Below are 72,089 nucleotides of genomic sequence, written 5' to 3'. Positions count from 1 at the left end.
AAAATTAAATAAACGGGGCTGGAGAGGAGGAAAATAGTATATAATAGAAGTTAGATTGTGTTTTATGGTAAGAAGAAAAAAAGAGTAATCTTTTACTGATGGATCTGATAAGCGAAAACCCTCAACTAAGTTAAGGTGGGCATAAAGTTTACATAAAGAAGTAGAGGAAAGGAGAGGAGGAGGGGCTTTATCTAATAGTGGATTAATGATTTCATTAGCATAAATTCCAGCTCATTAAACAAAGCCACGAAAATTGAGAAGTTCACTGGCTAGATCAGGAAACACGACGAACGGTGAGGAGTATAAGCTGTCGCAGGCGGCTGTGGGTCAGACCCAGCCGGGATGCCTGGAAAGACCGGGAGGCAGACTGTACATTTCCCAGGCTGAGAGGGGGCAACTGCCCTGGTTAGTGTGGAGACCACGAGAGTGGAGCATGGAGGCTCAAACCCATTGGGGCCTGTGGCCACTGCCAGGAGGCGCCCCGAGCCTTACAGAGCCCGGGATGTCTGCACTTCTGCCACACCTGGGAGTGCTGGTGGAGGAGCTTCCAGGGATGCCCGGAGTGCTTCCGGATGCTCATGCGGCACTTCCGCCACACCAGGGGCAGAGGCCGCCTTCCTCCAGTCAAGGAGCCAGAGTCGGGTGCAGGAGGAGGAAGAAGCTCCAGAGAGAGGAAGAAAGGCGGCCCACGGATGTTTAAAGGCCCGTGTAAGGGTGATTGGTGTGGGGCACTGTGAGTGTGCGGGGATTGAACTGTAAATAAACATGTGTTTAATAGAACTGGCGGTGTCTGTCTGATGGTGTTTGGGCTAGCTCTCACAAAGCATATGAGGTTATTATCACCAGTTTAATGTTCCCCATATCAGCTAAGACATAACAGAACCAGCCGACTTCATCATTACCTATTTCGATGATATGGATCTGAAAATCTTCTCTAGAATAAAATGAAAACACTACATTTTTTGGAAGAAGATGATGAAGATGCTACAATACGATAGTGAACAATAGCGGCCAGTAAATGAGATTCCTGAATTAGGACTATATCAATACAATGTCTGTGGAGAATGTCTAGCAATGAGGAGCAGAGTTCATGGCCCTAATGTTCCAAGAAATCATGTTAACCTTCATCTTAATCAAGATAAGTAAAGAATAAAAGAAGAAATACAAGCAGGGAGAGAGAGAAAGAAAGAAGTTGGAATCTTCAAGTTCTGAGTCAAAATTTTCAACTGGAAAGCCCCCACAAGTCAGATTTCCTATTCAGAAACTTTGGCATGGTTGGTGAAGTCTGAGTTTGTCCAACTTCAGATAATGACGTCAATCCAAAATGGCAACATACACTGCAAACTTTAGTGAAGCCATTGTTTTATACTGTTTATTAGTACTTCTGTCTATTTGTGTCTCATTAAATCATTTGTACACATAGAACCATCCAACCTCTATCTTTGGCCATATTGCTACTGTGTTTACATGCACAGAATACCACATAATGCATTTCATAACTGGTAACACGACGAAAAGGAAAAGAAAAGACAACAAAGGTTTTTTATGAAGACATCCATACTGGTTTTATGAATGTTTTACTGGAACACATTCAGCCTAGGTGTGACGTCATTCCCAGTTTTGACATTTCACTTTCAAGGTAAACAGAATGTAGCATTAGTACAAGATTTTCCTGACTCAGGAACCCACCCACAGACATTCCCACAACCCATAATACTCCTCCCCAGACAGCAAATGCTCCATCAACCACCACAGATACTGTGCCAATCATGTAACATTATACATTAAAACAGCAAACAGGGTCCTTTGTTGACCAAAGCCACAGCATGGCACAAAGGAGATGGATGTATAACCACACCTGGCGGTTCAAGGCAATATTCTAAAAATCCAGGAGCTCCAGAACCAGTTTGAAAGTCAATATACCACTTTGAAGACAGTCAATACCCCAATTTGAGCAAATGTGTGTAAATTATTGCCAGAACAAGACAAATAAATTCATTGTAGCTGAATATAATAAACAGAACTCTGAACAGCAGGAAAAATAACATTCCAGCAAATTACAAACAATACATGAATTGCTCATAGGCTCAAAAAAAAGAGGCACTTATCTGCAGTCAGGAACAAATTATTACACTAAAACTTAGCACAAAAAACAGGAGAATAAAGCTTTGATCAAATTTATCTACCGCTGCAAGAGCTCCCACCTCCGCTCTCAAACTGAAATGCAATTTGTTTGTATTTTCCACTGATGTTAATGCTACCAAATGCACAAACACTAAAAATATAAAGTGGATCCTTCACTCCTTCATATTTGCATCAACTGCATAGTACTCTGAGTAATACTATTAAAGAGTAAGCTCAATATTATACAAAAACAAATTACCTTTAAGACACAAATATACCAACACACTTTCAGTTTCCTTCAGTATTTGGTTTTTTGTGATTAAACGTATTTGCTGTGGGGTAAGGTTATAAGATACTGGGACTTCATGGATATTCTGAGAACTCCTGATGGCCTGTGTGAAAGCCCAGTGGTTCACAAACTTAATTTGCCATGCTATCTGGGTACACGTAATCACTGATAGAAATGTAATGTATTGTCCGTGTAAAGCACACCTGACATAATCATTAAGTAGGCAAAGCTCAGTGTGGTAAGTATAGTAAAAATTAATAGCTAGTTAAGATACTTAAGACTAATAGAAAAACTTGCTTTATGTATTTCATATGTTTTATTTTATTTTACGTGTCTTCTTTATACTTTCATCTTCATACTTAATTAGTTAAGTCTAAATAGGAGGAAATTAAACAAACTTGTGTTAGGTTCTTTGAGTTTGACAGGTACTGTAAAGTCCAAAATGGGCTTGAGATTTTCTCAAAGATATATTTATTCCAATAAACTGTGTTGTTTGTTTATAGAGTCAGCATTTATAAGATACATATTAACCAAAGGTGTTAGTTGCTAAAGGCCATGACAAATTGTATAAAAAGGCTTGTCTTCAAATGAGAGACGTACACACATTAACCGTGCAAGTAGGATCTGTGTGTGTGTGACAATAAAGATATCCTTGCTTTGGACAACTAAAAATTAAAAGTGTCTGTGATTTATTTTATTTAGACAAATTCTTACTGAATCCCTGCAGTTGTTGGCATTAGTGGGATTCAAATCCGGTAGACTCAGACCTGGTCCTGGCCTGACTCGGGGAAAGAAAACAGAATACATCAGTGTTTAAAGGTAAGGTGTGGGAAAACCTTTTTTTTTTGTTCAAATTTCCTTCTTCCCCTCTCTGCTGCTAAATGAGAGATTTCCGATGACTGACAGTCCTTGAATTCTGTAGTATAATGTAAAGTAAAAAGGCAGCTGAAGATATTAGTAAAACTAAGCTTGGTAAAAATGGGTAATGAGACTGGATGCTATGCTTTGTAAAAGTTAGTCCAGCGTCGTATATGTTTGGTAAACTATAGTAAAAGTACAAATAAGCAAATGCAAAAATGGAATAAAATCACTGCAAAGGGCCATGAACAAGATACTCATTTGCCAGTGGATGTCAGTTTTAACTGGGATAAATGGTGTTATTTAAAGGAATGTCTTGTCAAAGAAAATAAGGTGATACTGAGACAGAGACTATGGAGTCTGGATTCAGAATATAGGTGTTGGAATAGTGAAATTAATAGACGTCATGACACTTCAATCATGGCAAAACAGAGAAAAAGATAAAAGAACAAGGGGATTTCTATTAATTGTTTGAAATGTCTACTAATGAACTCAAATGGCTATACATGACAATATCTAATAAAGCTATCTAAATAAATTTAAATGGCAAATTTGTTCCATTTCCACCGGATCACGCAGCAGCTGTTTGTGCAGATGCTGTAGAAGCTGACACAGGGGCTGGTACTGCAGTGGCGGTAGATCAAATACAGAAAACTAAAGCAATTCAAAGCAGCACCTTAGGGGACAAAATGAGTAAAGTCACTAAAGGAGCACACACCAAAGGTGTGAATTGTAAAAGGTAATGGAAACTATCAGTATATAGAAAGGCTTTTCAGCAAATGAGAAATGCATACACAAAAACTGTGTAGCTAGGGGCTGTGTGCGTGATAATAACGATATCCTTGCTTTAGATGACTAAAGAATAAGTGTCTGTGTAGTATTTTATTTAGGCACATTCTTACTGAACACCTTCATGCAAACTTTCTTGTAATTATTAACCCATTACTAGGATCAGTATTAAATACTCACTTAGGAGAATGGGAACTGTCTCCAATAGGACACTGGCTGCTAAAGTTCTTTGATGTCAAAGCATTATGGAGAGCTGGGCTAAGCTGGCTGCACTGTGAATTTCCAGGAAGATATTTGACAAAAAGGTCACTAACAAACATATTTGCTGCAAAAATATTTTAGCAAAATTATTTGCTCAACACTAGAGACCGCCCAGCCAAGGTCTCCAGAACTGTAACTTTATCTTATAAAAAAAAACCCTGGACACCCCAAGGGTTTACTTTCTCCTGGAATCCAGTTAAGTTGTCATATCTCAATTACTCTAAAAAATATTAATGTTATTCAAGTTGAAATTTCACCTGTTTTACTGTGTGTTCACTTATGTAAATGATGGGCAGTTTAATTATTTTGTTTTTTTGCATTATAGTTGTAAACTAGTACAAATGTTCTGAGCTTGCAATCCATGAAGAGTGCTGTACAAAAACAAACTGAATTTCAGAAAATTTAATGTCAACTATTTTCTTGACATGATCACAATATAACAATTTCAGTACAGTAGCCTTTATATTTCAACCAAACATTGGGCATTTAAATTAATGCTTTTTCCATTAAATAAAAAGAAAAATTCTAATCTAATACCAGAGATATTAACATATTTTGAAATTAAAATTGAAGTTAAACTTTTAATGTATTATTTTACTTTGCTGATCTTCCCAACATGGCCTTTTTTGCATTCTTTTCAGGTTTAAACAAAATAATGTAGCATTTTGGGGCAAATATTGCAACCAGGAGGCCAAAGCTTGAGGCCAGAATAGCAAACACCTCTACAGCTACTGTGTATTTTCCAGGAGAGCTGATATAAGCAGGTATGAATGTGATCCACACAGCACAGAAGATCAGCATGCTGAATGTAATGAATTTGGCTTCATTAAACGTATCTGGCAAATTTCTGGCCAGGAAAGCTAACAGGAAGCAGAGACAGGCTAAAAACCCAATGTATCCAAGAAGACAAGCAAAACCTACAACTGACCCAACATCACATTCCAATATAATTTTCAAATTTTGATATTTTGTATTTTTGGAAGGGGCTGGTGGCGCTGTAATCAGCCATATTAAGCAAATTAGAGACTGAAACAGTGTGAAAAGTAAGACTGTGCTTCTTTGCTGTGCAACTCCAAACCATTTCATTATGTTATTACCTGGAAGGGTAGCCTTAAATGCCATTATTACTACAATAGTTTTGACCAGAATGCAAGAAATACACAAAACGAAACTGATCCCGAATATTACATGTCTCAGCATGCAGGTTACATCAGTGGGTTTTCCGATGAAACACAATGAACAAAGGAAACACAAGGTTAAAGAGAGTAGCAGAAGAAAACTCAGTTCGGAATTGTTGGCTTTTACAACTGGGGTATTCCGAAAACAGAGGAAAATTGCAAAAACGGCAACTGAAATGGAGGCTCCAAGCAAAGCTGTTGTTGTTAATGTTATTCCCATTGCTTCTTCAAATGACAGAAATTCAGTTTCTCTTGGCACACACTCGTTTCTTCCATAGTTTGACCAGAACTCAGAAGAACATGTAAGGCACTGAACTGAATCTAAAATAAAGGAAATCAACAGTCAATACAATCATTTCATAGATTGATTTGCTACAACCTGATCAGCAGAAAATTACTAACATTTTCTAAACACACAAACAATCTGTTGGGGAAAACTTTCTTTGTGACTTTGTGGTGTGTTTCGAGAGCGCCTTTCCTGTACTTTCTGTATCATTTTATTCTGCCTAAAGGAGAAAGGAAAATGAGAATGACAGGAAGAAAAGACTTGAGAATATTTATATACCTGTATATATTGGGTAAAAAAGTTTGGGTAAGGTCCTTTTCTGTGCTAGCATGACTGTGCCCCCGTGCACAAAGCTAGGTCCATAACGACGTGGAGTAACTGCACAGAGCCCTGACCTCAAGCCTACTGGACACCTTTGGGATGAATCGGAATGCTGATTGTGTGCTTTTGTGTGGTTTTCTCATCCCACATTAGTACTTGGCCTCACAAATGCTCTTTTGTGTAAATGGGCTTAAATTCCCAGAGACACACTACTTGTGGAAATGCTTCCCAGAAGAGTAAAAGAGTATTAGCTACAGAGAACAGTCCAACTCCATGTTAATGCCCATTGTCTTGGAATGGGATGTTCAGGACGCTCATATAAGTTTGATGGTCATATAGTCTATATGAATTAAACTTAATCTGAAATTTGTTTTCTTTAGATTTTAGTGAAGGTGCTTATTTTTCAGGTAAATTGGATGGATCAGTTCTTTATTCTTTTTTGAAATATGTTAATTTGATGCTTACCTACTTGACTGCTGATTTCACCATCTGCACAGGGAAGGCAGTCAAAACAGCAAATTGGTTCTCCTTTACGGGTCGCCTTTCTTGTTCCAGGTGGGCAACTTCTACTGCAGACTGACTCGGGCACCTGAGACACAGTCAAAGTCATGAATAATGAGCAATGGCAGTATGAATGCTCTGTACATGTGCAGAATACTGAAAAACATCACTGACTACAAGGTAAAGGTCCTTAGAAATGATTAGAACTAATTGTACTGCATGCATAAAGTAACTCAGCAAGTAAATTCCAAACCCACATTATTATAATCAACTATCATAGCACAAGCTTTTAAGATTGAGAGTTAAAGAATTTCAATTTTAAAACAAAACACTAAAATTACTCTGAAATAATTCCTGTCCTCAGAAGATGACATATTAGAGAGAAAACATTTATATTTTTGAACGTAATGGTTTGGAGAAGGAGCAGTGGTAGTGCTGCTGCCTTGCAACAAGGAGACTGGTCTTCACATCCCTGCTTATTCTCTCCATCACAGGCACTCCAGTTTCCTTCCACATCCAAAGACATATAGGCTAGACAAATTGGTGATACTAAATTGGTCATGCTATGTACGTATTTGCCCTGTGATTGGCTAGCACCCCATTTGTTCTTGCCTAGTGATAAATGCTTGCTGAGACAGTTTTGAGCTGCCCTGTGACCCTGCTCTGGATAAGCATGTTTGGAAGATGGTTAGGTGGATGAATAGTTTGAAGAAAATTTCACTTTTCCAGTTAGTAATATGAAAGGATTACTTTTGAAATCAATATTAGTATTTATTTCTTACAGTCTGAAGAAAACTGTTGCCTTTACTGGAAGGTTTGTCCTAAAGATTCTCTCTCCCTGTCTCACACACATTCATGCAAATATTGTACATTGTGTACATTGAAGATAATTAGTTCTTAACACTAGAATTACCAAAGCCTACGAGAAAACTTGTAAATCCGGCCCAACTTAAATCCGTTTCGCACCTCTCTGTCAGCATCTTTTGTCCTGTAAATGTGCTGATTAAGACAAGCAGCAAGCAGCCTGCTATTCCATTCCCCCCACCATCGCAGAACGTTCACAAAGTTCTCCCAGCTCATGCCTTGTTTGATTATCTGGGATTGAACTGCTGAAGTTTTAGAGTGGAAATAATAGATCGTTATTTGGAACACATGCATTTCATGTGTGTTCCGTTTCTACAGTAATCAGGGTAAACACATTGTTAAAACAGAAACTTTTTCATATTTTAGTAATAAATGTCACAAAATGTAGGCATAAACTATAGAATGTGTGAAACCTGAAGTCCAAAGATTAAATAAACACTTTCACAAAAGGTTCAAGGATGATACAACTGCTTCCATGTTGTAGCAGTAAGATTTGCCGACTTACATTTTGTAACATTTATTACTAAAATATGAAAAAGTTTACAGATTACTGTAGAAACGGAACACACATGAAATGCATGTGTTCCAAATAACAATCTATTATTTCTACTCAAGCAGTTCACTCCCAGATAATCAAACAAGGCATGAGCTGGGAGAACTTTGTGAACATTCTGCGACAGTGGGGGGATGGAATAGCAGGCTGCTTGCTGCTTGTCTTAATCGGCACATTTACAGGACAAAAGATGCTGCCGGAGAGGTGTGAACGGATTTAAGGTGGGCCAGATTTACGAGTTTTCTCGTAGGCTCTAGTAATTCTAGTGTTAATGACATATATTGACAAAGTATTTTCCACTTAGCATGGAGCACTAGGGGAAAGAAAGGACATAAAAATAAATTTTACTAACCTTTCCATGATTAAAATTCCAAAACATCATATCTTCATTAAGTGCAAGTTCATTCCCTATTGTGGAGGATCCATCAAACACACCAACCACTTTAGTAACAACACTACCATCATCAGCACGCTGCCAGTTCAAAATGTCATACATTGGTAGAACATCTCCATTCTTATCAAATGCCACTCTGTCTCCAGATTTAGTCACAAAGCTGGCCGTCTTCAGGTAGTGCAGAAGCTATCGTAAAATATAGAAGCTTTTGAATATGTCAAATAAAAGAAAATTTTAAATAATGAAATATATTTGAAAAATGTTACTGAAATTCTAATTGTTAGGGTGATTGACAATTCCAGGAGCAGATTATAAAGAAATGGACATACTGCTGTTCACTGAGTATGAAACCAATTATTTTATGGTATACATAACTTATTGTAGAAACACAATAATGGAATAAAATGCTCTAAGGTAAAGGGTAAGAGCTGCTTGTTTTTTCCAAAAAAAGAAAATGCTTTACCTGCCAAGGTTGCAACTTTTTGATGTCTGCACAAGCATTATTTTCAAATGGTCCTTTACCACTTTCACAAAATATTAAATTATGAAGAGCATAGGCTAAGGCATACACTGCTTTGTAGGCATTATATGTTGTTCTTAGTTCTGATACGTCACTGTATGCAGTTTTTGTGTTCAGAATGTCTTCCTTTCCTGTACACAACTTGGCCGATGAATACATGGTATTATTATTTGTAAACGTGCATCCAAACATTGTCTCCCAGAATTGGTTTAAAAGGTTATTATTGCCATCCATACTGGGTTGAATCTGAAGAAGGTGATTCTCAAACCCTGGAATCAGCCCTCTTTTTGCATTGATTCCTATTGTTCCACCAAAAAACATGAAGTTCTCATTTTTGGCAAAACCTGGAAAACCACTTAAAGAATCACTTCCTATCCATTGTTTTCCAGTAATGTTTTGGGAAACAATTTCATTTAAGAACAGAGTTGCTTCTGATTTTAGCATAAACAAAACAATGACTTTAGCTGTAGATTGTTTTAGGATGTGGATGATCTGTAACATTTTTTCTCTTTCATTGGCAGTGAAAGTGCTTGAGAAAGCAATACATCCAAATTTATTGACCTCTTCGTTAAAGCTCAAGAGGGCATACCGGCCATAATCATCATCACTTCCCACGGCCCCCACCCAGGTCCATCCGAAATGCTTGATAATCTCAACCATCACTTTGACCTGAAAGATATCACTTGGTATTGTCCGAAAGAATGATGGGTATTCTTTTTTGCTGCTCAAGCATGAGCATGAAGCACTATAACTCACCTGAAAATAAGATACATACTGTATAGTACTAAATATTGTAAGTTAAAAATATAAGCAAACAGCATTACTATTTAATCTTTTCCTGATCACCTTGTACATTGTGGAATATCTACACCATTTCAATTCCAACAAAAAACTTTCAATTATTGCACTAAATAGAATTAAACCTTGAAATCAGTTTGCAAAAATTTCCATTTTAACACTTGTGAAGAAACTGTCTAAAGAAAATTGGCAATTGGCTAATGGAATAAACAAATATAATTTCCACATTTCCATTTACCATTTTTTAGACAGTTACTAATGAAGAAATTAAACGCAAAAATATGTGTTCAGCTTACATTTAACGTCTGTGTAACTGTAAAGGACATGTTAAAGTTCTGTGAAAATGGACCTGAATCAGAGTCTGGTCCTTGTTCATCTGTGTCTCTCTGTGTTTCTCTCTGTATGCTCCTCTTCTTTTTTTATACAGATTAAGTAAATTGTCTGTTCTAAATGGGTCTGGTCTGAGTGAGTGTGCCCTGTTACACACTGGTGCCATGTCCAACCACGGTCCTTGCCTTGTACTTGTTGATGCCAAGGTAAACTGCAGTGCTCTGTGACCCTTGTAAAGACAGACATGCTCCAGAAATGGGTGGCTATATATATATATGCACAATTTCTTTCTCATGATAGAAAATTTATAACAATCTACTGTAATGTGGAATTTATAAACCATGATGTATTGAATATATATAACATTTTTCTCAGAATACTGTACTAAATCTTCTTTGAGTGAAAGTCAAGTAATGTGATTTTACACTATATTAAAGAAAACCTCCAATATGCTATACTTCAAAGGGTGGAATAATGCAGCTTATATGAAAATAGGCATTTACTGTATTTTCTACAGCAGGGCACAGTCATAAAGCAGTTCTCTTTTATTTATTAAACTTCTGCCACAGTTATATAGCATTATATATAAACAATTACGTTGCAAAAGTGTATTTTTAAGACAAAAAGACTAGCTTATCTGTTGACTAATCAGCATAAATAGCAAAACAACATTTGATTTTACTGGATATGTCCTATGAGGCAATATTAAGATAGGACTGAGATACATTACCAAAGGAATTCCAAACAACCCCAGAACCCTTGATATAGCAACTGAATGTGAGGATACGGGGTCTCCAATTATCGCAACAACAGGTGGGAGACCTTGGCAGGAGTAATCAGATGCAGAATCTTCCAAACCACCAATGTGCTTCAGTGCTGCCCTCAGAGACATTTGTAGATTCAAGCAATTGTCAAGAATTCGGTAGCCGAGAGTGAGGTTCGGCAAAAGAGCTTCATCCTTGTTTATTTCTTCAATGGCAAAGGTCATTGCTTGCATTCTCTGAAATACTGAGAGATCAAAGCTGTTTTGAAAGATTAATACAATATAATAATCATTTTGGGAGGCATTTCTTTATTTTAATAGGACAGTAAAAACGATGAATTGATGGGTAATTTATAAAAATAAACACAAGCAACTATTCACTCAGCTTCTGTGCAAACTTGGGGTAGGCCAGACCCTGGAGAAGACATAATTTCATCACAGGAACACATTTCCTGTGACATTTAAAAAAAAATCTTTCTCTTTAGCACACAGGTTATTTTTTTTTTTCTTACTTTAATTGGTTCAAAACATTATTTAAACTACCTTTAATTGATTTGGGTAGCTTCAAATAAATTGTTCATTTATATTTTATTTGATTTACATTGTGATAGTCTTAAAGCTGTAATATATACACTCTACAAAATGAATCACTTAAAATCTGGTTTTGTTTGTTAGGTAGAATTATAGCTTTAAAAACACACCACGAACATTGTTACAAATTTTTAAAGTATATTATCAATATGAATCTATTAAAAATTCTCAAATTAATTACACATAAAAATGGGGGAAAAATCACATAAAATAATTTATATATATTATACTGCATAAGGACAGCACATTGGTGGAGTGGTAGACAAAATAGAATAAATATATAACACATCAACTCATATCTATGAATAAATGTAAAGTTCAGATCTATCATATTTGCTACAATGTGAATGCATTTGTTAACTCACCCTTCACATTTCCACTGTTCAGGTTTAGATCTAAAGGACATATCTGGAGGTATGGCTCTTAAGTGAGCAATAAATATGCCTCCCAGAACTATGTCTCCGGGTTTGTACAAAGCATTAAAAATAAATTTTCCCTGAATATCACATAGAGAGTCCTTTGAAGCAGGTATTGGATAAACGACAGCTTGAAAAATCAACATCCATAACCTATATTTCATTGTTGCAGAGTACAAGCCTAAGAAGTGTTTTGATATTTATACTTTAATGCAAAATGATTCATCTCTGGAGATGTTGTTTAGTGGGTATGTCCCATTGCGACACTTTATGCTTTGTGATAGGATTACATCACTTTATGCTTCTATAATATTCTTGCAGCTGCTGATTAGTCTTTAAGATTTCCTTGTTACAGTTCTGGGTCTCTTAGCTAAATCTGAAATGAATACATTTGAGGAACTCAGTAATTAATAAGAACTGGAAGAAGACAGCTCAAGCACATAAAATACATGGTCACAAAACAATATGTACAACATTTTATACCCACTGACTATCTTTAAAACAAAAGCTTCCAAACCAAAAACCTTTAAAATACCACTATTTTATATTGCTTATACAGAATCATCAAAATAGAAACACAAGTAATGTTTTCTGCAAAGAAAATTTTACAGAAAAACATTTCTAATGAAATAATTGTCATATGGAGCACTTTAATGAAGACAGTAGAGTGTTTAAAGTGATATATTACTAAAATAAAGACAAACAAAATTTCCTAATTCTACCACATTGTTACTGTGGTGGGCTGGCACCCAGCCCAGGGGGTTTGTTCCTTCCTTGGGCCATGTGTTGGCTAGGATTGGCTCCAGCAGACCCCGTGATACTGTGTTAGGATATAGCGGATGCTGTGTTAAGATATATCGGGCTGGACGATGACTGACTGACTGATCACATTTTTAATTTCAAGTACATTGTGATGTATACACAGTACATTGAGACTCTTACTTGTGTGTCTCTAACAAACAAGTTCAGGTAGTGTTGCATCAATGACCAATAATGAATTAACCATTATATATTAAATACAACATCATTCATATATGATAATGATATACACTGATTAGCCAAAACATTATAACCACCTGCCTAATAAGCTGTTGCATCTCTAAGTGCCACCAAAACAGCGCTGACCTGCCAAGACATGAATTCTACTAAACTCTGAAGGTTTCCTGTGGTATCTTTCACCAGGGTGTTAGCAGCAGGTCCTCTAACTCCTGTACGTTGTGAGGTGGAGCTACTGCAGATCAGACTTGTTGTTCCAACACATTCCACAGATAGTCAATTGTATAGAGAGCAGGGAAATTTGCAGGCCTTGACAACACCTTGAACTCTTCATTATAAAGGGCATCAAAATCATTCCATAACAGTTCACACAGTGTGGCTGGGTGCATTAACCTGCTGAAAGATGCCGCTTCCATTGGGGAATACTATTGCCATAATGGTGTGTATCTGGTCTGCAATAATGTCTAGGTAGGTGATACACCTCAAATTAACATCCAAATGAATGCCTCAATCCAGGGTTTTACAATGGAACATTGCCCAAAGCATCACAATTTCTTCACCAACCTGTCTTCTTCCAACAGTGCATCCTGGGGTATCTCTTTCCAGGTAAATGATTCATATGTATCCAACCATCCATAAAATACATCAGGAAACGGGACTGATCAGACCAGATGACTTTATTTCATTCATCCAAGATCTAGTTCCCAATGTTTGAATGGCCATTACAGATGCTTCCAGTGGTGGACAGGGGTAAGCATGGACACTCTGATCTCCAGTTCCATAAGCAGAAGGGTACCGTAGCCTTCATTGACCTATCACACTAGTGTCAGTAGTGTGTGGTTTTTTCCCTTCTCTGACCACCGTTGATAAGTGGTCACACAGCCTTGTCATTATGGAAATGCTCTGACCCAGTTGTCTGGCTATAATGATTTAGTTGTCATCAAAGTCCCTCAGGTCTTTACACCAGGCCATACGTTCTGCATTTGACATAGAGGTTATGAGTACCTATTGACAGCTTATCGTCTGATATACTCCTAACCTTGGCATGTGCCATTGTAATGTCATTCACTTTGTGTATATATACACACATATATTTATATATAGATATGTATATATATTGACACACACGTATGAGTAGGAGGCAGCTAAAGGGGGTTGGCTTAGTGTGCTGACAGTCTTTCTCAATTACTTGCAGACCGTTCCGGGGAAATCCCGCCAGGTTCCTGGACCCTTGATGACATCACTTCCAGGTCTGTGCCCAGAGATGACGTTACTCCCGGTTCCGACAACATTACTTCTGGTTCTTTGTCCTAAAGATGTCGTCACTTCTTGACTGGGCCTTTAAAGCCACCATCTTGATTGTCTTTGATCAGTTCTGTTTTGCACTTAGTTTTGGATCTCAAGATGGCAGCCTACTAAAGATTCCTTAATTTGATAAAACAACAATGGGAGATTAACCTTTTTGCTACTGAGCCTCAAAACTGTGGAATGATGACCGATCTTAAGATCCATTATTTTATTCTAAGCCTACTCTTATTATAGCTTTTGAGAAGCTTTTTATATTCCATTAGTTTTTTAGTTACCTGTGTAAAAATACCAGCCTATTATTAAATACTTTATTGATGTGACATTCTTCTAGTCTCTTTGGTAGGCTTTTGCCCCTCCCCATGAGGTGACATAGAAAGAGTGCAATCCAAGAATTCTAGGATTTAATGTTCATATACATCTACCCAGAACATGTGTGTATGTTGTTGTACAGAAGGGGATGAAAACATTAATGGACTTAAGCTATCATAATTTTATATTATTTAGACTGAAATTTGCCGTTTTTTACCGAGTTCAATCAAATTAGTGTGTTCATGTATGTAAATAATGTATATCAGTATTATAATTTTTGTCATTGCATTATAGCTAATCTAATTTCATAAATTTTCATGTTATTTTACCATTTATCTGGTTTTTTTTTAACATGATTAAATACATTAGTGTAGTAAGTTTTTCATTTCAGTTAAGCATTAGCATTTAAAACTGCCAAAATGATGAATCAAAAGGTTTTTCTATTAAGCAGAAGGTAACAATCTAAACTATGCAATAGATTCTATTTTTCGTAATATACAGTTATTTTATTTTACTTTTTTAACATTCTTTTCCAGTTTAAACAAAATAATATGGCATTTAGAGGCAAATATTTTTCAACCAAGAGTCTAACATTTTAGAACAGAATAGTCAAAAAGTAATCTCAGAATAGTCAAAATATTCACAGAACATCAGAATGCCGAACATAATAAACATGGCATCATTAAACATGTCTGACAAATTTTTGGCCAGGAAAAGCTAACAGAAAATAGAGACATGCTAAAAACCCATTTCACCCAAGAAGACAAGCAAAATCTGCCACTGACTTAACCTCGCATTCCAAAATAATTTTCAAGTTTTGATACTTTTTGATTTTTGGAAGGGGTTTGAGATGCTGTTATCTGACATATTATTCAAGTTAGAGTCTGAAGAAGTGAAAAAAAAGTAAAAACTTCTTTGCTTTGAAACTCCAAACCATTTCATCACATTATACCAGGCAATTTCACTTTAAATGCTATTATCACAACCATAATTTTGACCAAGATGCAAGAAATACATAAAATGAAAGTGATGTCAAATATCTTAGCATGCAGGCCACATCAGGGGTTTTTCCAATGAAACACCCTGATCAAAGGAAACACAAGGTTAAAGAGAGCTGGAGAAGGAAGATGAAAAAATGGCAACCAAGAGGCTCCAAGCAAAGGAGTTGTTGGTAATATAATCCCCATAGTTTCTTCAAATGAAAAAATGTCGGGTTCCCTTTGCATACATTTATTCTTACATTGTTTGATCACATATTAAAAGAACACTTGATGCACTTTATGATGTCGTATTTATGGTTTCAAATATATCACAGTTTTTTTGTTTTTTTTTTTCAGTATTTTGTTGTAGATTCCCACAACTCTATGTAAAGAAGTGCTTCCTGGCTTCTGTCCTAATTTCAGTTCCCCTAAATTTCCACTGGTGTCCTTAAGTATGTGATTAACCTATAAGTTGTAAAAATTTTGACGGTTCTACTGTGAAGAGTCGGTCATGCGCGCACAAAACGTGTTGGTGATGAGTAAGACATTAGTGTTGTTATTCTATGAATCTGACACTTTGATGCTGAGGAAGCTGGAGGAGTAATCATCATCAATATTTTCTTTCCCCCCTTACTGTTTAGTAGCATGGCAGCAACAAGCTGAACTGGGCTGATCATGTCTTCCTATCCCAGGCAGTTTCCTTCTATTGGCAATACCCTGAATCTCCATCATCCCGCATATTCTGGACTTACCACAGGTTGCTGCAAAGCCTACTCACTCTGGGCCAAATAGTAGCACCAAAATGCAAACTTTTAGGGGCTTGTGAGGAAGATGGGAGTACCCAGAGAAACAGCCATAAAGACATGGAGATAAAATGTAAACATCACTGAGAACGAGTTTGAGTGTGGGTTTAAATCATGGATGGGGTTTCCATTTGTGAGGTGACAAAGCTGCCCACCTCCTCACCATGTCAAAGAGGTTTTTTTTTTTTTTAACCCATGAATACTTTCAATGAAAACATTTAACTCCTTAGTCATATTCATTCTTTTTTTTAGCTTTTAAACCATAAAGTGATTTGCTGATGAATGGATTTTATTTTTAAACTGACAGCATTACATTTCACTGTATAATAAGTTATTACTTATGCCTCACAGAACATTTAAACAAATTAAAGGTTCAATAAAGTCTTCAAAGTAAAATTCATGAGCACAGCTGTGGCATCTTTTTATTAGCAAGCAGATATTTTATTACTTGGATGAGCAGAAGCAAAAAGTAGAAAATACGACTAAAGATGGCACTTATTAAATGACAAAGTTACTGTTTCATTAAGAGGGATGGTTACAATGGAAACCTGCAGAGACTCTGGTTCATTAGTTCAGTTATGATTATTGTTGTTTATTAAGAAGATACGTTTACCCAAGGCAATTTAAAAATCAGCCTACAATATGATTGTTTGCATACACATTTTTACAGCTGATTAAGTGTCTCACTCATGGTTGCTGGATGAGAAGGGATTTACACATTGGTTGTTTAGGGCTGAACAATGCTGTAACTAAAATTAAGTTGTGGCTATAATGTAAATTATTATATTTAATATCAATGCTTTCTGGTCCCAGTCACAAAAAGCGTCATCCTACACCAGGAGCAATTTGTGTAGGTAGAAACTCAGCTTAGATGAAGTGAGGCATAGTGGTTAAACACTGAGGTAGTGGGTTCAAATCCCTGTACTGAAATTGTGTGACCATAAGTATGTCATTTCATCTGCCTGTGCTCCAATTAGAAAAACAAAAGCAACATAATCAATTTTCTCTTAAACGTTTTAAGCCACTTTGGGTAAAGGCATCGGCCAAATAAGTAAAGGTGTTAGTTTATGACACAGCATATTGACTCTTTCGTCACATCCAAGTATTTCAGTTCTCATATTTACATCCGTCCTGCGGTGGGTTGGCACCCTGCCTGGGATTGGTTCCTGCCTTGTGCCCTGTGTTGGCTGGGATTGGCTCCAGCGGACCCCCGTGACCCTGTATTCGGATTCAGCGGGTTAGAAAATGGATATTTACATCCCAAAGATAAGTGTGTGAGTTCAACAGTTAAATTTACCCAGTATGAGTAACTGGGGGTGTGTACGGGTTTAGGCTGGGATAAACCGGTACCACACTGAGGGATTGTTTTTTTACCTTCTTTCCAGTACTGTCTATGTCACAAAGATAGTGTAAAATGGCTGGGGAAGATTTTTTTTAGAAGAAAGTGTAACTCGGATTGGTTGTGTAGGTGTGGCCACAGAGCACAGCCACCCCACATTAGCAGCCCTGTGTGGCAAGCAGTGTAGTGTCTACACTACAATATTAAAAAAAAGAAATTGTGGAAGAGAGCAAGGAAGGAAGAGAGAGAAAGAAATCCGGAGAGAGAGAAAGAGTACTTTGATGTCTGGGGCGGTCACTTCTGAGTTTCTGGGGGATCAAACCTACTGATAAATGGAGGGAGCAGATGAAATCCCCCTACGACTCTGATGATTGTGCTTCACCAAACGAACCTGCTCTACTGAGCATGCTTGATTCATCAAAGGGAATTCCCAAAAATGCTCCGATGATTGCATTAATTTTGCCAAGGTTGAAACTGCACCTTCCTTGGTGAATCACAAAGACACTTGTATGAGGGAAAAATAGGTTAAAATGCTAAAAATATTGAGAAACCTTACCTTAGTCAACAGAAGAGACAATATCAGATCTCAGGGCACAGACATAAATGAAGACGTATACCGCATTAAATAGACAGTGAAAACTAAAAACAACTACCAATTGGAAATCTCTGTTTTTGATTAACCTGGCCTTATAAATGATAGAACTCAGTATTCTTTACAAATGAATTTAAAGTTGTATTATCAAAACAATGCATTTAGTGTTTAGGGAAGCAATTATTCAGTATGATTTGCACATTATGGCACAAGTAATTTCAAATATTTATAATGGTTACATTATTTTTGAATTATATTTGAAGAGATAGCATGTTTTTGAAGAAAGATAATGAAGGATGTAACTCCCTGCATTGAGTTTGCATGTTCTAAACGTGTCTGCACATGGGTTTCCTCTGGGTGCTATGGCTTCCAACCACAGTCCAAATACATGCAGGTTAGTTGAAATGGCATTGATAAATTGGCCCTAGTGACTGTGTGTGTGTGTTTTATACAGTTTTATACACTTGAGCACAAAAGTAATTGTGGTCAAAAATCAAAGGATATTGCTACCAAAAAAATCACACATAAATAAGAACCAAAAAGGATTCAGTGTCAGGTAATAAAGTTCAAAATCAGGCCCATTAGCTAAAATGAGGGCATCTAAAAGCCAAACTCTTAATGAAATGATATGGAAAGTGTCTTTATTCTGCCACTATCTGAACAGGACTGCAGCCTCTACAGACACATACTGTAGCTGCTGATCACATGGGTCTGCAGGGTGACAACACATAAGTAAGCTGTCAGCATTTACAGTAAGCTAGTAAAAACAGATACATAATATAAATGGCATTTCATTGGTCATGTGGCAGTCAGACTGAGACTGGAAGCTTTTGATTGGGTGAAGTTCAAGTAGCTGCTCAGACAAGACAGCAACTAACCACTTGCTGCCTCTTTAAACTGGTAGTCAGTAGTCAGACAGACAGAGACACAGCCATTTGGACTGAAGTCTGACCAGAGAAATGCAAGAGTGTCACCATCTTTCTGAACAAAGCAGAGAACTCTAATCAACATCCTGTATGGACACAATTAAGAAACAAGGAGTAAGAAAGCTCACCAGCCACAATCTGAAAAACACAGTTCTCCTGCTTGATAATATTATTTCCAATATATTCAGATAGAATGTGCATTCATCTATAACAGTTTTGCATATTTAAAATATGATTTTTTGCAGATGATGTAATACAGTCATTTAGTTGTCAGAATTCATGATCAAATACTAAGCAATTCTGAAATTGCAAAACAAAATTCAATAAAAGAGTTTTTGATGGTTTTTAAAGTAAACAAGGAGTTATGCTTCCTGAAGCCTCTTTCACACTTTCATATTTATCTGTATTCTTTTCTACAGCTATGTAATGCATGCGACCAAACTAAATCAATTCTGTTGATGCATCTCTTTTACATTAACACATATTAATAGAACATGTCTGGCAATATTAATAGAACATGTCTGGCAGCTCAACAAAATGTCTGCAAGGGACAGGAAGTAAGTCCAGTGGTTTTTTCCCCAGTCTTTATTTAAATCCTTCCAGACAGAACCTCCTTTCTTTCTGTGTTCATGCATGCTTGTATTTTGCAATTTTTTATGCAAAACAAAACCAGGTTCATTGCAAATGGAAGAATACAAATGGGCGTTCTTCATTGATGCCACTGAATCTCCAGCTCAACCTCTAGTTTCTAGGCCTCCCCATAGGGACTTTTGAGTCTGTATCATGCCATGGTTTGTGGAGGTTCATGTAGTAAACCTGCTTGCTCAGACACCAGTTTGGCTGGTATACTACATAGTCTACTACTTCCTTTCACTTCTGGACATCATATTGGTTGTGAATGGGATATAGGAATGAGAATCATTACCCTGTCCGCCAGGCAAAACTCTTGAAGGTGACAGTCCCTGTTGTACAGCCGGGCCTGTGAACACTGTTCCCTCTCCAAGTGCTCCACAATAATGGGTCATAGTTATGTGAAGTGTTGCTTCCTCATCCCAGCCAAGCCGGCTCAAGTTGAACAAGCAGCAGTGCTGTCTCCCATAAAGGAGTTCAAAAGAGGAGAAGCCCATAGAGGCCTGTGGCACCTCCTGGAAGGCTAACAAGACAAGGGGCAGGAGCCGGTCCCAGTCTCTGCTGTCTGCTGGCACCACATTCCTCAATATTTGCTTGAGCATTTTTTAGAAGAGGTAAGAAGACCTTGGAAGGATTAAAACCTTAACAAATTTGTATCTATCCTGAGGTTAAACAAAATTCTATATATGCCTTGTTTCATAAAAGTGTTGTGACACTGCGGTCCCCACTTTACATGTGTAGAACGATAGTCCCTACTTGGTATGGTAAATGGTATATGTGCATGTGTGTTTGGGCAGTGCAAAGTTCTGATGGCTGTCCAGGTCTGACTTCTGAATGTGCCAAATGCTGTCAGATTGGGTCCACCTTTGTCTACCCAAAAAACCCTGAGTTGGATTAAGCAGGTTGGAAAATGTTTTGTTTTTCCACGATACGGTGCATCTTTAGTACGTATGCAACAAGTAAGGTAGACTGCAATAAATTATTTATGGAAGCAATGCATGAAAAATGCTTCCCTGTTCCTTTGAGGCCTATTATTCCACAACATAAACTATGTTGATATATTGTGGTAATACAAAAGGTAATCACCTGGAAATTCATTGCCTTGATGGACTTGAAATTGAAGGTTTTATTTATTGTATTCTTTAAATCTTAAAAGAATTTATGAATTTTTGCATTGCATTAATCATTTAAAAGTTTCCACGCTTAGTTAAAGTTAAACTGAAAAATATATTTATCATCCCCAAGCCTCATTCTCACAGTTAAGTTTTAAAGTTTCTGTTGTGAATTGAACACTGGTTTTCTGTTTGATTTATTCATTATGCTTCTTCTGGCTGCATCTGAACTATTAGATATTTCTTACACAAAACTCTTCATTCTAACCTTCATCGCTCAATGGGGGATTTGGTATCAAGAGGAGCACTACTGCACTCTTCCAACTTGTAAATAAGTTACTGTAATTAATATTTTTATTTTTCTATTCTTTTTTGCCAGGTGGTTGTTTTGATAGTCTTTCAAAACAAATCTTAATAAAAAAAAAAGTTGCCCGGAGGCATGCACCTCCAAAACATGCAGACGCCTCCAAAACAGGCCCTCTGGTGTCAAGGGTTTAGCAGAAGCTCACATCGGGACCTGGATCCTGGAAAGCTCAAAGGATTATGCTTTCAAGAAGGAAAACAGAAAAGCAATTACTAGAGAAAGCACACCTGCCATGTGCCTGCAGCTTATTCAGGGACTATGCTGGTATCATGAGAACAATGTAACATGTAAAGTCCAAATTTTCTCCAACTTAAAACTGCCAAAAGAGTAATAGACAAATAGTACAATAATAGTAAAATGCTCCACTACATGCATGCAAAGGAAGCTATGGAGGTCCATTGATTCAGGCAATTAATATTGATTTTTGAAATTTTTTTTTGGTTTCATGGCAAATTTGAGGGCCTACAGTCCCAAAAAGTATTGTGCAGTCAAGACAGTTCAGCTCATTGTGACTCTGTAACAGAACAATTAAGATCAGGGAAAAAAGAGGTGCATGGACTATTCCCAACAATGATCATCACAAGGCATTTTTCCACAAAACAAGCAAGAAAGGGCTAACTATAACATGTCCCCGACCATTCTCTTCTTAAAATGTCCAACCCTTTACTACTGTAATGTTAAACACATTGCATACAGAGTTTCTACTTCATTTTTTTAAATGCGTTTATCTGTTTCAGCAATTGTAGAGTTTCCTTGGAGCTCAATTTGCTTTTGTATTTGTAATTTACCACAATGGGTAGATGGAGGAATAACTGTTAATTCGGTAATTGACATAGACCCACAGTTCAAATAAACCAAACTCTGAAGTAAAGCTTTAAACTAAGCTTAATGTGCATCACAGGTAAATTAATGGAAGGAATTAAGGATATGAGTAGCACATGACCAGTACAGGAGTTTTTTTGAAAAGTCAGTAGGGCTTCAGAAGAGGGAGGTTATGTTTTACTAATATGCTGAAATTCTATGAGGAACCAACAATAGGATATGTTCAAAGTGGAGCACATGATATTATTTATCTGGACTTTCAGAAAGCATTTGATAAGGTGCCACATGAGACGATGGGAATAAAACTAAAAGCAGTTGGAGTTCAGGGTGATGTTTGCAGAATTGGCTCAGACACAGGGAGTAGAGGAGGGTGATGGTGCAAGGAACCTTATCAAAATTGGCTGTTAAGTGTGGTGTTCCACAGGGGTCATTGCTAAGACCACTGTTATTTTTAATAAATATATGATTTAGATAGGAATATAAGTAACGGGCTGGTTAAGTTTTCAGATGATACCAAGATAGATGGATTGACAGATAATCTGGAATCTGTTAAATAATTACGAAAGGACTTGGACAGCATATAGGCTTGGGCAAATTTGTGGCAGATGAAATTAAATGTAAGTAAATGTAAAGTATTAAACATAGGAAGTAAAAATGTTAGGTTTGAATACACAATGGGAGGTCTGAAAATCGAGAGTACACTTTATGAGAAGGATTTAGGAGTCATAGTGGACGCTACGCTATCAACTTCCCGACAGTGTTCAGAATGTTAGGTCATATAGCATGGTGTGTGGAGTACAAGTCCAAGGAGGTTATGCTAAACCTTTATAATACACTGATGAGGCTTAATTTGGAGTCCTGTGTTCAGTTTTGGCCTCCAGGCTATAAAAAAGTCATAGCAGTGCTAGCAAAAGTCCAGCGAAGAGCGACTATGCTCATTCCAGGGTCATAGGGGATGAATTGTGAAGGAAGATTAAAAGAGCTGAGCCTTTTCAGTTTAAGCAAAAGAAGATTAAGAGGTGATGTGACTAAAGTGTTTAAAATTATGAAAACAATTAGTACAGTGGATAGAGACTGTTATTTTAAAGAACATGGGGAAACTTGTTAAGGTTAAATTTCGCACAAATATTAGGAAGTTTTTCTTTACATAGAGAACCATAGACACTTGGAATAAGCTACCAAGTAGCATAGTAGATAGAAAGACTTTTGGGACTTTCAAAATTAGACAATGTTTTTTTAGAAGATTTAAGTGGATAGGAATGGCAAGCTTTGTTGGGCTGAGTGTCCTGTTCTCATCTAAATTGTTCTGATGTTCTAAAATGTGGGTGCTTCCTTTCATTTGCTTTTTATGGCATTTAATTTTCAATAGACTTTCTAATCAAACAAAAACAATTCAAAGCATGCAGAAATACATTCATCTTACTATAACAACAAAAAAGTAGAACTGTCTCAAAGCCAGCCAGTGCATTCTCCTTATCTCTCCACTGATCCTCCACCACTCCTCATGCCAGATTTGAACCAGTGGGATAAGATCACATGAATCATTGAGACAGCACTCAAATTGCACTTACACCTCTACACCATGCATCTTGGTGTGGCAAATCCAAATACATTTTTGCCTTTTCTTGATCAAATATACAACATTGTTGTACTGGAATAGGAACATTACATTTCATAGTTTACGCTGATAATGGCCAAAAAATGTTTGTATCTTCAGTGAGAACTGAACCTGTAACAATTAATTTAAGGTCAAGTATGTTAACCACTACTCCACTTCTTGGTGGTTATTTTTTAGGATGGATGACACGTTAGGAATTTTGGTCAACCACGGACTGGCCTCCCCCTGCTCCTCAATTAGTCTGAATGGGAGTTTTGTTTTAGAACTCACTCCTAATATGAAGTTACATAGTTTGCTACGTCCTCAAACACTTTATATTTATTCAAATACTCTATTATGATGTACTGTATAAGCTGAGAAAGAGATCCCAGACAGTAGTAATGGTAGTCTAGTGGATAGCATACATGTCCACCAAAGAAACCTGAGCTCAATTTCCATGCCTGACCTTCAGCTTTTCTTTAATAAAAAAATGAATTAAATACATGTGTCACTACTCCACACCACTCATGGTAGGGTTTTCCATGATACAGTTTTAGCTGTGTAAATCTCACTTGAATAAGCCTTATTTTCCATTCAAGGCTCCATCAATTCCACTAACAGAACATGTTTCTCATTAACTCAAGACAGGCTTTGGCAACCCACAATGATAAAAATATAGACGGTATTTTGGTTGTGATGCTGATAGATAGATAGATAGATAGATAGATAGATAGATAGATAGATAGATATTTATTTATCCCAAGGGGGAAATTAAGCTTTTAACAAAAGCTCTTTAAATAAATACAAATATGGAGCTTCTGTAAAAAGCTGCTTATTGCACAGTGCCCAGATGGTCTCCCATGCAAGTACCAGCAAGGTCCTTGCATGCTTTGCTTCAAGTGGATTCCCTGTTCTGTAGTGAATGTGGTATGGCGGCTACCTCTGATTGCTTGCATTGAAAAGGTTCATGTCCTTCAATCTCTCCTCACAGCTCATTAATCCTAGTTCCAGATCACTCTAGTTGCTCTCCTCTGGACTTTCTCATGTGCTGCTTTATCTTTTTCATAATATGGAGAACAAAACTGTTGTGGAGACTTTCAAAAATTACGTATATTAAAAAAAAAAATCAAGGACACTTTAATTAGTGATCAGCTCTAAGCAGGCTTTATTGCAGACATGCAACCACTGCAACTGCCCAAGGTGTGTGCTTTGCTTTAGGCAGGCCTATTTTTTATATGTTTTCACACTGTTTGCTAAGTTGACACTTCTATCATTTACCCAAAACAAAAAAAAAAACATATTTTAAATAAGCAGCTAGGTTTATTATAGTTATGTGTGGTCTAACACTGTTATCTAACTCTCAATATTTTGACTTTTAGCTGATGCAAGCTTTTTTAAATGCAAACAAGACAAATTATAAACAACACATGCATTTAACTCCTGTGAACATTACCCGGGCACAGACAGGCAGACATGTTGTTTTTCACCCACCAGACGTTAATTTACACCTATTTACAATGTTCAAAAGTGCACCACAAACCCCCAAAGTCCTGGCCACACAATGCCTTCTTCAGACCATCTCCACACTCTCTTCTCCTGCTTAGTCCTTCTTCCACCCGATTCCAGCCTTGAATGAAGGGAGGCGGCCCCTTTTATTATCACCCGGATCTGCTCCAGGTGGGTTCCGGCAATCTTCCACGGACACACCCCAGTGTGGTGGAAGTGCCGGCTGCATCCCCGGAAGCACTCCGGGTGTCCCTGCTCCTCTTCCCCCCAGCACTTCCTGGTCTGGCGGAAGTGCCGAGGTCCAGGGCTCCAAAGGTATGGGGGTGCCCCCTGGCGGCGACCATGGGCCCCTATAGGGTGGAGCTTCAAAGCTCTGTACCTGTGGTCCCCAAAGGAACCAGCACAGTCACCCCCAGATGGTCTGGGGAAGTTGCAAGCCCTCCTCCGGTCCTCCTGGGCGTCCCAGCCAGGTCGCCACCCCAGCCACCTCTGACACTCCATACATAACTCAATAAATCCAGACTTTCTTTAACTATCCCAAACATTATAAATGAATACATTGTACCTTTTCCATATATTCCTCCATTGCACACAGTACTCCAGGTACAACTTACACATAACCGCCCTTGATGTGTCCACAGATCAGGCTATAAAACTGAATTTCCTATTAGTCTTCTTGATCACCTCTGTACACTGTCTTGATGCAAATAGTGATAAATCAACTATGACTCCTGGGTCCTTCCCATAAGGTGAACTATTAAATTCCAGACCTCCTATTGTGTATTCAATGCTAACATCTGTACTTCCTCTTTGTGTTACATCACATTTACTTACATTAAATTTCATCTGCCACAAATCTATTCAAGGCTGTATGATATTTAATTTCCTAACAGTTTAGCTGGTTCTACATTATCTGTCCTGCCAGCTAGTTTAGTATCATCTGCAAACTCATTTAGCTTATTGTGTGTATTCTTGTCCAGATCACCTATGTGCTGTATATTAAAAAGAGGTGAAGCACCTCACCACACACTTCAACCCCCCCTACAAAGTGGTTGAGGACACCGCTTTTAACATTGGCTAATTCTAAAGAATTAGCTTCACCATAAAGCTTTGCTTCCTGTGACTGAGGCAATTGTGTAGCGATGTGCACAACTTAAATTCCAATTTGTTTTAATTTAAATCAAAACTTGTGGGATGCCAACTAGAAAGTACTCAGCTAATGCTTGATTCGTACAAAAGCTGTATAAGGCTTAGGTGATGTGGGCATAGTTACAGTTGAACACCACTGTGCCTCCAGAGCTGCCTCTAACTTACCACAGCCCCACTCCAAAGTTACAGTATTTAAGGTTTTTTTTTCCTTTTGTACTATATTTTATTTCTATATGATTCCTAATCTTAGCAGGAAATTCAGATTGGTTTTAATTAGCCATCCTAATGCATTTTTAGTCTTAGTTTTGATTTCACAAATCATTTTATTTTTATAAATATTCAGTTTTAGTAAATATGGGGTGGTTAAACAGATATTGTGGATCTTGGGGTCAAAACAGAACTATAAACTTAAAGAGTTTGGAAAATTATTTTTTATTGTTAGTAGATGCATAAATGTACAATTTGTCCAATTAAAACAAAAGCAAAACCATATACTGAATATGAGCATAGCAAAATGCTTAAATGGCTGAAGTACTACAGTCTAATATTGCAAAAACCTATTGCCCATGTGGATCTTGAATGCTGTCACAGAGAAATTTTCCATACAAAGGTTTGACACTTACATACCTGCAAACCTATCAAAAAAGAAGAAAATAAATTCAACTGTGTTCTAATGGATATGCCCATAAAACCAGGGGATTAGGCTTAGGATGGCTATTTAGGGAAAAACAGAAACACTAGTTAATACTAGTATATAAAAACATAAGAAGAAGACTTGAATGTCCTCTACATAAAAGCAGTATGTAGTGCAAAAGCATTCAATAGGTGTAAGGATAGTCACAAGAAACACTTCCAAGATTATGAGCTAGATCTCTGTCTATCGCTCTAACAATAGTAATCTTGGTACACACCGCAGCATTTGGTCACAAAAAAGACAGCAAGTTGAAGTTTCATTTTTTGTGAAAAACATATACATATGAAACATGGAATAACTTGAAAAAAGTCACCAATGATTCCTGGTTTCCTTATATCTGACAATTCACGTTGATGGATGAAGCAATATATGAAGCAAACTATATGATCTCAACTGTGTTATAAGTTTTGGCTGGAGAAGGAGGAGGTGTGATATATTTTGATAACCAAAAAATAAGGTGTATAATTAGACCAAGGGATAAAACCAGACACTCCACCAGGGGCATCTGTAATAGAAATTTAATTCAAATTAAAACAAAAAATATATCAGCAGTTCAGAAAGAACCATGCAGTTTTAAATGCTGTTTATTGAACATTCGCTCTCTTGGCACTAAAGCTGTTTTGGTAAATGATATTATATTAAGTACAAAATCTGATCTGTGTCTTCTTACTGAAACCTGGCTTAGTAAATGTGACACTGTTCCCCTAGCTGAGGCGTCACCAGATGGATACTCGTTCCTTCATAAGTCTAGAGATTCTGGTCGAGGAGGAGGCCTTGGAATAATTCATTGTAACAAAATGCAAATCACTCCTAAAAATTTAGGCAACTTTACATCCTTTGAGGCATTCATTTTAAATATTAAAACAGATTCCAACACAATTATAGTGCTAGTCTACAGACCACCAGGGCCATATTCATTGTTCATGACTGAATTTAGCAACCTTCTGTCTGATTTGGCTATAAATTATGATCACGTAGTTCTGATGGGGATTTTAATGTACACATTGATGTGGAAACTGACACTTTTAGCAAATGTTTTACTTATTTGTTAAATTCAGTAGGATTTTGTCAGATTGTCAAAGGTCCAACTCATAATCATAACCATACATTAGATTTAATTATAACTTACAAAGTTGAAATTCAAAATTTAAATATTACTCCATTAAATGTAGTTATTTCCGATCACTTCTTAATTACGTTTGATTTAGTTCTGCCCATGCCAGCGCACTCGCAGATTAAAACAAAGACAGTGCGACATCTAGATTGTAATTCTGCTTCAAAATTTATAGATACCTTGAGTAAGTCGAGTGTAATTGTGGAAAACCATTTAGATCAGTTAACATCAAATGTAAACGTGGAAAACAATTTAGATCAGCTAATATCACATTATAATGTGACCTTGAGAGATGCTCTGGACACAGTGGCTCCCCTAAAACAAAAGTGATCAAAGCACATAGAAACTCTCCCTGGTTTAATGAAAATACTCGAGCTCTTAAATTAGAGTGTCGAAAACTGGAGCAGATGGAGAACAACAAAGCTACATGTCTTTCAAATTGCATGGACAGAGAGTGTTAATAAATATAAAAGGCCCTCTTTAAAGCTCGCTCAGAATACTATTCTACATTAATAGATAGCAATAATAAAAATCCTAGGGTACTTTTTAGAGCAGTGGCTAAATTAACAAATGGGAATTCAGATCAACAGTGCAAAATACCAACAGATATTAGCAGTACAGACTTTATGAACTTCTTCAATGAGAAAATTAAAAATATAAGATCCCAGATCTCAGCATCACAGTACAAACCAAATACTAGCTTAGCAGACCCTGTCACATTGCATTCAGCACTTTAATAATTTTAATCCTGTAACTCACCAGGAAGTCTTAACTTTAATTACTAAAATGAAGCCCACTACTTGTTCCCTAGATCCAGTGCCAACAAAACTAGTAAAAAGTGCAATGGATGTTCTTGCAGCCTATTCTAACCATTATCAATAGTTCATTACTGCATGGCACGTACCTGATGCACTAAAAGTGTCAGTCATTAAACCTTTACTTAAAAAGTCAGACCTAGACCCACACATACTAAATAACTATAGGCCTATTTCAAATTTACCATTTCTCTAAAATACTCGAGAAAGTAGTCGCCAGTCAGCTTCAGTCACACCTTACGTGTTACAATTTATTTGAGAAATTCCAGTCTGGCTTTCGACTGGTCATAGTACAGAAACGGCACTAACACGGGTTGTAAATGACATTCTGATATCCTCTGATGAAGGAAATTCCACTGTAATTATGTTGTTGGACTTAAGTGCAGCATTTGACACCATTGACCATTCTATTTTACTGCACAGGCTAGAAAACGATGTTGGGCTTACAGGCCCCGTGCTCGCTTGGTTCAGTTCTTATTTATCAAATCGATTCCAGTATGTACAGAAATGTGCAGACAGTACTCCATCATTATACACAGAAGTTCAATATGGTGTCTCGCAGGGCTCAGTACTGGGACCTTTACTGTTTTCACTTTACATGCTTCCACTGGGATCTCTCATTAGGAAACATAATGTTAATTTTCACTGTATGCAGATGACACCCAGTTATACCTTTCATTTAAATCAAATGAAGTTTCTCCGATGTTGTCTTTAATTAGTTGTGTTAGTGAATTAAAGGAATGGATGAATGAGAACTACTTGTCTTTAAATACAGATAAAACAGAGATGTTAATTGTTGAGGGAATGACGCTGATCACAGCAATATTTTGTCGTCATTTAACTCAGTTGGAATCCCAATTAATTTTACTGAATCAGCCCGCAATCTAGGAGTTATCTTTGACTCTAGCATGTCATTTAAAGCATATTACAAAGTCGTCCAAAACATGTTTTTCCATCTTAAAAATGTTAGGAAATTAAGGCGCTTTCTAAATAAACAGGATTGTGAGAAATTAATTCATGCATTTATCTCTAGTAGGATTGACTACTGCAATGCGGTGTTCACTGGCTGTTCAAACTGTTCTCTATACAGCCTCCAGTTAATCCAAAATGCGCTGCAAGAATTATTACAAGAACAAGAAAATATGAACACATAACCCCAGTTCTTAAATCTTTACACTGGCTCCCAGTTAAGTTTAGGGCAGATTTCGAAATCCTCCTTTTATCATATAAAGCATTAAATGGCCAAGGTCCGCTTACTTGTCTGAACTTATCATGACTTACAAACCTGAGCACATTAAGATCTCAAGATGCCGGTCTGCTTAGGATTCCAAGGATTAATAAAATAACAGTGGGAGGTCGAGCTTTTAGTTACAGGGCCCCTAAACTGTGGAATGGTCTTCCTGCTTCCATAAGAGATGCCCCTTCAGTCTCAGCCTTTAAATCCCGGCTGAAGACTCACTACTTCAGTTTAGCATATCCTGACTAGAGCTGCTGATTAACTGTACATACTGCATCTCTGTTGTTAGTCATTAGCACTATAACATAAGTAACATGATAATTATATTTGAATACTAACCCTCACCTATTCTGTTTCTTTTCTCGGTACCCAAATGTGGCCATTGGTGCCACGGCCCACCTGCCAAGTTGTTTGCCTGCCTATGGTAAAGTCATCCCTGATGGAGGATCACAGGAATCATGGGAAAGAGGGTCCTTTCATCGGAGCAACGTTTCAGCCGTGGCATGGCCAAATGGGGAGGCAGCTAGATGGATGAGGTCTCCAGGACTCTAAAAATATCCAAACCTAATTATGTCATATCATCTACTGTTAAACCGTACTTCTAAAATTTTTATTATTATGCTGTCTTAAGGAATTGTTCTGTTCTGTATATTGTATTGTATTGACCCCCTACTTTTGACACCCACTGCACGCCCAACCTACCTGGAAAGGGGTCTCGCTTTGAACTGCCTTTCCCGAGGTTTCTTCCATTTTTCCCTACAAGGTTTTTATTGGGAGTTTTTCCTTGTCTTCTCAGAGAGTCAAGGCTGGGGGGCTGTCAAAAGGCAGGGCCTGTTAAAGCCCATTGCGGCACTTCCTGTGTGATTTTGGGCTTTACAAAAATAAACTGTATTGTATTGTATTGTATATTGTGGGGTGTGTTCTTGTGCACATTGGGTTCCTCAGTATTCAAACAGAAATGTTTGACCACCATCGAATATGGTTGAAGATCATGTGCCTCCTTTTATGGCAACAGTAGAGCAATCTGCAAATACATTCTGAATGTGAATAATGTCCAGTACCACAAGGCCAGGAAAGTTCTGGAATGATTTTAGAAATGTAGCGGGAAATTCAGTTTAAGTGGTGATCTTCCAGATGGTCAAATCGCAATGCAATTAGGCATCATAAATGAGACTAATTAGTATGTTGAGCGGAGAGCTCCTCCTCTAATGAATTTGTAACTAATACAGGCCTTTTACATAAATGCCTCAATGAATCCAGACTTAAAGGAAAACCATAGCCAATGAGTTAATAGGTATGTGTATTTAACAAAAAGAATATATCCATTAACATATAGTTAGCTGCATAGTGGGCCAGATATGCTCTATTTTTGTATTTAAAAAAAAAATATGTTAAAATTTCTGAAAAGGTCAAATAGAAAAAAATATACATTTTATTTGTTATGAGCTCCGTTTTTCTTTCTTCAGTTTTTTTTTTCTTTTCTTCCTTCTTTACTCACTTCTTTACTCTTCTAACCTGTTTTTGTCATTGTTATTTTATGGGATATTTTTTGTCTTTGTAAAAGAGTAAATCAAAAAGTAAAGGCAATTTGAAAATTACACATTAATCACAATGGACTCAGTACAACACATTCGCAATGGCTTTGAATACACATAGCGCAGCACTCTGCCATTAGTCTAGCTGAAGCCAAGGTTGAGTGAATATGGGTGCTCTGCTGTGAGATTGCACCATTGTTAAACAATATGCTCTATGAGATTCCTTTGGGCAGAGGAAGTGAGATCTCATTCTTGTACACGTGTCATTGGCAATATAAATTAGTAACCTTTGAATATTTTGATGTAAATATATGTTCTGTCTGTGTCACTACCAACAGTTCTATTAAATGGTGTGATTACAGATGAAATCCAGGACGATGTATATTTTTGCTAATGAATATAGCTAATATTTATTGCATAAGAAGGAGATCAAATAGTTACATTAACAGTGGAAAAAAATCTGACATTGATTGTAGTAGTTATTGACACTGTTTAATCATCATATTTAGAACTTCTTAAGCCAGGGGACATGTTTTTTAGTCTTATAGAAGGGAAAAATGTAATTAATTCCACTTGCACATGAGTTTATAGTTCGGAGGTTTAAAATAAAAAAATTAGGTCAATTTCAAGTCATAGTTAGGGTGACTAGTGTCAAACTACTTTAATTTAACTGCATGGACAAACGACTATTACCTTTTTAGAATTCTCCCAAAACTGTCCAAGGTCCAGTTCTCAATGGGCATAACCCCTGTTGTACTTCAATGGTACTTACCTTGTCTGTAGATAAAATGTTCACTCATGGATGCCCAAAGGGTGGTGTGGCACTTGCTATTTTTGCCTATGTTAACTTTCCACTCCAAACTGCCACAGCCACCCCGCTGATTAAAGAAAGCTTTGTGTTAGATTTCTTCAATCTGTCATGATGCTTTGGACGTTCATATTTGAAATTCTTATAATGTATAACGATGGCTCAAGACTCTTTGTTTTGTCTGCTAAGTATTTTATGCAGCAATGTTTTAATGTTTTGTTTTATTAATGTTTAGAAATTTGTTCACTGCACGACTGAAATATAAATGGCAAAAGCACTCTAAAATGAATTTACAACGCAAGCCGCCCTCTGAAAAAAAGTGCATGTTCAGTTTTCTTTTCAAGCTTCTTTCAATAATTTGCTTAAGCCCATCCCATGATTCAAGATTGGCTTTGTACTTAAATTGCTTTGTTAAAATACACACTGGTATGTAATAGTTATTCACAGGATTAGAATATATATTAGACTAACCGTCCTCCACGGCTTCACCCGCGGAGATGTGAAACAGGACAGTGAGGAGGACCCTGCCAGGGTCCCTGAAGTCTCTGTCTCGAATTAGTGCGAATATATTGCTCCTGCAAGAGAAGTAAGATTCTTAGCACAATGAGAGAAGTCGCAAAATCAACCGGAATGTTCAAGCAGATTCTAGAAAAAAGCCTGATCTAAATCCATTAAGTGGTTCTCTTGTTCACTAGCTAAGTGGATGTAAAATACGCCCCGAGGCTGGCGCGTGAGTGAGGAGGGCATAGCTCGTCTGCTGTGTCTCTCTCGGATTTGCGCAGATAAATTGGTACTGCATACATACTACGATACTAAGCGTGATGACAGAGGTCGCAAAATCAACCAGAATGTTCAAGCAAATTATTGAAAAAAAACAGATCTAAATCTGCTAAGTAGTTCTCTTATGAAAAGTGGACAGACATACAGACAGAGAGACGGACATTGGATTATATATATATATAGAGATTTATATTTCAAATATTTCATATGAAACATATAATTTATTTAATTTTGAAAAGGTAATTAAACACCTTTGGCAAAATTTGGGTATTAATTCAGGAAAATCTGACAAAAGCTAACTTGATTACTTACTCCATTAAATTTTTTGTTTGCCATAGTAATTTAGAAAATGTGGATAAAGGATGTACTATTACTGTTAAATCATGCACAGATACACATACTGGAGACCTCATTTATAAAGTTTGAGTACGCACAAAAAGAGGCTTGAAATGTGTGTATGCAACGTCCCAAGTAAAAGTCGGGATTTGCTGTATAAAAGAAAACTTGATGTGAAAGATTACATGTGTTTACGGCATCTCTGACTCATGCAACATTTCAGAGAAACTGGGAAATGAGGATACCCTTGATCAATTAGGCAAATGCAACCAAACCAGCTAAATGACAATTTGCGCACACAATAAATCATATCACCAATCCGATGTTATTAGGTGCATTGACATGACAAACAAATTACACCTCAAAAACGAGGAATATGATGCACTGACTCTATTTTTGTTCCCTTTTAAATGGGGATGAAAAACTTTTTTTTTTTTCGCAAGTTTATATCAGCTAACTGGCTCTCAGGTCAAGAATATCTCGGCCAAGCATCATTCCATCATGCCTGCTATATGCCATTAACCAACCAGTTAATCTGCAGCAGTGTCCATCTCTCCAAATGTAATTGGAGCACTTAACACTAGAATTACCAGAGCCTACGAAAAAACTCGTAAATCCGTCCCACCTTAAATCGCTTCTTAAAATCGTTCACAGCTCTCCACCAGCGTCTTTTGTCATCTAAAAGTGCTGATAAAAATCAGGCTGCAAGCAGCCGGCTATTCCATCCTCCCACTGACTTAGAACGTGCACAAACTTCTCCCAGCTCATGCCTTGATTGAGTATCTGAGTTTTAGAGTGGAAATAATAGATCGTTGTTTGGAACACACACATTTAATGTCTGTTCCATTTCTACAGTAATCTGTGTAAAAAACATTGTTAAAACAGAAACGTTTGTTATATTCTAGTAATAGATGACAAAATGTAGGCATAAACTATATAATGTATGAAGCCTGAAGTCCAAATATCAAAAGAAATATTTTCACAGAAGGTACAAATCTAATACAACAATTGCGCTTTTATTAAAAAAATATAACTACAGAACCAAAAAGCTGCCTTAACAAGCGACTTTGATAATCATTTATTATGATTTCTTCTGTGGCGCAATTGATTCAGCTACCGACTGGGATTCAAAAGGTCGCGAGTTTGATCCTGCACCTCTCCGCTTTGAGAAGTAAACTGCTCTTAGTCTTACTATTTTCGAATAAAAACATACATTTGATTTCAGTCTGTAACAGCTAGAGTAATTTATGATACTTGTAAAGGGTAGCTTTTTTTTTTTTTTTTTTAGTCAGTTTTATTATCACAGCCGCATTCACGAGCCCAAATACACCCAACCGGCATCTGATACTACTGTTTTCACATAGACGTGCTGTAACAAGAGGTAAACTCAGCTCCCTTCTACATCGGAGCAAGAATGCACATACCATTGCTTGCATACTAAAGTGTCAGCAGGCAGTTTTCGTGGTATTACACACAGTTTTGAGCATGCCCTCTGCTTTAGGAAGTAAGTAAATATAAAGGTAAATTGTGTCATAAAATGATTTCTTCAAAACGTCGAATGTTATTTATTTGGCACGGACATGTCTGCATGCACTTTTTGTTTCATTACACATGTATTTTTTGAGCATGTCCGTGCCAAATAATTAACGCTGTTCATTTTCAAATAATATTGCATTTCTCTCTATGCTGTGGGTTCTATTACACACCTAAAAGAAAGAGACAATATATGTGAAAACATCATCAAACAAATGCAATATTATTTGAAAACAAACAGCGTCCGATCAGCTGTAAAAGTATGGCATTTCTAAATGTTTGCTTTTTTTCAGTCTGATTCTCTCAGTCAGACTGTATATTTGTCTCTTATTCAGGGCACACAAGAACATGTAGGTAGCCAGATGCCATATGCTACAACATGCTGGCATTGATCAACGCACATTTTTAAAAAAGAAAGAGACAAATATATGTGACATTTTGAAGAATTTATTTTATGACACGATTTACCTTTATTTATTTACTTACTTCCTAAAGCCTAAAGTCACAAGTAGTGTGCAGAGGGCATGCACAAAACTGTGTGTAATGCCACGAAAACTGCCTGCTGACACTTTAGTATGCAAGCAATGGTATGTGCATTCTTGCTCCGATGTAGAAGGGAGCTGAGTTTACTTCTGTTACAGCGCGTCTATGTGAAAACAGCATTGTCAGATGCGGGGGTGGGATGGGCTCGTGAACGCGGCTGAGATAATAAAACTGACTAAAAAAACAAAAAACAAAAACAAAGCTAACCTTTACAAGTATCATAAATTACTCTAGCTGTTACAGACTGAAATCAAATGTATGTTTTTATTCGAAAATAGTAAGACTAAGAGCAGTTTACTTCTCAAAACGGAGAGGTACAGGATTGAACTCGCGACCTTTTGAATCCCAGTCAGCAGTTGAGTCAATTGCGCCACAGAAGAAGTCATAATAATCAATTGTCAAAGTCGCAAGTTAAGGCGGCTTTTTGTTTCTGCGGTTATATTTTTGAATAAAAGCACTATTGTTGTGTTAGATTTGTACCTTCAGTGAAAATATTTCTTTTGATATTTGGACTTCAGGCTTCATACATTATATAGTTTATGCCTACATTTTGTCATCTACTACTAGAATATAAAAAACATTTCTGTTTTAACATGTGTTTACACAGATTACTGTAGAAACGGAACAGACATGAAATGCGTGTGTTCCAAACAAAGATCTATTATTTCCACTCTAAAACTCCACTTCACTCCCAGATACTCAATCAAGGCATGAGCTGAGAGAAGTTCGTGTACGTTCTAAGTCAGTGGGAGGATGGAATAGCCGGCTACTTGCAGCTTTTCTTTTATCAGCACATTTAGATTAACAAATGACGCTGGCGAGAGGTGAGAACGGTTTTAAGAAGCGATTTACAGTGGTGTGAAAAACTATTTGCCCCCTTCCTGATTTCTTATTCTTTTGCATGTTTGTCACACAAAATGTTTCTGATCATCAAACACATTTAACCATTAGTCAAATATAACACAAGTAAACACAAAATGCAGTTTTTAAATGATGGTTTTTATTATTTAGGGAGAAAAAATCCAAACCTACATGGCCCTGTGTGAAAAGTAATTGCCCCTTGTTCAAAAAATAACCTAACTGTGGTGTATCACACCTGAGTTCAATTTCCGTAGCCACCCCAGGCCTGATTATTGCCACACCTGTTTCAATCAAGAAATCACTTAAATAGGAGCTGCCTGACACAGAGAAGTAGACCAAAAGCACCTCCAAAGCTAGACATCATGCCAAGATCCAAAGAAATTCAGGAACAAATGAGAACAGAAGTAATTGAGATCTATCAGTCTGGTAAAGGTTATAAAGCCATTTCTAAAGCTTTGGGACTCCAGCGAACCACAGTGAGAGCCATTATCCACAAATGGCAAAAACATGGAACAGTGGTGAACCTTCCCAGGAGTGACCGGCCGACCAAAATTACCCCAAGAGCGCAGAGACGACTCATCCGAGAGGTCACAAAAGACCCCAGGACAACGTCTAAAGAACTGCAGGCCTCACTTGCCTCAATTAAGGTCAGTGTTCACAACTCCACCATAAGAGAGAGACTGGGCAAAAACGGCCTGCATGGCAGATTTCCAAGACGCAAACCACTGTTAAGCAAAAAGAACATTAGGGCTCGTCTCATTTTGCTAAGAAACATCTCAATGATTGCCAAGATTTTTGGGAAAATACCTTGTGGACTGATGAGACAAAAGTTGAACTTTTTGGAAGGCAAATGTCCCGTTACATCTGGTGTGAAAGGAACACAGCATTTCAGAAAAAGAACATCATACCAACAATAAAATATGGTGGTGGTAGTGTGATGGCCTGGGGTTGTTTTGCTGCTTAAGGACCTGGAAGGCTTGCTGTGATAGATGGAACCATGAATTCTACTGTCTACCAAAAAATCCTGAAGGAGAATGTCCGGCCATCTGTTCGTCAACTCAAGCTGAAGCGATCTTGGTGCTGCAACAGGACAATGACCCAAAACACACCAGCAAATCCACCTCTGAATGGCTGAAGAAAAACAAAATGAAGACTTTGGAGTGGCCTAGTCAAAGTCCTGACCTGAATCCAATTGAGATGCTATGGCATGACCTTAAAAAGGCGGTTCAAGCTAGAAAACCCTCAAATAAAGCTGAATTACAACAATTCTGCAAAGATGAGTGGGCCAAAATTCCTCCAGAGCGCTGTAAAAGACTCATTGCAAGTTATCAAACGCTTGATTGCAGTTATTGCTGCTAAGGGTGGCCCAACCAGTTATTAGGTTCAGGGGGCAATTACTTTTTCACACAGGGCCATGTAGGTTTGGATTTTTTTCTCCCTAAATGATAAAAACCATCCTTTAAAAACTGCATTTTGTGTTTACTTGTGTTATATTTGACTAATGGTTAAATGTGTTTGATGATCAGAAACATTTTGTGTGACAAACATGCAAAAGAATAAGAAATCAGGAAGGGGGCAAATAGTTTTTCACACCACTGTATACGAGTTTTTTCGTAGGCTCTGGTAATTCTAGTGTTAACTGCATTCATCTTGCAATAATGTCACCTAGTGAGAATGGAGCTGATTTTGTTAACTGTGAGCTACTTCATTCCATTAAAGCATAATTCATCTGCAATGCCAAGATGTGGCTGAGAAATATTGTGCTCCCATGACCTGGGTCAGCCCGTGTTTTATTTATTTTGAGGCAAACTAGCTGAGACAGATGTTATAGCGCTGTATGTGTTAGCTGGCTTATTAGTAAGATATCTCACTGAATCCTAATTTTTTCATATGGCCTATACAATTAATTGTCACAGGAATCATACCATTACATGACGATAGCAGATAATAGCAGCTACCTGCTCAGACGCTGGCACATTACACCTTTCCCTGCCCTCCAGAACACAGATGAAAGGCGCTACAATGCAGCACATTATCTTGTGCTCTCGGGAGTGGAGCATAACCAGATACTCTTGAGTGCATGTGGTGGGGTCTTGATGAGTCAGAAGCGAGGCAGTTCTACCGACTAATGAAATTCAGCGGTATCGTGATTGCATATGTATGAAGTTGATTAACATGTTCCACATATGGAGGTTTCTGGGCGGAGTTTGCTGCATGATCCCATACACACATTTATAAGGTGATTGTGAGTTATAAAGTGTAAATTGCATAGAAATGTGCGTAGACCAGATTTTATTAATCCAATTTTTTTTTTCCTTTTTTTTGGTATGTGCATATTTTCACGCTCAGATTCACTCATAGTTTTATAAATGACACTAGAGGGCTGTTTGAAGTCACCAACCAAACCACAGCATAACCAAATGAACAAAAAGAAAATATGCATAAGCCACAAGAGCTGGCAACCCAGAACAGGTGGGCCATTGTTCTGCCATCCTAAAAAAATCTTTACTCTTTGTACTACAGCAGTACATGAAGAAGTGAGATGTGCTCCTCCCATGTTCTTATGTTTTTCCACTCACCAAGGTACGAGAAAAAGTGGTACATGCTGGATGTACTATCATTCTGCTCTCCCTCGCCATGTGTTGTCCTTTAGTTATAAAAATATTGTCAGATAACATAATCTGCAGGAAATATGATTTAGAGATCAGGAGATGAGCATACTAGGAGTAAGAGGTGGAGGCAAGCCTTGGACAGACTGAAGGTCAATAGGCTAAGAGAAGCCTAAATAATAGTTGTCAGAAACAAAGTGCAAGTACAAGAACTGGTGTCAATAAAACAGGCATGGTTGAAATATCATTAAAACAAAAAGGAAGCAAAATAACCCAAATTAGAAACACAAAGTTGAAGCCAAAAAAGGCAATTGCCAAAATAAACCCTAAAATTAAGATTTTCTCAGAAACTCTTTATAACCACTAGAAAGATAGGGAGGTGGAATGTAGTGAATGTGGGGTTTTCAGAGAAAGTAAGGAGATCCGAGGTTCAGATGCCAGACACTGCCATCTTATACAGATGATGAGCTAACATAGTACAACATAGCTTCTATGTCAAGTGGCTATACACAATCAAAACAAAATGTCAGTGTCTAGACCACAACCGAAACAAAATGGTGTTGCCAGAATAATGTTAGGAACAATATGAAAAGCAGACAAAAATATAAGAACAGCAGAACTAAACCTAAATGTGAATTTCCCCCTGGGGATTAATAAAGTATCTATCTAATAGTTTCCCAAAGGGACAACTCTGAAATTACTGTATTTATGTGTGTAGTACTAGGGTGTTGCACCATGTTAGCCATTCTAGATGTAGTGAGAAGTCAAGCAAAATGACACCTTTTATTGAATAACTAAAAACATTACGATATGCAAACTTTCGAGGCAACTCAGGTCCCTTCTTCAGGCAAGATGTTTACATCTTGATTACATCTTGCCTTAAGAAGGGGTCTGAGTTGCCTTGAAAGCTTGCATATTGTAATATTTTTAGTTAGCTAATAAAAGGTGTCATTTTACTTGAATCCTCACTGCAGTTATGTAGGAATATCATCTCTCCAAATGTGCTTTTTCTGAAACAATCTTGTAGCTCTGGTTCTGGTGGACCTGCAACTTTGCACGTAAAGTCCAGTGATATTACTGCATACAGATATGATTAAAAATTTAACTTATTAATACCAGTATATATACTCTACATATAGTAAATACTGTAGTACTGGATTTACAACAGACAAAACCAAGTTCACTTTACTTAAGGCACGATGTAAGGGGTGGTCAAGGGACATTTTACAATAAATGATTGTATATTATACCACCATACTACATTATAATGCCAAGAACATATGCAAGATGAAGCTCTACTATAATTATATAATTGTAAATTCCCTGAGTAATACCAAGGGCATGAAGCACATCATAGTTTTAAAATCTCATTGGTGGTTGATGCTATGCAATTAATTATACACCTTTATATGAGACTGAATGGTAGTAGAACAGTTTAAACTTAGAAGGTTGTTGGAAATGGAAAGAACATTTCAATGACATGAAGACATGCAGATGCACAATCATTTATCAATAATCACTTAACTGCACTTATTTTATACTTGAGACAGCCCTTCCCATGACATGCTTTTTGGTATTTTGATCAGGCCTAAGCAGAATTATGTAACATTTAGGAGCAAATATACATCCAAGAAGACCATAGCTAGAAGACAGAATGGCAAAAATTTCAACTGCTACAGTGTATTTTCCTGGAGAGCTGACATAAGCAGGAATGAAAGTAATCCATACAGCGCAAAAGATCAGCATACTAAATGTAATAAATTTTGCTTCATTAAAATTGTCGGGCAGGTTGCGAGCTAGAAATGCCAGCACAAAACAAATGGCCCCTAGCAAACCTATATAACCCAGGACGCAACCAAAGGCAGCTGCAGACCCAACAGTGCATTCCAGAATGATTTTAGAACTTTGGATACCATTGTTCTTATAAACCACAGGAGGGGTTGTAGCAAGCCAGATCACACAGATAAGGACTTGAATTAGTGTGCTCACAAAGACACTTCCTCTCTGCTGAGAAGGTCCAAACCACTTCATTATGTCATTGCCTGGAAGAGTGGCTTGAAAAGCCATTAACACCACAATAGTTTTAACAAGGATACATGAAATGCAAAGAACAAAGCTAACTCCAAATGCTGCATGGCGGACGATGCAGGACCACTCTGAGGGTTGACCAATGAAAAACAGCGAACAAAGAAAACACAAACCTAATGAGATTAGCAGCAAAAAGCTTAGTTCTGAATTGTTTGCCCGGACGATTGGAGTATTTTTGTAATATAGAAACACTACTCCTATTGCTAAAGTTAAACATGTTCCAGATAAGGTGACAGCTGTCAGTGTGATTCCCATTGTATCTTGGAAGGAGAGGAATTCAATTTCTCGAGGAACACATTCATTTCTGTAGGTATTTGACCAGAATTCCAGGTGACACTTGATGCATTGTAGAGAATCTGTAAGAAGGAAAAATAAAGAAAGTCATAGGATTAAGGAATGATGGCTGTAAATATCACTCAGTAACTTTTTGGAGGGGTGCATGCAGATGATGAAGGATAGGCACACTACTAATCAAACTTCTGATAATAAGAATGAAAATCAATCCATCCTTCCAATTTCTAACCCGTGTATCCAGTGGGCAGTTCAGGGCACTGGTGTGCTGATGTCTAATTTACAAGTACTTGGCATAAAGAATCAATCAGCACCAGTCTATCATTTGGCCCACACATGCACAACCTCACAGTTACTCATTCTGGGACAATACAGAGTTGACAATTGACCTGTCACACATGTCTTTTGCGATATGAGAGGAAAAACCAACGTAACGAGAAGATAACACATGTAGACACATAGAGAGAATGTGGAAACTCTGGAGCTATGAAGAACCAGAAATGGCACTGTACTAATCCACCAACCCAAGCATACTAATAGTATTAAAATTTGACAATAAGCAAACAGTGAATTTTCTCATATTTCACATTTATTACAAACTTTAAACAATTATGATGAAAATTATCACTAGCCTGACAAACTTGTGCATTATATTCAATTGGATTGTCTAAAATAACATCAAGTCGAGGTTTGAAGGTCCCTAAAGGCCTACTCTCCACCACACTACTTGGTATTTTACTCATTGTGTCTAAGGTTCTTTGAGTAAAGAAAACCTTTCTATCATTTGCTCAAAATTTGCCCTTAAGTTTCCAACTGTGCCCCTATAGTCTTGTTGCAATATCTATTTCAAGTCCCTTCATAATTTTAAATACTTCTATCACGTCATCTTGTAAAGATGCAACTCTCTTCACAACAGTGTACTGGTATAGGTGCCCTCACCAGCTTTCTGCAGTATTTTTCACCTTTTTGTAAAGTGCACTGTTTGGAACTGATTTCATCTATTTACACCACAATGAATTACATGTTTTTGTTCAAATTGCACCTCTGTGTCTGCTTCTCTTACTGTTTCACTGGCCTCAGTTCCTCTATCAAGGACCTGGGGTCAGCCAGATTTATCTGTTAAGGACCTGATGGCTTGACACACCTTTTAATCTATGTTCAGTCTCTGGTTTTCACTCATACCTCATAGCCCTAGAATCAGCCTAGTCATTCTCTTTTGGACTTTCTCCTGTGCTGCTATATCTTTAATGTAAAATGGAGACCAAAACTGTACATAGTACGCCAGGTGAAGCCTTACCAGCACATAATAAAACTTCAATATAACCTCCCATGACTTTTACTCCACACACTGTGATATAGAACTTAACATCCTATTAGCTTTCTTGGTGGCTTCTGTATTGGATGTCTAGATGTAGACAGTGATGAGTCCACCGTGACTCCAAAATCCTTCTCATGAGGTATACTTTCAAATTTCAGACCTCCCATTCAGTATTGAAATCTAACATTTCTAATTCCTATGTGTAATACCTAACATTTATGTACTGTACATTAAATTTCATCTGCCCAAGCCTGTACTATATGCAATAATTATGTAATGATTCAGTAGATTCTAATAATACTACTAATAATAATACATTTTATTTATATAGCACCTTTCCAATGCTCAAGGCACTTACAGAATATAAGAAAGAACGGCAGGGTATACAGTATATAGCATTGTACAAACCAGATAAATAAATAAAGAAGATTAAGACAGTAAATTCAGAGAAAGCCTAACAAACATCATAATTGATGGTGTAGCACAGACACATACAGGATACATGAGCATCTTGACAGAGAGGTAAACTCAGAGAAGGGTAATAAAGTCAAGTAGAGCTAAAAGTCTTCCTGAACAGATGAGTTTTGAGTTGTTTTTTAAAAGAATTCATGGAGTCAGCTGACCTGATTAATTTCGGTAGGTCATTCCAGAGTCTGGGTGCTATACAGCCGAAGGCCCCGTCACCCATGGAGTGTAGATTAGTGTGGGGCACAACAAGATTGCCAGAATCGGAGGACCTTAGTGAGTGTGCAGGCAGGCACACAGTTATTATTTACTTATGTTAAAAATAGCAGCGACCCCAGCACTGATTCCTGATGGACACCACTTTTAATGTCTCCTAATCCTTTAAAAGCTCCCCAATCCAAAACCCTATGCTTTCTGTGTTTGTACCTCACTATAAACTCACCTACACACCATGCCTTGAATTCCCACTTCTTTTGTTTTGATCATTTATCTTTCATGTGGTATTTGTTTAAAAGTACATATCATGCTAACTGTAATAGGAAATTAAAGTTAGTAGCAAAGATACTACCATTGCATTTTCAGAACTGATGTTTCTAATGCAGGAGTCACCAGGAGATGGAGCCTACCCTTATAGTTTTAAGTGCAGGGTAGGAATCAATGCTGTACATCACAGGTATACAGTAAATACAGTACTCAATTATTCAACTTAGACTTGCAAGGCCTCCATCAGATAGCAAAATACTGTTGTTGGTATACAATAAATCTAAGTATAAAGAATGATATTCTAATTTTATATCTTAGCATAATCATAACATCCTTACTGCTTGCTTTTTTTGTAATGTGTTACTATTAGTATTAACAATATAAAAATATTGTGTTCAAGTGATGCAAAGTGCAAAAAGACTTTAAATCTTTCATAGCTTGGATAACACCACCACCTAGTGGGGTGTGGATAAAATGCACAGATGATGATGTTTTATCTCTATAGTGTATTTTATGCATTTAACTAATTTATCTTTAATAGCTTATTATAGTAATCAGTATGTACTATAACTGATAAGACATTCAAAAAAACGGATGATTTAACTTTCTGAAGGTAATTTATAATATAGCTGTTGATGGCCAAATATATTTTTGAAAGAATTAGAATTTTAGTGAAGTCAAAAGACAGACAGACAGACAGACAGACAGGTAGATAGATAGAATTTTACTTATCTCCAGTAGGAAATTTGGCTTTTCATTGAAGCTCTTTCAATAAAATGGATAGATAGTATAAATTATAATTTTTGTCAACAATAAATGAAAACTGATATGTGAAATTAAACAAAAAATCAGCCATCTCTTCTCATAGAACCAGACACCTGACTCATGTTCACTCATGTTCCCCATGTACACTTAAATTTTCTGCTGGCATTTCTTCCTTCCACTTTAAAAGACGCAATATAACATTAAACTGTATGAATGAGTGTGGGTGACTTTGCAAAATGTCCTAAAATTGATTAGTTTGTTGCTACTGGGTAAGAATTTGAGTTCCCCCTTGCCACTGAAATGGTATACAGTACATTCCCTAAATGGGGCTTTGTCAAATGAAATATAAAGGATGTAGCATACACCACAACCATAGTTACATCAGGAACAGGAAACATACAAAACACAGAAAATGTCATAATAGCCCTAATGTAGCCAATCAAGTGCTGTTTTTGGTTTCCACTGGTGGATAAACCTCAGCTACCTGTAGGACTAAAGTATGTGTTAGGGAGACATGGCACTGGTGTATTTAAAGCTGTAGTCTACCAAAGAACCCCAGGTTACTCTTTTTGGACTGGTACCTTCGTAAACCAACTATGTGCAATTTATATGCTAAATGGACACATTAGACTAGCCCAGTATAACTGGGTGTACACTTGTGGATGAATGTGTCCCCATGACAGAGTGAATTCTGTCTAAAATGTGCAAAAGCTCTCAGTTGATTCCTGGTTATGCATTATCTATCTATGATTGTGTTATAGAGAAGCTGAACTAAGAAAATGGTGGCAGGAAAAATAAGGTTGGGTGTGGTACAAGTCTGTTTTATTATTCTTTTGGATGGAGGGATAATGTAAGTCCCCTGAGGTTCAGAAATTATTATGTTGCTCAGCGGGATAGTCACTTTCCACACACACAAACACACACAAACACACACTCACACACACGAACACACATCCACTCGCACTCAATATATGTGTGGTTTATATAGTGTGGTTCAAAGCATGCACCATCACAAAAAATGTAACAAAGCAAACAGCAATGCGGAAACAAAAAAAACTGCAACTCCAACTGTATGGCAGGACCAAGGGAGAGTACCTGGGTGGCTGTGGCAGCATGGATTCCTGCAGGGTATCATGGGAGTTGCAGTTTGGCTCAGCCCTGTTGAGTTTCCAGAGGGCCGCCAGGTAGAGCTGCTGAGCCCTTCACTGGACTCTCACCACACCTGAGTCAGGAGGATGTAGACGAAGCTTGCCAAGAGAGGACAGGACAGGAGAGAAGAGGAGGTGGGGAAAAGAGAGAGAAAAAGAGCGGAAAGAACTGGGCTTTGGTGTTCTTTGTGTACTGTGCTGTGGGGAGCAGAGAAAGCGCTCTCCAGCTGTAATGTGTGTGCTGGACTGGAACTTGTGTCTGCCTGTCTGTGTAGGGTTAGGTTGGCTGTACGCATAGTGGAGGACCACTATACATATATATGTATACAGTGGAAATCATTACTCAGTGAAATAACGGAAAAGCGAAAAGAGATCGAATATATGGACATAGGTGATATGACAGAAGTATGTAGATATGTCGGCTTTAAAGTTTAAGTTGGAGACTTGTAGATCGTCTAATTCGAGTTGCCATCATGGAAATGTAGTGTTTCTTCCCAATGAGGAAGCGTATCCATAAAAATTAACAGATTTGTTGTTTGGTGAAAGTGAAATTCACAAACACTACAGGCAAAAAAGCTGAATCGACAATAATCTGTTCATGTTCGCATCATTCAATGCTCAAAATGTACATTTACACAATTCAGGACAATACACTATGAGAATCTGTGGTCCCGCATCAATTAAAGCTACTACAAGTTTAATATCAAAGAAACCACAATTCGGTCAGGTTTATATTTATGATCACGGAGAAACGATGCAACAGAGAGTTAAACAATAAGATGTTTTAGAAATTCTACAGCCAATAATGGATACAAATCCATATGTCCAAGAGTATTGCACTTTACACTAAATTTATCTGCAAAACCCTCACGTGCATTTATTGGTTACTTTGCAAAATAAATTATTACCTCCTGATGATGTACATCATTTTGTCTGTGCTGAAATTCCAAACAGAGAAACCTATCGTGAATAATGGTACAAAGTCATTAAACATATGTCTCACGGACCTCATTTAAAAGATTTAGTATGTTGCGACTCAAAAAAAATTGTTTAAAGAAAATTCCTAAAGCTTTTGTTAATTCAACAGATATGACAAAGGCTGGCTTTCCTGATTGATCCTTGATGTGTTGGGCCCATCTTTACTAGCCATTATAAATGATTCTATTAGTTCGGGGGTTGTGCCCTCATTTTTTAAACATGCTGCAGTCCGTACCCATCCAAAAAAGGCAGGATTAGATCCTGGAGTTTTAACCAACTTTCGTCCAATTTTCCAGCTCCCATTTCTGGCTAAAATACTAGAAAACATTATTTATAATCAATTGGTCGATCACCTTAACTCCAATAATTTATTTGAGACCTACCAATCTGGTTTTAGGCGTTATCATGGTGTTGAAACGGCACTCCTGAAAGTGTTCAACGACATCTCTCTTATTACTGACTCTGATTATTAGGTGAAGCAGCAGTCCTTGTCCTCCTTGACTTGTCTGCTGCCTTTGACACCATTGACCATGAAATATTGCTGATGTGGCTCAAACATCTTGTTGGGATTAAAGGGGCTGCTCTTAACTGGTTCAGGTCATATTTAACTGGTAGACACTTTTCAGTGACTTTAAATTCCTCTTTTTCATCTACTGTTCCTCTGGGATCCATTTTGGGTCCTATTTTATTCTCTATATACTTTCACCCTATTGGAGCGATTTTTAGGAAATTTAACATTTCTTTTCACTGCTATGCTGATGATACTCAGATTTATATTCCTTTCTGCAACTCTGCAACAAATCAACTCCACAACTGTCTGGCTGAACTATAATAATTTTCTTAATCTGAATCAAAATAAAACGGAGGTGCTTATAGTGGGTCCACCAGCTAAAGCCCAAATTGGTCTTGGACTTCTCGGCTCTTTCTCTGCCTTTTCCAAACCTCAAGTCCGCAATCTTGGTGTTACCTTTGACAGTAACCTCTCTTTTGAGAAACAAGTAAATTCTGTAGTCAAGAGTTGCTTTTTCTAACTCCGTCTATTAGGTAAGATAAAGCCTTTTTTATCTTATAAAGATCTTGAGAAAGCTACTCATGCTTTTTTTTCTCTCGCCTTGATTATTGCAATTCACTGTATTGTGGGATTAACAAATCTCTGATAGGTTACAGCTGGTCCAAAATGCTGCCACTCGCTTTCTGGTTGGGGCAAGGAAGTATGAAGTATGGAAGTATGTTTCTCCTATTTTAGCTTCTTTACACTGGCTGCCTGTCAGTTTTCGAATTGATTTTAAAATCTTGCTGCTAGTTTTTAAATCTTTACATGGGTTTGCTCCTGCCTATTTATCTGAACTGTGTGTTTTACACCAGCCATCCAGAGTGCTTAGATCTTCTGGTCAGTTGTCTCTTGTTGTCCCTCGTACCAAATGTAAAACCAAGGGGGACAGGGCTTTTGCAGCTGCTGCCCCTCGCCTGTGGAACTCTCTACCTCGTCATATTAAGGAGTCGTCTACAATTGAATAGTTCAAAACAAGATTAAAAACTCACTTCTTTTCACTTGCATTAAGTGACCTTCAGTAATACTGATGGTTTTCCTCTTTGTGATCATATAACATTATTTCTATTTATTATCTATCTTATTTTATGTTCATATATTTTATTACTATTTATGTTTTATTGTTTTTCTGTTTTGTTAATTTTTCTTTTATTCTATTATTGTAAAGCACTTTGGCCGCAGCATTACTATGTTGTTTTAAATGTGTTATATAAATAAATTGACATTGACATTGATTGTCGATGCAGAGATAATCGTCACGAACAACACACTTATCATGGAAAGAAAGTTGTTAAAATTGTGATGATTGATAATTCAATGATTGTACCATATAACCCATATTTGCTCAAACAATTAGATGGTCATATTAATGTTGACTATTGTGAATTTGTTATGAGTATTAAGTACATTCATAAAGGGTACAATAGAGTATGCGTGAATATATCCAAAGAACAGTCTTAGGATGAAGTTCAAGCATATTTAGATACTCAGTATTTTATTGCAATGCAAAGCAAGTGGCATTTAATTGAATTGCCAATTTACGATCAAATTCATTCTGTTGAAGTATTACCAATTAATTTACTAGGTCAGAATATGATTCAGTTTTAAGAAAGCGAAGAAGCACAAGCTTTACAGTTAGTGAAAAAAAAATTGGCTTATTTTGAACTTAATAAAAATGACATAAATGCAAAAACATATACGTTTTCTTTCAATTTATTATGTTTGACTATTTTTTACTATGGTTAATTACTCTCTGTAATGTAAAATAGTTAGTTCTTATTATGCATATGTAACAGTTCCCCTGAAAATAACAATCTGTTTAAATTGTACATTGGCTTACCAATACACAATTGACAGAGTCATGAAGTGGCTGGGCCAGGGGTTGGCGAGCGAAGCAAGCAGGGGGCAGGGCCCCATAGTCTATCATAATTTAATTAAAATTATTACAAATATTTGATATCTCTTGCTTTATGTGTACCCTCACTGTCTCTTATCCGGCACTGCCTCTATTGAATGCAATCATGTAGAGTCTGCTTCTCAGACTTTTGAGGCACATTGCTCGCCTCCTGCCTGCTTTCTGACTCCCACCAGTGGTAGACTATCGTTCATTGACCGTTGTGAAAACATTATATTCTTGCAAATACTTCCCATGTTTGAAGACATCCCTTAGCAATGTCTTTCAATGCTCAGCACTTTTTGTCTCGATTATGTTTCATTGGGCAACCATAATGAAACTAACCAATCAGATCAAAGCCAAAATGAACAATCAGATTGCTCCCAGGTACCAGACACATACAGATACATTATCATTTTATTATATAGATTAAATTATTGTCTCTAATACATGATGAAATAGAGCGAGTTCATAAGATTATATATAATGTAATTCATTCATATTTCTAGCAGTTATCTTACTTATTTAATCAAGTTCATGTTAGCCAGAGTATATACCAGCAACTTCAGGGTCATGGCAGGAGCCATTCCTGGATAGACCAGGACACAATCAAACACGCAGCATTCACTTATGTGGGTCCAAGTGTGAGTCACCAGTTAAAGTAAGATACATATGGAAAAGATGAGCACCTAAAGACGTACTTGTGCAGACATAAGAAGGACATCCACACTCCATACAGATAATGACCAGGCTGGGATTCCAGCCTGAAATGTTTAAGCTATTAGGTAGCTGCACTAACCGTCATGAGTTGGTAAACACTTTTTAAGCTTTCTCTGTGCATATTTTCATCTGCTTTTCTTTCCAGTTTAAGTTTTGGAATGTGAGGAATTCATTTTATTATTTTGTTGAATTAAAATCATTAATATTGTTTTAAAAATATTTCATATATTAGCATATCGCTATACTGTTTTTTGTGGATGCCACCATTTTCATTGTGTTTTCATGCAGCGAGAATTCATTACACATCACATCACCGTTGCAACCAGGTAAAGGTATGTGCTGCACACTTTCTGTTTATGCAAGATTCTGATAAAAAATGAAGAAGCCTTTTGTGGAATTAGCAATGTGTTGCTTAGTTATGACTGTAAAATATCTGCATACAGTATATCTTCAACTTGTTTTTTGGTATTGCTGTTTTGACTTTTATCTTTGTCAATTTTACAGTTTTATTTTAATCATGTCTGTCTGGTGCAGTTTATCCTATACTTCTGCTAAAACTCCATCCTAGGCAGAACACTAACCACTATTCCATCTTGTTGGCCTAATCAAATTTATCATCATCATTTTTATTTCTCGTTTCATGGTTAGGGTCAAAATTGACCACCCCAGCTTGTCACTCAGGGCTGCTATTTATACCTGGTCCCATATCTCTCTTACCCCTTCACCACCTAACAGCTAATGTGTGGTGAGCATACTGGTGTATAAATGGCTGCCGTTGCATTATCCAGATGGAAGTTACACATTGGTGGTCATTAAAGTGGTTTCCCACTGACTATGTAAAGTGCTTTGAGCAGTTTAGAAAATCACTATATATATGTAATTAGTTATTTATTATTACTAATAGCAAACATACTAGGCCACACTATCTTTAACAGCTTTTCCTAGCCTTCCCTAAGGGGTTACCAGTGACTCACAGGCCACTTAAAAGATATAAGTTGTCTAATGTTTCTTTTAAGAGGATAAAATGTAATCTAATAACTTTACCAATTTAAGTGCTTATTTAGTAAAAGCATAAATCTGTTCTAGTGAAAATAAAGTTGAAGTAGATGCTGTGTACAGTATATTCAACCAGGATGTCGTGAATCTTCACAGGAGCATCCAGCGTGCACTATAAAATCATCCAAGGACTGATTAAAAACATCCAAAGAATTACAAACTTCAGATGGTATTCTTCCTTACCAAGGCACCTAAACTTAATGCAGAATCTCCCTTGCACCTCTGTTTACAGATTATGATTTGATATGTGCAGGACTGTCCACCATGCGTTGAACTATCAATATGAGACATGCTTTTAGTATACAAAATAAAAAAAACTTGAAAATTGTTACATTCTTGTGTTGCATCAAATAAATTCATTTCAACACTTCAAACTAGAGCCGCTGTTCCCTCACCTTACACCCTACATAGAGGGCAGTATGCAAGTTGCACTTGAGCTGGTTCGGTTATTTCTGTTACACAGCCATATCTCTGATCCATAGTTTAAGAAACACTGTTTTAGAATATAAAATTTTATTATAGACAAAGCTCCAACCTGCATTTTATCAGTCATTTCACACGTCATCACTAGAGTGCTTACCATTTATATGGCCAGTTTTGACCCCAAAACAGGGTTAAGAAGCCAGCTTTCTTATGCCTTTTGAACATTCGGCATACATTTTGCTTTTTTGCAGGATTTGCTTCATGTTGTAGTTACACCTTGCCCTTTGCCATGATCTGTATAATTATAACTTTTATTTGTTTTGATTGTCTAATATTTCTATGTAATCCTCTTGCCCCAGCTTCAGTTCCTCATTATTTAAACCCCCCCCCACAGAAATTGTTTTATCTTTGCATGAGTTCTGCTATAATGATAACAGCCCATAGATTGAAGTTAGACAGATAGAATGAAACATGAACATTCAGACAGATATTAAAGACGTATAGTTTTCTGACCGTGTACTGCTTAGAACAATGCATAAAAACCTTAAGAAATGTAACCTAGATATTTAAGCAGAATATCATAAGTTCCTCTTTTTCCTTTTACTTTTTGTGTATTAGATCATCTTTTTTTTAATCTATTTTTGTGTGAATTGTTTGCTTTGAATTTCACTAAAATCTTTAAAAACAAAGACAGTTGGACTGTGGAGTATTACTTGTACGACAAGTCATACTAGTGCCGACATTTCTATCTGGTAGCTGCATTTGAACTATTCTGAACTTTTAAACCATCTGAAAACCTTTGTCAAATGCAGCTACAGATACACTTCTGATGTTGCCTGTAAAGCCATTGGGACTCGATTTCTGTATTACAGCCTTCCTGGATCCCCCATGTTCAGGTCACCCCTTGTTAGTGTTAAAGTGCAAACAGATCATGCATGAAGTTGGAGTAATAAAAGGAGAAGTAGCACACCAAAACAAGAGTCAAGTATGTGTTAGTGTCTTGTTGCCATTACCTACTGTATTTGGTTTGTTGCTTTGTTTAGCTGACTTTATGACATTTATGATCATTTCTTGAATTGAGTTTTTTTGCTCATTTACCTGTTCAAATTCTTATTAATCATTGTGTAACATTTTTGAGACCTGTTAGTTTACATCTGACACACAGGAAAAGGTCTTATAATTATTCCCGAGATGTAAAGTTGATGTTTTTGTTTTATTAAATCTAGGAAAATTAGCTGTGTTAGCTAATTGTTTTGTAACTTCTGCAGTTGTCTAAACTATTGATCTTTAATCTTTTTTTCTTTTTTGTTTATTAAGCCATTTTACTTGATTAACTTTAAGTTTAATGATTAAGAAAATGAAGGCTCAATGGTATTGGATAAATATTGTTAAACTCTAAAATGGCATATTTTTCCTATAAATATCTCTGTTTGGTGTCCAATCAAGCCTATTTTTTGATGTTCATACCCTGGGCAAAGTTTACTCTGTATCAAGATGAGAACTCAAAAAAATAACACTATAAAGACTATAAATAATAAGGAAGTTGTTATTAATGCACACTGAATATCTGCACAATTATTAGAATACAAAAGCATATATCTTGCCATTATTTGCTAAATATTCAAAACAGCAACATCACTGAGCTCTCAAAGTGCAACCCCAGAAAAACTATTTGGCATGATCAATTATAACACTTCTTCATGACATTAATGGATTATTTCACCAGAAATTATATTTGTTATATGTTACTTACCCCATGTGGATTGTAGTAATGATTTTTTAAATCCATCCATCTATCCATTATCCAACCCGCTATATCCTAACTACAGGGTCAGAGAAGCTTCGATGCATGTGCTCCATAACGCGTTAAAAAATAATGCATTTAATCACACTTTGCATTACAAGCAAAGGGGGACTTTTGTCAATGAATGATTTCCTGGTACACCGATTACATTGATCAGCATCCCGATTCATTTTACCCTTGCACCACCTTAGTTTGAGAAGAAGTATGAAAAAATATGAGGTTAACACAGAAAAACAGATCACCAATTCAAGCTTTATGAATAATTGATTCGCCATCAATAATTGTTTTGGTAAAGCCATACTCAGTGTAATCCTCCTTCCATTTAATAATTTTTCCCGCCACTAGCCATGATTAAATGAACGGTAAAAAAGTAAGAGCGAAGCGAGAGTGACTTATTTAGGCAGGCATATATATGACAGCAACACTCTTGACAATATCAATCATGTTACGTTATTATTAAAATGTTTCCTTTTCTTTTTCATTACTTCTTTAACACACTACTCCGCTGCAAGGCGTGGGTATTTTGCTATATATATATATATATATATATATATATATATATATATATATATATATATATATATATATATATATATATATATATATATATATATATATATATATATATATATATATATACACAGTATATGAATGACCTCCAAAGAGCGCTGAGACTTTTGATCACGTGAACGAGTCTGCAAAAACTGGGGCCTCCAGCCCAGCAAAAGTCGAGCAGCCGGCGCACGCAAATAGCTGTGCCGGCCTTTGAGATGCTGACTGCGCTTCTGCCTTAAGTCAAAGTGAGCACTTTTAATTTTTTTCATCCTCCCCCTAAGCTATAGCCCAGACAAGTGCAAACACGGGACCCCTTTTCTACACCGCGGCAAACTAATATATTTATTATATATATATTCAAACTTTCTTTTGCACGTATACGATTATGAGGTCGTCAGTTCGGATTATGAAGACACGCACAGGAGTGGAGGACCAACAGTGCCATCACAGTCGATTAATGGCAGGGACGTCTCACCAGTCTACACAAGACCCACCGCGACTGTCCCCAAAAGGTGATCATAACATCAGCGAACACATCTCTATACTATATAAAAGAAAAAGGCAACTTTCCTTTCTTTACACCTTTTTTCCTTTTATCCCAAACCAAAGCCTTTCTCTCTTAATACTGCAGAGGACACAAAACTAATTTTCTTTAAATGCCGGTAAGGCACATTACCAGAGGCAGAAATTTGAACGTTCACATAGAAAATGTAATTTCTATACCACAGCCGTCGTGTAGCGCCTTTCAAAAGGGATCTACTACCGAGAGATGATCCATATACATTTTAGCTGCTGTTAGTACTACTTACCTGTTGTGTTACACCGTCTTTACAATGTAGTTTACCCGCAACCACTCCAGTAGTGCTCAATGTACCTGTACTTCTTAAAACGTTAATGTTTTACTGTTTAATAACTTATAGACTATATTTTATTATTTTTCCCTTGCACTCAGTGACCAAAGCTATACACACACATAGACACATACACATATATACACATATATACCTGTGTGTATGTTTGTATGTATGTGTATATATACACACACACACCTATCTACATTATATATATATATATATATACACACACACACATATATATATAATTTGTGTGTATGTATGTATGTGTGTGTGTATATATGATGTAGATAGGTATGTATATATATATATATGTGTATATGTAGATATGTACTGTATATAGATATGTATATAGATATGAAGATATGTATGTGTGTATATATATGACAGCAGCAATCCAAGCTGTGAGAAAACAGTAAAAAGGAGGCGTGTCAGACGTCGTGGTACATTTTCTGATGCAGCTAGACGAAAAAAACTTTGTGACGCTGCCGCCAAATACACAAAACAATTACTTTGACAATCATGTTACATTATTTTAAAATGTTTCCTTTTCTTTTTCATAACTTCTTTAACACACGACATCGCTGCAAAGCACGGGTATTTTGCTATATATATATATATATATATATATATATATATATATATATATAGATATAGATAGATAGATAAATACATATATATATATATAGATATATATATACAGAGATATGAGAACAACACTCATATCAATGATAAAACAATTACATTAACAATCATGTTACGTTATTTTTTTTCCTTTACTTTTTCATACCTTCTTTTAACACACTACTTCTCCGCTGCGAAGCGTGGGTATTCTGCTAGTTAAAAATAAAGTCCATTATATATCTAGACCCAACAATCTAGAAATATATTAAGTGGGTTGTAAATGAATAAATAAATACATGAGAATACAGTATATAGTATAGACAGGTAAATACGAACATTTATACTTGCTTTTAAACTTTGTTGTGATTGTGCTCACTGAGAATGCCGCTATAAAATAGAAATTGACAAATGCACGCTCTGTTAAACTGGGGCACACTTACCAGCCGTCTCACTAATTTCTCCCTCCGCACACACAATACAATCAAAGCAGCAGATTGGTTCACCTTTTCTGATAGCTTTTCTAGTGCCTGGAGGACAACTTGTACTACATACTGATTGAGGTACCTGCATTAAAAGAAGTGACAAGTGTTTGGAAGTTTAACAATAACTGGTAGTTACTAAAATCTACAAAACTCAATGGCATTTATAAATCAGAATGAACACCTTTTATGATGTAAACATTGTGTTTTAATTATACTGTAATTAAAAAAATACCTTTTTTGTTCCATCTGCCCAAATAATAGCAGTATCATTAATGTAGAGTTCAGATCCATTAATATGTCCCACATTTATAAACTCCAAAATGCCGGATTTACTCATTTGCCAGTTAATAATATCGTAAGCTGCTATAGGGTCTCCATTTTCATCAAAGTAGACTTGATCACCAACTTTTGTTCTGAAGTGCACTTTTGTCATGTAATACAAAAGCTGTGAAAAGATATATAACTGCATTAATATATGCTATGCTACTGTTTTGCATTATGTATATCTTGTTATTCCTTTAGGCTACATTTCTATTGTCCTTTTTTATTAAAATGTTAAACACAATTTAACAGTGTGGTATATCATTATAGAATGAATTACTAGAAATATGCTAATGCAACAGTCATTAACATTTACATTGCTCTCTACAAATAATATTCTTAAAACTTTTATGCTTTATCTTCAATTTTTATGCCCAATTATTTTTAGTCAGATTAGAAACAAAATAACATTCTGGTATCCGCTTAATACAATCTTGGGCCACGGGGCTGCAGAGTCTATTCCAACATCATTGGGCACAAAGCAAGAGACAGGCTTTGCCATCAGTGGGCCCACTCTCTCTCTCTCACACACACACACACAACCAGTTTGGAAACACCAATTAGCCTAACATGCACATTGGTGGGAGATATGGAAGGAAAACGGTGATAACCAGTTGAATACCCATGTAGAGACAGGGAGAAAGTGCAAACACATGCAGACAATGATACGGCCTGGGATTCAAATGGAGAGTATTGGATCTGTGAGGCAACATCACTCACCACTGAACCACCTTGCCACCCAATTACGTACAAAAAGTGTTAATTTTAAAAATCATAGTTTTTTTTTTCTTGAGGATAGGGCACAATAGGGAGAATCTAAAACCAAAGAATTAAGTACAATACATATTCATCAAAGTGGAACTCTCCCACACTGAATATCTTACTCACTTTTCCTGGTGCCCCAGGCCTTTCAAATTGCTCACTCATGTTCAGATTTAAAGCTTCCTCCCTTTGGGATCCAGACACTTTTTCTTTTTACTAATACTCCTTTGATCCTCATTGACAACTCAGTTATTTGTCGACATTAAAAGGCTGTGTGACCAGGAGGTCCCTTTCAGGTCAAGTATACTTTATTGACTTCAAGAATTGTCACAAGCATTTAAAGGGCCTGATGCTCTGTAGCTTTAATGTGGTCTTACTAAATGACTCGCAACACCCTAGCATCTCATCCATTATGTTTTTTGTTATTTTCAGAAGGGCAGCTGGAGTATGCTTGACTTAACGTTACTGTTTTGGAAGCATTTGTGTCATGGCATCAAACATGCATACTGCTGGAAGAGGTGTTAGTGAGGCTAGAAGACGCCATTTACCTTGTGGTCGGTGTGTGGATCCCAACACCACAATGAAATGACAGAGACACGGCACTGAAAAAGTTGGTGTTGCCCTTTGGATGAAACGTGTGGTCATAAGAGATCCCTGGGCATGTTTCGAAAAGAGTACTGTGTACCTCAATATTAAGGCTAAATTGCCCACCATGGCCTGATCATTCTGCCACCTAATCATCCCCTGTCTCTTGCTGGCTATCTCTCTCTCTCTCTTTTACCTCTTCACCACATAGTTAATGTAAGGTGTGTCCTGGTGCAAGAATGCCTGCAGTCACATCATTAATTGGATATTACACATTGTAAGTGGTTGAAGTGGCTCCTCAGTGTCTATGTAAAGTGTTTTGAGTAGCTAAAAAGTGCTACGTAAATGTAATTAACAAATAATTAACTGTAATTTGACTCTGTAGATGCTCCATCTTCTTCTTCTGTTTTAAAAGTTTCTTCATAGATAGCCTATCTTGTGTCCTATTTATGCACTGCGACCTTTGAAAAATCTCAGCTCAGTACTGATAAGTAGATAGCCTAGTTAGTCAGATGGTAAACATTTTATATTTGCAAACGCATTCAATCCTCTTGGCTTAAATTCAATCATATAGAATAACCAGTAACTTAAGTCTGATTTTTTTACCATGTGGTGGTTTGCCAGATGCTGAAAGGCATGAAAATAATGGGAAATGGGTCGGTGACAGATTGGAAAACCCACATTTGGGATTGCAAAACTTCTGTGACTGTCAGTGTGGGCTGCCATGCAACTATAAGCCAAGTTGTTTAAGTGGACTCCCTTCAAACAGACACTTCAAGACCAACAGAATGAGGAAGAGGTTTTTGGTAGGGGACAGCAAAAAGAGTTCCACATGGGATAGGTGGGAGCCTAATGCTCAATATATAGGGCAGGTGATCCTTGAATATTTAAAGGTTACTGTCCCATTGAAGATGAAGTGGCTTACGGGATGCAGTGCCTGATTTTGGGGCTTGCTAAAAAATACAATTACATAGGGAAGTGATGTTTAACAGTCATTCTGTGCCACCGCCTCATTGTCCACAGTCAGAAAGTAAAAACTGGCAAAGACAGTGAAATAAAGGTCATTGTAGCAAATGATATTTTTTGATGTTCATAGATTACATTGGACATGCATTCTCCTCTAAAACTAATGGGAGTTGTTTATTGTTTTATTTTCTAACCCACTTATCCAGTTTAGGGTCATGGTGAGCCAGTGTCATCTCAGCAATAATGTGTGTTGGGAGCCAACCATAGACAGGATGCTAGCCTCTGCCAAAAGGGCATGCTAACTCACTTCCACATATTCTAGGCCAGTTAAGATTCTCCAATTAGGGATATGGGAGGAAAACTGTACAGACAAACATACAGAGACATGAGAAGAACATGCAAACTCTACACAAATGGAAATCAATTAAGTCAAATACCTGCCAAGGCTGTAAAGTAAAAATGTCTGCACAGGTGTTATTCTGTAATGGTCCACTTCCATTTTGGCATGCTTGCAAATCATGCAAGGCATGTGCATGAGCATACACAGCTTTGTATACATTGTATGTGATTCTCAGCTGAGATACATCAGTGTAGCTGTTCTGAACCTGACTGAGTGACTCCGATCCATTGCAGAAATGTAGTCCCGAGGAAGATACGACTGTAACATTCTCCAGTGCCAGTCTGCAGTTAAATGACTCCTCCCACAGCCTTTCAACAAAAGTATTCCCAGGAAATTTAGATGGGTGCAGGCTGACAAGAAAATCCCATAACCCTGGAATTTCAGCTTTTTGAATAGCAATTCCCAGAACCCCTCTGGTAACTGCTGAAATCTCTTTATTGGAGAGAACCGGAGAATTACTCCAAGCCTCGCTTGCAAGAAATTGTCGGTTGGTAATATTTTGCTCTGCTAGTTCCAGAAACAGTGGTTCCACATCCATATCACCACTAAACACAACAATAACTCTTGCCAATGATTTTTTGATTATATTTACAATGCGTAAGGCATCTTGTCTGGGATAGATTTTTGAAACAGTCTCAGAAAAGGCCATGCAAACATTAGCTTCCAGGAGCTCTTCAGCAAACGTCTGTGTTGCTAATCGACCGTACTCATCATCACTTGAAATGGTTCCAATCCAGGTCCAGCTAAAGCGTTTGGCAAGCTGCGCCATTGCTCTTGCCTGGTAAAAATCACTCGGTATAGTCCGAAAAAAGTTAGGAAACTCCTTTCGATTGCTGAGACAGGCACATGTAGCATAGTAACTGACCTGCAAGAAGACAAGGCTTATTATGGTTAATCCTAACATTTAAAAAAAAAAATCAGTTTGCTTTATGGAGATTTTGGTATTGTTCACATGTCAGGAAGCACAAAGAATGTATGATAAAGTCAATAAATCATTTATCTTTACTTCACATGCTTTCTGTTTATTTCTGAAAATTACTCAGTGGTACTGGCAATTAAATATAACATAAGCACACCTTAGAGAGAGAGAGTTAGTTAATCTGTTTTCTGTTTAGATAGGCAGACAGACAAATAAAAAAGCTTATTTGTCCCAAGGAGGAAGTTACCATTTATTAGCTTTATAAAATTATTTTACAATGCTGTAATTTTCATAAATAACTGAACAAATATTAAGTGATACCATAACTATTCCCAAACACATTTTCGGAAGGTATGACATATATAGTTGTAACTCAAACACAATGAAGGTTCTAAAAGGTTGATAGCTATCAAAAATAAATAAATAGATAAATAAATAATGCATTTTTCCATATATTTTCTGATCCCACTTCACCTACAGGCTTGTGGAGTGCAGTGTTGGAACCTCCAGCAATCCTACAACATCAGGAACGATTCTGGGAACCAACCCTGTTTTCAATGACATTGCAAGGCACATAGGAATTTAACACACGTCTTTGGAATGAGGAAAGGAACTGAATCCACACAGGCACAGAATGAATGTCCCAGACAACGATCATTATGGGATATTAACTAAGCCCTCAAGGAGGTGTAAGACAGCAGCTCTAACCACTGTATAATTGTGTGGCTTTTATCTAATAATCCATCAATCCATCTTCTTCCGCTTATCCGAGGTCGGATCGCTGGGGCAGCAGCTTGAGCAGGGATGCCCAGACTTCCCTCTCCCCGGCCACCTTCTAGCTCTTCCAGGGGAATACCGAGGCGTTCCCAAAAAAAAAAAAGCAGTGACCCAATCCTGAGTCCACCAAACCAGACCCTCTCAGCATCCTGGCTGCGCCTAGAAATTCTGTCCATAAAAGTTATGAACAGAATCGGTGACAAAGGGCAGCCCTGGCAGAGTCCAACTCTCACTTGAAACAGGTTTGACTTACTGCCTGCAATGTGGACCAAGCTCTGACACCGGTTGTACAAGGACTAAACAGCCCTTACCAGGGGGTCTGGTACCCCATACTCCTGGAGCACGCCCCACAGGATTCCCCGAGGGACACGGTTGAATGCCTTTTCCAAGTCCACAAAACACATGTAGACTGGTTGGGCAATCTCCCATGCACCCCCCAAGACCCTGCTAAGGGTGTAGAGCTGGTCCACTGTTCTGCAACCAGGATGAAAACCACACTGTTCCTACTGAATCTGAGGTTCGACTATCCGATGGACCCTCCTCTCCAGAACCCCCGAATAGATTTTTCCAGGGAGGCTGAGGATTGTGATCCATCTGTGGTTGGAACACACCCTCCGGTCCCCTTTCTTAAAGAGGGGGACCACCACCTCGGTCTGCCAATCCAGAGGCACTGTCCCTGATGTCCATGCGATGTTGCAGAGACGTGTCAACCAAGACAGTCCTACAACATCCAGAGCCTTGAGGAACTCCAGGCGTATCTTATCCACTCCCGGGGCCCTGCCACCATGGAGTTTTATGACGACCTCTGTGACCTCAGTCCCAGAGAATAGGGAGCCCACCTCCGAGTCCCCAGGCTCTGCTTCCTCATTGGAAGGCATGTTAGTGGGATTGAGGAGGTCTTCGAAGTACTCCCCCCACCGACCCACAATGTCCCGAGTCGAGGTCAGCAGTGCACCATCCCCACCATATACAGTGTTGACACTGCACTGCTTCTCCCTCCTGAGACGCCGGACGGTAGACCAGAATCTCCTCGAAGTCATCCGAAAGTCGTTCTCCATGGCTTCCCCAAACTCCTCCCACACCCAAGTTTTTGCCTCAGCAACCACTAAAGCCGCATTCCGCTTGGCCTGCCGGTACCTATTAGCTGCCTCTAGAGTCCCACAGGACAAAAGGGTCTGGTAGGACTCCTTCTTCAGCTTGACGGCATCCCTCACCGCTGGTCTCCACCAACGGGTTCGGGGATTGCCGCCACGACAGGCACCGACCACCTTACAGCCACAGCTCTGGTCAGCCATCTCAACTATAGAGGCACAGAACATGGCCCATTCGGACTCGATGTCCCCCACCTCACTCGGGATGTGGTCGAAGTTCTGCCAGAGGTGGGAGTTGAAGCTACTTCTGACAGGGGACTCTGCCAGATATTCCCAGCAGACCCTCATAACACATTTGGGCCTACCAGGCCTGACCAGCATCTCCCCCACCATCGAAGCCAATTCACCACCAGGTGGTAATCAGTTGACAGCTCTTCCCCTATTTCCACCCGAGTGTCCAAGACATGTGGCCGCAAGTCCTACAACACGACCACAAAGTCGATCATCAAACTGAGGCCTAGGGTGTCCTGGTGCCAAGTGCACATATGAACACCCCTATGCTTGAACATGGTGTTTGTTATGGACAATCCGTGATGAGCACAGAAGTCCAATAGCAAAACAGCGCTCGGGTTCAGATCGGCGGGGGGCCATTCCTCCCAATCAGGCCCTTCCAGGTTTCACTGTCATTGTTCACGTGGTCATAGAAGTCTCCCAGCAGTACGAGGGAGTCCCCAGAAGGTATGCCCTCTAGCACCCCCTCCAGGGACTCTAAAAAAGGTGGGTACTCCAAACTGTTGTTCAGCACATACGCACAAACAACAGTCAGGACCCGTCCCCCCACCTGAAGGCGGAGGGAGGCCACCCTCTCCTCCACCGAGGTAAACCCCAATGAACAGGATCCAAGTCGGGGGGCAATAAGTATGCCCACACCTGCTCGGCGCCTCTCACCGGGGGCAACTCCAGAGTGGTAGAGAGTCCAGCACCTCTCAAGTAAATTGGTTCCAGAGTCCAAGCTGTGCGTCGAGGTGAGCCCAATTATATCTAGCCAGAATCTCTCGACCTCACGCAATAGCTCAGGCTCCTTCCCCTTCAGAGAGGTGACATTCCACGTCCCAAGAGCTAGCTTCTGTAGCCGAGGATTAGACCGCCAAGGTCCCCGCCTTCGGCCACCACCCAACTCACACTGCACCCAACCTCCTTTATCTAATAATACACTTTTATTTTATATAAAAGCTCTTCTAGGTTTATTTATTATATTACTTGTAATGCTCTGTTGGCCTGGGTGTCCATATTCAAACTGGAGACCCTTCTGTCCCTCCCACTTTGCCTAATACAAGTAAAGAGGGTTTTACAGTATATTTAGCATGTATTACACACATGATGCCACATCTGGAATGCCTTGTGAAGTATGAAAGACAGACCAGGGGCCTCATGTATGATGCTTTGCATAGAATTTACACTAAGACATGGTGTAAGGACAAAACTAGAAATGTGCATACACACAAAAAAAAATGAGATGCATAAAACTCTGAACGAGCAAAGTTCTATGCACTTCCCTTTTATAAATCCCAATCAACGTCAATTTTAACGTACATGCATGTGCATACAACCCCACCTCAATTCCTCCCAGAATTTCACCTGTTTGAATATGCAGATTAATATAAATAGCCCCTTTCATTCAGTTGCACATGTTAAAAAAGAGCATGTTTAATTGTTCTATCCAGGGCCGAACCAGTCCCTGCAAACATCAAAGGCATCAAGGCAGGAACAATCCCAGGATGGGGCGCCATCTCATCACAGGGTTAATATGAGCACACACATACACTAGTAGCATCAATTTAGCATCACCAAATCCCCTGATCTGGATATTTTTGGAAGGAAACCGAAGTATGCAGAGGAAAACTTCCAGGAAAACATGCAAGGCAGCAGCGCTTTCTGTTGCACCACCATGGACCCACAGGTTTAATTATTAACAGTATACATAATTTAAATGAAGTTAATCTTTCTGTAAAATATAATATACATACTTTAATACATTTCATCATAAAAATGATATCAAGTATACATCCTAGTATTGTAGCAGCACATAGCTCTAGGAATCTAAATCGACTTAGATGTCAGTCATAATCATTGGACAAGAAGTCAGCATGGTCTGTAAATATATACCTCTGTTCTAATTCTTCCATTTGCAATTTCTTCTAAGTACGCTAAAGCAGCCATGGTAGTTGGAATAGTATGCCCATTCCATGCACCATTATATTTTTACAGAATGGTTTCAATGAAGTACCTTATTATTTGTAAATGATGTGCAATTAAGTTTAGTGTATTTGACAAAGCCCGTGTCATGGATATGAATATAAAATAGAAAGGGAAACCACACAGAAACAGTACCACTGCTTTGACGCTGGGTACTAACTATTTACAAAACAGAGCAGAAACGTGCGTACACATTGTTTGAGGCTGCCGTGAAAACCTGTGCAACTTTGTGCCAAATTTACTTTTTATATATCTCAATGTGAGACTGGAAACATCTTTGTGTGTATGCACTATTTATACATGAGACCTTCAGAAACTCAGGGCATGAGCTATGAAGAAAAAACATTGCAGGTTTAGAGGATTTCTGCCTACACTAAAGGTGATTAAGAGTAGATTAAAATGTTTAAAATGACATTGAGACAAAAAAGTCACACATGGAAGTAGTAGTTTCACAGAGAGATTAACATAGCCAAGAATAACATACTTATATTTGCATAAGCTATGTATTTAAATATATTTTTGTTTATGATTGTACTGGAGAATATGAATGTGTTGCATGTTGGTCGGACATGTAAGAAGAACTTTCAGTGTACTCTCACTGTACATGTGGTAAAACTATTATTTCAACTATGTCTGTTATACCAGGCATACCTCTCCAGGTGAGTCTCCACTATACTGTAGATGATGATTGAAAACCATATCATGGAGTAAACACATTTGCATTTATTGAAAAATATTTCTGGACATATGTATTTTGTTATGTTATGTAAACCCTTTGAGGTAGAAGCTTCAAAGAGACTGGCATGCTTTATCAACTAATTACAGGTTAAATGTTGGTGTCCACCCCAAAAATTTTAATTTAAGTCCTGTCACAATGCTTGCTACATTAACAAATTAAAAGCAAAAAAATACTTCTTACCACAGGAATCCCAAATGGTGCTAGTGTTCTCGATAATGTGATGGTTTGCGTCGATGATGGGTCACCAATTATGGCATGCACCCCACTAAATCCAGTACATGGAAGTTTAGTTTGTGTCTGCTTTTGTCCACTAATCAACGAAAAAGCTCCTCGGAGAGAAAACGGGTGTTTACCACAACTGTCGTGGATCTTATACCCAAGTCGAATATTTGGAAGAAGAGTAGAATCCCGATTTATTTCTTCAATTGCGTAAATCATTGTTTGAGCCCAACGAAAAGATCTGAAATTAAAACTTTGAGACAAGACATATGGTGGATTTTCAGTAAATGTTAGCATGAAACAAAACATACATATGAATACTAAAACCCTTAAAATAGCAATGATTTTTAGGAAATTCCATATTTCCTAAACACAAGAAGTGTTATGGTTTTGTAATGATTTTTATAAAAACAAATTTAAGAATATATAAAAATATTTTCATTCTCTGTCCATTTCCTATGGTCACTTTACCATTTTATATTTTAAGTTGTTAATTATTATATGCATTATAAAATAATAAAACAGTAATTATTAGTACATTACATGGCATAAGTTTTTCAAAGGCATTTAATCCAATTCATGTTTGTGAGGGGGTCACAGTCTATAGGGTGCAAAGGGTACAAGACAGGAATCAATCTTGGATGGACTCTCTTGCAAACACCCACACTCATACACATTTAGGACCCGTTTAAATTTGCCAGTTCCCCTGATATGACCAGAGTACCAAAGAAAAACTGATGAAGACAAAGGAAAATATGCAAAGTCCTCAAAAAATAGTGACTAAGTGCTCGATACATTTCTTAGTTATTGTACAAACCCTTATTTTTCTCCAAAAAAAAGAGAGAGAGTGAAACCAAAACATTTATCTATTTATTTTCTAAACCTGTCTATCCAGAGCAAGGTTGCAGGGCAGCTGGACCCTGTTTCAGCAATAATCAAGCACTTGGCAGGAAAAGTCTTAGGAACATGGAGCCAGCCCATCGCAGGGTGAACACACATACATACACACACTTTAACGCTTATCTAGCATCACTGATCCACCTAACCTCCATGTCTTTGGATTGGAGGAAGCTGGAGTATCCAGAAAGAAACCCATGTGGACGGGGGAAGAACATGCAAACTTCCTGCAGGGAGCTGCTGGGACTTGAAACTCGGTCACATTTAATAAACTTAAAAAAATGTAGTGAAATTAAGTCAAACGAGAAGTTTTTGTTATGACACTGATCATAAGCAAAAATACAATTCATCGTTATTTTTTACACAAATTAAAGTGTGACTGCTACTAAGAACTAAAATGTTACAGGCTGGTATCAAAATTGCAGCCACTACTTAGTTTTTCCAAACCTCCAAACCCCTTAAAGTTGCCAGTCATAATAGCATAGACTTTGAAACCAGCTGCAACATTGGTGAGAACAATGATAAAATAAAGTCAACCTACTTCTCACACTCTGACAACTCTGGGGCCATCTGATATGAGAGGTCATTCACAATCACTTTGAAGTTAATGTGAAAGAGTCCACCTAGAATAATGTCTCCATCCTGGAAGATACTCGGCTGAGTAAATGCCTTCAGCAAAGTGCACTTAGTTTCTGAAGCTCCGCCTGCTAAGGATGCCCCAAAATAAACAGACAACACGATGACAGCCAAAGCCATTTTAACGGTACGCTGAGGTGGCACTCCCTTAACATTTCAGCACTTATATATGACCTACAAACATATTGTGTTTAAATGGCAGAAAATTCTTAATGATCCAGAAAGTCTCTTAAGACTAGCACAAATCAGGCAGTTAGAAAATGAAAGCGTAACTAATAGTTTGAATCCAGATGGATCTCATCCCTTGGTAAACATTTTTCTGGTTCAGAGATCTCTACTGGAATCTTTTCATTTGCTCAGTTTCTCTTGAGGTGAATTGATTTGTATAACACTGTTGGCTTTAGCCACTTAATAATAAATTGTGACATTTATATGACATTTCTTTATAAGACAGGATTTGTTGGTCAGTAGTAAAATATAAATAAATGTCATTAGACCAAGTGTGTCAGTAAGAAAAATATCTAAACATTTTATATATATTATATAATTGACTACATACTGTATATGTACATAGACTTTGTGCTGCAGGTTTGACAGGGTGAATGACAGTAAGAAAGCCATTTCTTAAGGGACAAAATATGGCCTTGAAATGCCAGCTGTGGACTACTGCAGACAGGACAATGTCTCCTCTTCAAAGTAGAACCTGAGACTTGTTTTTATTGACCACTGTTAAGCTGTGCTTGAAGCTGCTGTTCTGTGAAGTGCCTATCACACAGGCTGGTGACCCTCAGGAAGTTGTGTTCTGATTGGGTTGTGACTTTGAGTCTGCCAGATCTCTTCCCCTCAGAGTTTCTTCCAGTTTCCAATTGCCCTTTGGATTTTGTAGGACACCATACTCGCTGACACTTTGTTTTTTTGCAATTTCTATTAATGAAAAGCCTACACTTAAGGGTAATAATGATCTGTCTCATTTTGTTTGTTAATTTCCATTTTCTTGCTATTATCACTGGAACTTTCTACAGTGTTATACTGTCCAAGTACATAAGAGGGTGTAGTAACACAGTCTGTTCCAACTGTGCAATAAGACAGATAGATGGCTTTCAAGTAATCAACAGAATTTGAGATACCTGTGCAAATTCTTTGCTTCAATGTAGTCATGCACATGGCTCCAAGTTCCTCCCAAGTATATATTACCATCACAAGCCGAGAGGGAGTGCTGACGCTGTCATGTCTTCTTTTTTCTCCTCAGTGTAGAGAAACCACTCAGTGTGGGTAACTAACTTCATCCCTTCCGGTCCCCTGAGCCATGCAAGCGAGATCGCCGGGAAGTAGGTGTCATTTCTTGCCCAAGCGGCCTAAGCAGAAGAGCTCCACAGCATAACTACAGTACAGTATAAATAACAAAGTCATCAGATTAACCTACCCAGTGCCATTGAATGCCATTGTGCATTTTTTTTAAAGCCTTTAAGTAAACTAGGACAGCTGGATTGGTGCCCCGAAAATGTGTTGGAGTTATCAGCCTGTCATTCCCTTGGATGTCCATAATATATAAATATATGTGGAGTGTGTGTGTAAGGCACAGTAGTTAACACTGCTGCATCAAAGCTGTAGAAAACGGGGTTTGACTGGGAGTTCAGCCACTGTGCCAAGTTTACAACCTTCCATCCCTTGTCCCATGCTCTTGTGGGATTTTTCCAAACAATAGTTTACTGTTGCATCACAATGATCAATGTGATTGGTTAAAAGGTGCCTACAACTTGGCTTGGTGTAAGTGATTCAATGAAAGTGTTCAAAATAGTTGTTTTTTAGCAAAAATGTAGAACGGTGATGATTAAAGGTGGAATGCAAAGGGTAAAAAATAAACACAAACTGAAAACAAAACCTGTGGATGACTATACAAGTTCTTCCAGATTCTTCCTGTGGGACAGGCTGCCTTGTATACTTATACACATATTAGCTACTGGCTGTCCCCCGTGGCTCTGCCTTCATAGTAGTGAAACAGGACAAAATTTAAAAATCAATAAACAAACAAGTATCGCTAGCTAAGCAGAGGCAAGGTGTGTTCCAAAGCGTGGCCAGAGGTAGACAGATTCGAACGAAGGCTGGCATGTGAGTGAGAAGGGCCCTGCCTGGCTCCCCACTCCTAATGTCATGCTTCCACCTCCCCTCTGCCTGCAGCCTCTGTCTCTTATTAGCGTGAATAAATCGCAAGCGAACTATGATACTTAGCGTGATGACATAATTCGCTAAATCAACTGGAATATTCAAGCAAATTATAGAAAAAAACCCGATCTAAATCTAAAGTAGTTCTCACGTGAAAAGCGGACAGATATACAGACAGACGTTGTATTATATATATATATAATACAACGTCTGTCTGTATATCTGTCCGCTTTTCACGTGAGAACTACTTTAGCTTTAGATCGGGTTTTTTTCTATAATTTGCTATATATATTGTATATATACATGAGAGAGAGAGAGAGAAAGGAGAGATTACAACACATTTCTCTCCTCTCACTCCAGCAGCACAAGCCATTCTGCCACTTTAAGCAAAACACAGATGCAGCATGCCCCTCCAATCTTTAATTTGCAACATGACAACCAATAGGCTGTAATACGTTAAAGCTGTATGCGATTTAGTATCTGCTATAGCTCTTTTACTTTCAACACTCTTTAAGTTAACTATTTGACACATATGGCTGCCTGAGAATTGCAAGATACTAAAACTTTGATGATGAGTCAATACACCCAACCTGCACCAAAGCAAATCCCTTGATAGTGTATCATATCTCTCTGTCTTTTATCAACAGACGAAAGCTGTAAGCCTACAGAGTAAGAAATTTCATAAAAAAGCAAATTAAGTAACTAAAATGTATTATTAATTCAATTAAATTTAATTCAGTTTATTTGTGTGTGGCTCTCTTCACAGAGTGTAAGCACAAAGTGCTGTGACAAGTTCTTAAGTGAAATACAAGCATTAATTTAACCTTTTACTAAATACAGAATTTATCAAATGCATATAATTACATCAAGGTTTGCTTAGGGAAGTGTACACATTGGACCTTGAATAGATCTTAAGAGCAAATTCTGTTTCAACATTCAACTGTCTGGTGTCATTAAACTGCTGGGATCAAACAAAATTTCCTCACAATTTAACATTCAATGCTGGTCAGTGTCTTTTTTGGATAATATATGGCTGTTACTACTGTGCTTTTGAGAAGAACCCTCTAAATCCAATTTTGGTTACAGTAAAGATAGGTTTCCAGTGGAATCAGTGACTTTAAGGCAGATAGTTAGCCTGCACAAACATTAGTCACCACTTTTTGTATTTGGAGCCAAACAGTTGTAGCCATTTTAACATACTACACCCCACTGTTGACATGATTAGTGAGAATTTGGTAGGATGGCATACTTCTTCATCAAGTTCCTAATAATTCACATACCTAACAGTGCAACATTTGAAAGTGTCTTTACCACAGGGCAAAGGCTGACGATGGCATGGAGTTCTGCAGCATAGGGTAGTTAGTTATTTTGTCCACCCTTGCTAACATGCCACTCTCTTAATCTCTTACTTCACCTATATAGATGGGTAGCCCTGGTCTCCAAGCCTTTGGTCATTATTAAGTTTCTGTCAGTCGAGACTCCTAAATTTAAGTTTGGTTGACTTGGCGGACTTCTGACAGGGAGAGGCCTTTAAATCCGAGGAATATCCCTAGAAAGTATTTGTACTATCATGCCTGGGATAGCTGTCCTGGTTCCACCTATTCCTGCATTCCTGTACTTCTGTTCTAAATTAAAGGACAAGGCAGGTTTGTTAGATTCCAGGCTGTCCGCTCTTTTTAACATACAGTTGGGACTAACAATGAGCAAAACAGGCAAGTTTCATTTCACATGCATTTTTTCAAAACAGATGCTAAAAGTAGTTTCACAGGTTGCAAAAAGCAAAAGCTCACTAGAGTTTTTTGGAGGGGGGGGCGGGTTTAAAGGTTTCACTTGGGTGGAAAAGAAGGAATACTGCTTCCTAAAGCCTCCTTCACACTTCTGTATTTACCTGTGTTCTTTTCTGCAGTTGTGTTACCGATTACATGGTTTACACATTAGTAAAATCAATTCTATTTTTGCCTCTTGTTTACATCACTGTGAAGCAGAACAGTGCATTTTTTTTAATGGGACACACTGCCTATTTTCCACACAAAGACATAAAAACACTTCGTTGTGCACATTACTTTGTTTACTACACGGAAAGTCACCGTTTACAATCCTAGAAATCACTTTATCTTAGTTAAGGTCATGCACACTTTCAGTGAGTTTTTTTCTGCATTAGAATTCTTTATTTAAATACTAAATGACAATTAAATTCATTAGTTCATGAAAACCCTCTCAGACAGGTAACAAATGTGTTTCTGCTTGTGTGAAAGGCATAAACTTCTCTGGAAGTTCTTTGCAAAGTAAAACACTGAATTTTTCTGCAAATTCAGTTTCTCATGAATCGTTTTTCTCATCACTAGGTCTGACCAACTTGCTCCAAATAATAGGAGGCTAGTCACACCCGCATAATAACTACTAACACAACAGTACCAATAACCAAACTGTGGCTCATCACTTTCTGTCCACACTGGCACTAGGATGGACTATTAAGTCGTCAGTGTGGGTTACTATTCTAGCAAACAGGCACCATCAGCACTGTTCACTTCTCACTCTCATGCTTCTGCTGCTCAAATTCATCCTACGAAGCAGAATATCTGCTACTATATGCGCACAAACACTCTGTGCATTAGCATATATATCTTTAATGCAGTGCCTTGCAGTAATTACTCTTAAAATTTAAATATTGATTTTACTGAAACAAAACGACAGTATAGACTAGGTCACAGCAAAAACCAAATAAATTAATACAACAAAATCACTGTTCACTACCTAGGATTACAACATCTCGAAGAAGTGGAGGTTGCTAAATATACAAATAAGAAAAACACTGAAGACCTTCAAAGTCAGTGTAAATTTATTATCCTGTAATGGGATAAAAGCATTACAATTAATATATATATATATATATATATATATATATATATATATATATATATATCTATATATATATCTATATATATATATATATATCTATATCTATATATATAGATATATATATATACACTATATATACATATACAGTATATACTGTAATATGGACGCTATATAGCGCCTTACCCGGCACAGAGTGACGCAGAGGCACGTACAAAATAAACAGACTTTATTATTCTTCAGCCGTGGGACAAGTCTTCCCCGTGTCACACAGCCCAACACAGTCCTAATACAAAGCACAACAACAAAACACTCTCTTCTCCTTTACCACCACTCCTCCTCAAGCTTAGTCCTCCTCCTCCCGACTCTGGCTCCTGAATGGTGGTGGCTGGCCCCTTTTACAGCCCACCCAGGAAGCGTTCCAGGTGCTTGACCACCTGGTCCTAATTGCACTTCTGGGTGGGGCTGAAGACTCATCCAGCCGGGCTGTTGACTCCATGCAGCTCCCCCTAGCGGCCATCCCAGCTCCCTACCAGGCTGTGTAAGACTCCATCTCCCATGGAGCCAGGCGGGAGGCTGGGAATTCACCGTTGGTCCGGGAGGCCTGCCACCAAGTGTCCCGGGGGAGGTACTGAGCTGTCCATGTTTGCTCCCCTGGAACATATGCAGCATGGGACCCAGCCATCCATCACTAAATATATATATATATATATATATATATATATATATATATATATATACAGTGGTGTGAAAAACTATTTGCCCCTTCCTGATTTCTTATTCTTTTGCATGTTTGTCACACAAAATGTTTCTGATCATCAAACACATTTAACCATTAGTCAAATATAACACAAGTAAACACAAAATGCA

General features: G+C 37.7%; 2 protein-coding genes across 2 annotated transcripts; both read right to left on the bottom strand.

The window, feature by feature from the left end:
• Positions 1–4,915: 4,915 nt before the first annotated feature.
• On the bottom strand, positions 4,916–11,054 carry LOC120528181 (extracellular calcium-sensing receptor-like). Its single transcript, XM_039752303.1, has 5 exons — positions 10,797–11,054; positions 8,882–9,694; positions 8,377–8,604; positions 6,572–6,695; positions 4,916–5,820 (listed from the first exon to the last, which is right to left on the bottom strand). The coding sequence occupies exons 1-5, from the start codon at positions 11,052–11,054 to the stop codon at positions 4,916–4,918; spliced, it is 2,328 nt and encodes a 775-aa protein (XP_039608237.1).
• Positions 11,055–40,664: 29,610 nt separating this feature from the next.
• Positions 40,665–66,320, bottom strand: LOC120528109 (extracellular calcium-sensing receptor-like). The gene is made up of 6 exons (XM_039752186.1): positions 66,106–66,320; positions 64,629–64,920; positions 58,704–59,531; positions 55,865–56,077; positions 55,591–55,714; positions 40,665–41,578 (listed from the first exon to the last, which is right to left on the bottom strand). Exons 1-6 carry the CDS (start codon positions 66,318–66,320, stop codon positions 40,665–40,667), a joined length of 2,586 nt encoding a protein of 861 aa, XP_039608120.1.
• Positions 66,321–72,089: the final 5,769 nt, after the last annotated feature.

This window comes from Polypterus senegalus, chromosome 1 (genome assembly GCF_016835505.1).
Source record: "Polypterus senegalus isolate Bchr_013 chromosome 1, ASM1683550v1, whole genome shotgun sequence".
In the NCBI taxonomy this organism is placed as follows: domain Eukaryota; kingdom Metazoa; phylum Chordata; class Cladistia; order Polypteriformes; family Polypteridae; genus Polypterus; species Polypterus senegalus.
The sequence above is the reverse complement of the archived record's forward strand: the minus strand, read 5'-3'. Positions and strand labels throughout refer to the sequence as shown.

Bases quoted from the DNA above. Each gene is read 5' to 3' on its own strand.
- LOC120528109 (XM_039752186.1), bottom strand. From the start codon at position 66,320: ATGGCTTTGGCTGTCATCGTGTTGTCTGTTTATTTTGGGGCATCCTTA. The intron at 56,078-58,703 runs GTATTTGACTTA...ATCTTTTCACAG, and splicing joins TTACTTTACAGCCTTGGCAG to CTTTTGTATTACATGACAAA. The intron at 41,579-55,590 runs GTAAGTGTGCCC...TCCTTCTTACAG, and splicing joins AGAAATTAGTGAGACGGCTG to ATTCTCTACAATGCATCAAG.
- LOC120528181 (XM_039752303.1), bottom strand. From the start codon at position 11,054: ATGACCTTTGCCATTGAAGAAATAAACAAGGATGAAGCTCTTTTGCCG. The intron at 8,605-8,881 runs GTAAAGCATTTT...ATTTTACGATAG, and splicing joins AAAAGTTGCAACCTTGGCAG to CTTCTGCACTACCTGAAGAC. The intron at 5,821-6,571 runs GTAAGCATCAAA...CCTTTATTTTAG, and splicing joins TGAAATCAGCAGTCAAGTAG to ATTCAGTTCAGTGCCTTACA.